The sequence below is a fragment of the Canis lupus genome, chromosome 5, assembly GCF_003254725.2.
Source record: "Canis lupus dingo isolate Sandy chromosome 5, ASM325472v2, whole genome shotgun sequence".
In the NCBI taxonomy this organism is placed as follows: domain Eukaryota; kingdom Metazoa; phylum Chordata; class Mammalia; order Carnivora; family Canidae; genus Canis; species Canis lupus.
The window spans coordinates 10,345,598-10,417,686 of NC_064247.1; the positions used below are offsets into that span (position 1 = coordinate 10,345,598).

The 72,089-nt window shown below is 38.7% G+C and overlaps 3 protein-coding genes across 11 annotated transcripts; 2 read left to right on the forward strand and 1 right to left on the reverse strand.

The window, feature by feature from the left end:
• Positions 1–885: 885 nt before the first annotated feature.
• Positions 886–25,426, reverse strand: VWA5A (von Willebrand factor A domain containing 5A). 9 transcript variants are annotated; one of them, XM_035716489.2, is made up of 19 exons: positions 25,269–25,426; positions 23,780–23,972; positions 22,047–22,093; positions 21,725–21,927; positions 21,197–21,419; positions 20,901–21,076; positions 20,499–20,613; positions 16,820–16,992; positions 16,469–16,557; positions 16,120–16,264; positions 15,594–15,673; positions 11,559–11,673; positions 10,543–10,707; positions 10,164–10,264; positions 9,672–9,925; positions 7,399–7,536; positions 5,403–5,533; positions 2,489–2,615; positions 886–1,929 (listed from the first exon to the last, which is right to left on the reverse strand). In XM_035716489.2, exons 2-19 carry the CDS (start codon positions 23,842–23,844, stop codon positions 1,850–1,852), a joined length of 2,427 nt encoding a protein of 808 aa, XP_035572382.2. In that variant the 5' UTR covers positions 23,845–23,972; positions 25,269–25,426; the 3' UTR covers positions 886–1,849. The 9 variants fall into 9 exon arrangements, 7 of the variants coding, with proteins under 7 accessions (XP_035572382.2, XP_025320915.3, XP_035572381.2 ...); XM_025465130.3 differs by having other exon boundaries at positions 16,820–16,989; positions 22,047–22,096; XM_035716488.2 differs by having other exon boundaries at positions 22,047–22,096.
• Positions 25,427–36,805: 11,379 nt separating this feature from the next.
• Positions 36,806–37,744, forward strand: LOC112671512 (olfactory receptor 148-like). The gene has a single exon (XM_025465782.3). It carries the CDS (start codon positions 36,812–36,814, stop codon positions 37,742–37,744), a length of 933 nt encoding a protein of 310 aa, XP_025321567.3. The 5' UTR covers positions 36,806–36,811.
• A 9,130-nt stretch (positions 37,745–46,874) lies between these two features.
• LOC112671510 (putative olfactory receptor 10D4) lies at positions 46,875–47,813 on the forward strand. The gene has a single exon (XM_025465781.3). The coding sequence runs from the start codon at positions 46,878–46,880 to the stop codon at positions 47,811–47,813; it is 936 nt and encodes a 311-aa protein (XP_025321566.3). The 5' UTR covers positions 46,875–46,877.
• The last annotated feature ends 24,276 nt before the right edge of the window (positions 47,814–72,089 follow it).

A 72,089-nucleotide genomic window follows, 5' to 3' on the forward strand; every position in this document is an offset into this window, starting at 1 on the left:
GATGGCAGCTGTGAGCACAAGACTCAAGACTGAGCCCCCAAACTTTAATGTGCACACGAACTACCTGGAAGGTGGTAATTGGCAGATTTTAAATAAGTCTAACTTCAAAGGCAGACCTTGATAGAGTAGTTTTTGGGGTTGCCTAAAACTCTGCATTTCTAGCAAGCTTCCAGGTGATGCCACAGCCCTATTGCACAGGTCAGACTCAGCCATAAGCCAACTTAGAAGAAGATCCTGGGAAATCAGTCTCCACTCTGCAAGTCAGGCTAATGTTCACTCAACAGCTTAACAGAACTCAGGTCTAGGCCATTCTCTACCTAAGTAAACAGATATTCGGAGGTTCTGCTCAGAATTCTTGAGTATTCAAGATGAAAGTGATAAGGGAGTTCTAGTGTAATCCCACTTTTACAAATAGGAACACTAAGCTCCCAGGGGTTAAATCATTTGTTCCTCATCAATTAACTATTTAAGAATATTGTCAGGATTCAGTTTTATTTTGTTTTTTTTTACAAATATTTTATTTATTTATTCATGAGAGACAGGGAGAGACACACACACACACAGGCAGAGGGAGAAGCAGGCTCCCTGAGGGGAGCCTGATGTGGGCCTCGATCCCAGGACTCCCGGGATCACAACCTGAGCTAAAGGCAGATGCTCAACCACTGAGCCACCCAAGCATCCCTATTATCAGGATTCTAATAGTGATTTTCTGAGTCCTTTACTTAAGGACACTTAAGATAGGAAATGAGCCTACAGCAGAAGATAATGGGGACAGAACACAGTGTGTAGGGTGCAGGTGTCAGCAAAGTTGGGAAGGAAAACAAAGGATAATAAAACCAACACAAGTTCAAACATTAAATGTACAAAAGCTCAGATACAAGAAAATGCAGTATAGAGACAGTCATTTTAATATTGACACAATAGTATTTTAGGGGACAGCATATGGAACAAGGTCATTTCCACGAGGATAGAGTATGTGGGACAAAGATCAGAAACAATCACAGGGAGTTCCTTTCTTCCTCATGGGCTGAATGATCCAGGCCCAGGTCTCAGGCAAAGCTGCCTTTCAACCCACTTTTTCCTTTATTACGGATCAGAGCCAGACTTAGAGGCCTCACCGGCTCAGGCCAGGGCTAAAGATTCCATTATCACCTTCTTACTAAGAAACAATTAAGGAGAAATATCTGTCTCCAATGGGTATGATTCAATCCAGTACTGTAGGCAGTGAGAGGAAAGGCATGCAGTATTGGGGAGCAAAATCCAAGCAGGATCAAGCAAGAAGTGCCACCTCTCACAGTGGACCCCTGGAGTCTCTCTCTTTGTGGTCTTGGGGTTATATCCATCCTGATGTTGACTTCCAACCTCCCCTCCAATTCTCTGCCCTATCTTAGAATAGAAAATTGGATAGCTCACTAGTCTGGTCCCGATAAATATGTAAGATCAAAGGGAATAGACAAAATGCACAGCATTCTCTTATTCAAGTATCCCCCTAACATCATTCTTGTACCCTATAGTGTGGAGTCCACGCCACCTGTCTTTCATGTGGTCACTCTGGAAAACCCAGGAGGGATATCACTGCCTATGAATGCTTTAAATTCCTCCAAGAAAGGGAACAGTCTCTGGGACCACTGACACTGGGCTGAGGGTATATTCTGGAGAAGGTAGATCATCCTACCCAAAGGGAACCTGGAACAGAGAAGCGAGGTGGCGGGGGGTGGGGGGACATCCTTCACTCCTATGGCAAGAAACTGATGGGATATGGGTAAAATACAAAAACACACCACAGCAGGAGAGTGTAAAGGAAAGGGCAGGAGCATGCAAGAGGCACTTGTTTTTCTGGACAGTCTCCTCAGAGGGCAAAGATGGCGGGGTCCACGGATGACTTGGTAAAAGCAATAGCAGCTTTCACAAGCTCTTGCATGATGGAGGCTGCCATGAGGAGAAAACAAGAATTAGAGTGGATGAACCATGACAAGAGTAAATATTCATCCCCCAGCCTCCCCTACACCTGCTTGCTCATCGCCCCTGACTCCTGCTCTTGTCTTTCTTCAATACCCCTGACTCTGCTTTTCCTACTGCCTAGACTCCCTTTCATCTTCTCAGGCCCCAGAAATACTCAGCAGCTGTGAGATAATAATAGACCCCCAAGGAGTGAGAGCTCCAGTCCAGCTTTGTACTCAGTATAGTAGTGAGACAGCAAGGAGAACAAAGGCCACTTAATGTCCTTCTCACAACTCACAGTCCGCATCCCATATCCCTTTGCCTCTTTACTCACCTCCACCCTCCCTCAATTTAAGATGGCACCCTCATCCTGCCAAGGAAAGAACTATCTAGGAGATCAGAAAAGATCTGACCCAGGACTGTTGGGGAGGGGACTTCAGGAACTCCTTCCCTGTCACCTTCTAGCAGGCCTGGGGGCTCAATGCTGGGGAAGATGGCTGCCTTCCTTTGGAGGGAAGGAGATGGGGTCTAACAATTGAACTCCTACCTGCGTGGATGCGGATCCACGTTCTGGCCTTCTTTTCCAGAAGTTCCCACTCGCACTTCATTTGCTTAGCATTGGAATGCAGCCAGACCATTGCCAGGACTGTGGCCCAGCTTGAGGAATTTGCATCCTGTACCATAGAGAGAGACTTCCTGAAGCATCCACGTGGGTGCTGGCAGCCCCTCAGGGGATGCAAACAGCTCCCTCCCCACCTCATTGCTCTGCCCCCATTTGCCCTGCTGGTAAATGTGATGACCTGTTCTCTCTATACCTCCTCTCCTCCTTGCAAGGCATAATGCCAGGCCCTGAACCTCAGGGCAATAATCAATCCCCTGAGTCTTAGGGTAGAAAAGTCTTAAATTCTAAATCCAGCTTAACCATCAAGATGGTGCTTAAAAGTCCTACAACATCCCCAACAAGGATAACTAAGCTATGATAAATGAAACACATGCATAATCACTTTGTATAATAGATCTTCATTTGAATCTTTGCCAAACAAAAAAAGAGGAATTATCAATAATAGCCTTTGTAAGAGAGAAAAGAGATTCTCACAAAAGTGAAATGGTTTGCCCAAAGTTAGCCTTCTAGCAAACAACACAGCTGGGCCTGGAGGCCCCAATATTCTGATTCGAGTCATACTGCTCATGTCACTCAAGACAGAGTCTCAGCCACAGAACAGAAAACGGTCTTCTGTGAGTTTTCACCCATGGTCCCAACCTCAGTTTTGGGAGTCAACAGATCAAGAAAAAATTGTTCTTTTATGACATGACCTTTAAAATCTGTAAACAGCTATCGGTTCCTCTCTGAGGAGTCCTGTTTTGTTTTGTTTTGTTTTGTTTTAAATAATAAATTTATTTTTTATTGGTGTTCAATTTGCCAACATACAGAATAACACCCAGTGCTCATCCCGTCAAGTGCCCCTCTCAGTGCCCGCAGGAGTCCTGTTTTATTTTATTTTATTTTATTTTATTTTATTTTATTTTATTTTATTTTATTTTATTTTATTTTATTTTTTTTTAGGAGTCCTGTTTTAACCAAAATTCTCAATTCCTTTAATTCTTCTTTAAGAGGACTGCTCATGTCAAAGCAGTGAGAATCCCCATGCTTGACCTAGCCTAGAAACATGGTTTTAAAACTACATCTCCTTAAATGGTCATATCTGAAGGTCAGTGTACTTATGAAATTCTATGACCACAGCCCAAAATATACAACACACACAGCAGCTCTTTTCACAACCCCATTGTCATCGATACACGATTATGTATCATGTCTGCTGGTTCACAGGCAGTTGACGACCACCTCAAATCTCCCTGTGCAACAGCTCTGAAGTCATTTTGCTTGTATCTCTACTTAAATAGTTGAGGCTTTAGAACCAAAAACAGCATTTTGATTACTAGTAAGTTTTGTTTTGTTTCACAAAAAATTGCAAATCATTCATTGTTCAAGGTCTTTTGGGATCTCAATTATTCTTAATACCTCATCTCCCAGTTTTGGCAAATTTACAACCAGGAAAGCATGGGATCTGAATCTTTACTGAAAATATAAACCTCCAGAGAATTCAGAGCCTAGTTGCTCTAAAAATCTGTTTTGAATTTGAATAAATTCATTATTCAGTGCCATGAATTTTTCAATGAGTTGGTTCTCAGTACATATACTCATCATTTACAAAATTCAAATTCCTCACTGAAATTCAGGTACAACAGGGTTTCTGAGCCCCTGGATTTATTGGCCCAGTTACCATGTCAAAGAAGGAAATGTTAGTCTGACCTGTCATTGGTTTCCCAATGAAACCAAGTTAGAATGTCATAATTTTTGTGTTTGTTGATAAATTATCCTTTTAATTATTTGGTCTAGAACAATATTTTTTAATAGAAATATAATGCTAGACACACATATAATCTTAAATGTCCTAGTAGCCACATGTAAAAAAATAAAAATGGGTACAATTACTTTACCAATATGTTTTATCTAACCTAACATATTAAAAATGTGATTTTAACATGTAATCAATATAAAATTTATTGATGAATATTTACATTTTTTACATTAGTTTTAAATCAGCATGTGTTTCAGTTATAGGATATTTGAATTCAATTAAGGATTTGGCTTCTCATTTGCATTAGCCATATTTCAAGTGCTCAAGAGCCACATGACTAGTAGACACTGTATTAGGTGATGCAGCTCTAGGATTTCTGAGGTTTATTTAAATACTTTTCACATTTTGAAAATTCAGAATGACACCCATCCTTCAGGTTTTTGGCATTTTGCCCATATTTAACAATTTCTCAATTAGAAGATTTGGTAAGTTACCTTGAAATTGTGGAGTATAACTTGTCCTCATCAGCATAGTCAAAAACATTTGAAATAACTAAGTCATCCCTATTAATATGTCACCTATCCTGACTTCAGAAAAATTTTGCCAGGCTATGGACCACGTCCTTTATTTTGAAGAGAAGCAATGTGGGTCCTGAAAACAGTTCTAGAATTGAGTCTAGAACTGACTGGCTGGGTAAACTCAGATGCATTATTAGAGTTCTCTATAAACAACAATGCAAATAGGATTTACCTTATTTAATTATGGTGATGAACAAATAAGTGGAAGTTATGTGCTTAGCCAGTGTCTGGCACAGAGTAATTGTTCAAAAAATTTAGATGATTGGCAAGGAATATAAACTTAAAGAGGATGCTTGATCTCCCTTTGTCAACTGTCGATTCCCATCAACTAGGTTATTAGTTCTTGTTCTTTCTGCTCTAACATTCCAAGAAAAAATCTTCAACCTCTATTTATGAGAAATTAATTTAGTTTATGGCCTTCTCTATTCTCCTTTCTCAGTTGAATCATGATTCACCCCAAATCTCATTACTGACTTCAACCTCTCAAAAGCATGCATATTCTTTTTTCTTATCTGAATCTTACCTTGACAGGGATTGCAGCCAGTAGGTCTTCTAAACTTCTACCTAGGATCCCAGCCAGATTTTCATCTGGATACCAGGAACCATCTGCATTCTGGAGGGAAATCAGCTGTACAAGATGATTATCCCCAAAGACTTTGGGGAAGGAAAAAAAGAAAGTATTAGAAATTAGGAGCCACTGACCCCTTAGCATACCTGAGAAAGACAGGTCTGACTTCAGAGACAGGCTATCGCAAGAGCGTAGAACGAAGCAGATCTTACCAAGATACCTGTTATAGTCCTTCCCCTATATTTTCTCTGTGACAATGTAGGCCACCTGAGTGATATACTATCTCTAGGGGAGCTGGACTTAAAAATTTAGCAACAAGGAAGTGATAATGCTGCTTAAAGTTTTATCCAGTTCTATGTAAATGGGCCTTAGAACTTGACATATATTTAAAAATTCTAGACCAGTATATCTCAAATGTTAATTATAAAAAAAATCAAAAGAACGCAGATATAAAGGAAGCTTCAGCAATGTACCTCAAAGAATAGTCTAGTGTCTAATCCTGATGGTTGGACAATTGCTTAAAAACCACACAGAAAGTATTTCACATCTGGCTGTCATATATGATGATGTACCTACAGCAACTTAAAAATTAGCAGGTAAGAATAACCATAACTAGAAAAAACAATTCTACTCTAATGGGAACAAAAAATTTAAGGCTCTGAATTTCAATCATCTTAGTTTGAATCTCAGCTTTGCTAATGCTCAAAACGCAATGGTTATATAACAAATGGGAATCTCCGTCTTCTCTGTAAACTGGAGCTAACAATGCCTATTGCATGAGGAAGAATGCAAAGTACCAAGAAGGCCCCTTGTTGGCTCCCTACAAAAAGTAGTTGCTAATTAGTTCACAAAAAACAGAAGTTTAACACTCTTGAGTAATTTTTCTCTCTACTTGGGTAAGAGGATTCATAAGCGAGAGAGGTCAGAGCTGGGTTATTCTAAGTTAGGAAGGCCTAGGGAACTAACATAAAGTCAGAAGCTACTCTGTGGCTAACATTCAGAATTTTCTTATGACAGCCCCGTGAGGTGGGTAGTTGTGCACCTGAGGGAACTAAGGCTCTAGATAGTGAATTAATTTGCCTAAAACCCCACAGTAATTGGAGGACAGAGATCTGACTCCACCTGAGACACTGATGCCCTCTCTTTAACTACCAACCTAAAGAGAATGAATACAAAGAGGGTAAATGGCAAATAAGATGTTTAAACAATTAAACAACTGTATATGACAAATCTTGCTACAAAAACTGGAGACTAGAAAGAAGTTGCCTTTAAGACCATTTGAGTAGAAAAGGCACCTCTTGGTGGTAAAATGTACTTTGATTCAATCTGTCACATACAGGAGAAGCCCAGCTGCTTGGAACACAAGGTAATGGCCAAGGAACACCCTCTGGCAACAGAATGAGTCATTAGCCAGCAATGGAAAGGTCCCTTTTCAAACCCAATGTAGCAGGTGGCTCAAAGAAGGCAGCAGCAGAGTTCTGCAGGGGGAGGGGAGGGCCCAGCTTGTAGGCCTGCTGGTTGAGCTGAGATGGTAAGGGGGGGTGCATTTAATAGGGCTTAACCCAGGCTCTGCTCGGTAGGTTTCACTGTAGACTAATGAAGGTGGGCTGACCCTGGGAAACATAGGAGCTAGACAAATCTCACCCTCTGCCTGACACTTTTCAAAGAGATTACCTCCTGGCTAGAGAAAGCCAAAGGAAGCAGAGCGTAGAAGATTGGTTCTTCAGTCCCCACAGATCAGAGAAGAGAATTGAGGCCCATCTTACCTGTTGGGTGAGTTTCCAAGTTCATCCTGTTGGTGGAAGAATGAGCCCTTTCTATCTCAGGAGAGGCCTCTTTGAGAGACATGCATTTCTTCCTTAGTGTATGATCAGGAGCAGGGGACCTGTCTAGTCCTATATATGTGACAGACAAATATGGGTGAGAAAAAAATCCCTGGAAAGATGCTCACCTAGAGCGCACATCTCCTTGCTAATCATGGGCCTACAGGGTTTGTAATCATCCTGCTGATATGACACGCTTGGGTAATGATTGGTCCGCGTGGGCTGAGATGCAGGAGGAGAGTAGGAGGATGAGGGCTTTGAATGAGCTGAAAAACACCAGTACAGACATTAAGACTGAGATATCCTCTGCTCTCTGCTACAGGCAAAGGGCCCTGAGAATGTGGGCCACATGCCCTCCTATCCATGTCTGCCTCAGCTACCATCTTCACTGTGCATTTTTTTCTTCTCCCATGAGCCCACCTCCTGCACATGCCCTCACCCCCTGAGCCTTTCCTACTGTGTCCTCTGGAACCCTTGATACTTGCCAATGATCTTTCCTGTATCTTTCCTTTCATTACAGGAGTCTTTTTCCAACTACTTATCTTAACAAAACTAATTTCTTCTTCTAAAAACCATTTTCCCTATATCCCTCTGTCTCTCTCTTTGGGTGCTCTCTTGAGGTACCACAGCCCAAGCACCCAGGTTTGGAAGGTAAGATGGGCAACCTCTTCAGTTCCAATTGTGGCATCCAGCTCATTACTGCTCCACCCCCATCTGGACTGCCTCCCTCACATTCATTTAGGGCTGCCTCCCACCTTTCTGTCACTTCCCATTATGCACTAAAGTATCTAGATATAGTTTCTAGACTTCTACTTCATTTCAAGGCCTGCCATCATCTTGAGAGATTTCAGTACCCTTGTAGGTAACCTATCCAGCACTCTCATTCAAAGCTTCTTGACTTCCTCAAATCAAATGGTTTCAGCCTTCATTCTACTTCAGCCACTCCCTCCCAAGCCAGAATCTTGTTATCCAGCAGAATTGTTCCACCTGTAAAAAACAAACTGGGGGAAAAAAAAAAGCAATCCTACTTTTTACATATAATATCCAATTTTTGAAGCCTTCTGACTCAAAGTTCTTTTACCTGGTCTTTGACTTCATCTGGACCTCTAAATCTGTGTCTCCTCTGCTTTTTCCCTACAATCCACTTCCTTCCATATTTAGTATCTTTTCTATTTAGCTTCAATCCTGGGTCCAACACTTCACCATTCTCTCTCCAGTCTCTCCAATTCCAAGTACCTGATTTCCTTTTCATCACACACCAGGCAAAATCCCAACCTCAAAAAAGAGCCAACACTGTACCCTCTTTGTTCTTACACCAAAGCTGCTGAGTCCTGCTATAGTGAACCACATGGGCTCGGCTTCCCTTAGTTTAGTGCCACTAAAAAAGTCAAGGTATCAGAATTAAACCGCATGCTCAACATTTCTTGGCAAATGCTTTATTTCTCCCTTGGAATTTCACCCTCCAATCATCCATCTTTCAAATCCTTTCCTCAAACTCTCTATTCTACAACGTCTTGTTTCATACTCATTAGTTATATTTGCTCTTTCACTAAAACTATTGAAAACTCATCAGACAGAAACTCTAAGCTCTTGCTCCTCAGCCTGTAAACTAGAATCAAACTACTTGGCAATACTGGGACAGCATCTTTAGTTACAACCTAGATGTTAAATATTGCCAAATGTGTATCTTTATCCCTCAACTCTCCTCCTCTGAGCACCAAACCCATCTATTTGTTTTCTTACTGGACATCTTCATATAGATGTTCCATAAGGATCCCAAGTTCAAAACACTCAAAAAAAATTCAACATGCTACCTTCTAAACTTGACCTTGTTCTTCTCTTACTCTATTTAAATAAATGGAACCATTATACATGCAGTTGTCCAAACAAAAATCTGGGCTCACCTTGAAGCCTGTCTCTACAACAAACATTAAACATTCCCCTCCAGCCACAGAATCCTGCCCAGGAAATTTCTCTACCTTATTCTAACTAAGCCCCTCATATCTATTCTCAAGGCTGCTTGGGTTTCACTTGGGACACCCATTCCCTAACACTCCCAGACCATTACCATCAGCCACCTGTATCATCATTAATCATCCAATTATCCATAGGATAAATCAGCTTCATATTGAGACAGTTTGAATACTCAATATTTATTTACACTTTCTGTTTTAATTTTCCTTGTTTCTTTTTCCCCCTTGGATTATTTAGAATCTCCTTGGTTCCCCAGAAAGGCACCAAACCAGCCAGAAATCCTAAGTATGGAGAGACAAGGGAAAAAATTCACTGTCACACGCTTTTACTTCAAATGATGTGTTTAGAAATCCAGGGCCCTTTATTTTACATGAGTTTGAATGTAATCCACCACCTCCATAGAATCGTGGTATGGGGTAAAACTCACCACCTCCATAGAATCGTGGTATCATTGAAGCAGCACCCAACAGAATTGGCCTTGGAACATCCCTACGAGCCAGAGGCCCCTGAACTGGCTTGTTGAGACTTTTGTTGACGGCAATGAAGGCTGTCTGGGAGCTTATGACTCCACAGTCAATGCTGACCTTCAGCACATCTTTTTTATCTTTTGCTGGAGTGTCCCTGAAGCCCATATCCTTGGTCTGGAGAAAGGACTTAGCAGCAAGGCGGTGAATGGTGAAGCTAAAAGAAAATCATCCCGTTACTCAGGGCCCTCAAAAGTTAGCATGAGTAGAGTGAGGAAAAAGCCAGATAAAGAGATATATAAGACTTGAATGGGTTAGAAAGGCAAAGTGATTGTAGGGACACAACTGAGCCCCCCAAATTAAGAGGAAGGAAACCAAGCCTTTCAAGAATAGCAGAGACCAAAACAAAACAAAAACACAAAAGAACAAAAATAACAAAGCAACTGAATTCTCACTTGTCATCGGGCTTGGGTTGCAGAGAAAATGTCACCCTATTCTCGAAACTCTTGCCCTGGAGCATGTATTTGAGGCAGACTTCTCCTGTCGCATCTGCTGGCTACAAAGTAGACAAGAATAGACACAATGGAAGGGAGAGTCACCAAGTAAAAGTCATAGCTGAGGAAACACCCCAACCCAACACATGAAAATGTCTGACTAGGAACCAGGTAGCTGAGGAAATCAGAACCCTGAAATTATGGAGAACAGTGTTAGCAGGCTCTACCCGGCAGGTGTGATCTCTTGATAAGACTCCACCAGTTTTAAGAAAATTGTCCAGAGCAGAGTTGAGGGAAGTAGCTACTCTGATGAGAGGAACAAATAAGAATAGGAACTCACCGGCATGGTCCCACTCAAAAGGGCATAGATGATTAACCTCTGACCCCTATAGAGGACAGTCTGTTCTGGTGAAAGCATTTTAGCAGACAGGCCACGAGGCAAATCCCAGCTCACAGAAATATCTTCTACTGCAGGCTGTAGAGCACGTTTTAAGGCACTAAGAGCCTGGTGGAGGAAAGAGAACAGAGTAAGCAGAGAAAATAATAATAGCAATAATAACCACTATTAGCTGAACATTTATTATACATCAGATTCTATGCAACACAGTACATGCTATGTCTATTCCTTAATACTACTAGAACATGGTAAGGGAGGATAAGGTAAAGGATGACACCACCCAAGAAAGAGGAACTCACAAGTAGCAGCAGAGGTCAAAGACGCCTTCCCTTGTGTGTACTAACCAAAAGCAGTATCAGTGTACCACCTCACCAATCCACCAGACATATTATATTGTTCCTTCTTGTTTTCTTTGTTTCATTTGCATGGAAGATAGGATATAGCCAGCCAAAAGAGTTCCTCAAGCACACTTGTAGGATCTAAATCATGACAGTCAAAATTCTTTTTTTCTCCATTTCTGTTCTTATACACAAAACCCTAACCTCTTCCAGTATCTTGTCTCTGGACTTCCAACTAGTAGGATCAGAGGCCATTTCTCTAGAAACTATAGTGGGCCCCTTTTACATAAGGCCAAAAGTAGCCCCACTGTGTATTACAGCCCAAGGCATTATGGGTATAAGAATATGAATCGGGCAGCCCCGGTGGCTCAGAGGTTTGGCGCGATCCTGGAGATCCAGGATCCAGTCCCACGTCAGGCTCCTGCTTCTTTCCCTCTCCCTCTGCCTGTGTCTCTGCCTCTCTCTCTCTGTCTGTCATGAATAAATAAATAATAAAATCTTAAAAAAAAAAAAGAATATGAATCCTAGTGTCAAGCTGTTGCCTCTGCTTTTGTGGCAATGTCCCCTCTGCTCCACACTCCCTCTGGATCACCACCTCTGGACACAAGGCCTGCCCCTCACCTTGGACTGCATCCTGGCCTTGCCGGTGATAAATTCTGAAGTGCCGCCTGCTACACGGGCAATGCCTTTTATTAGGCTGGTAGAGGCTCCTTCTCCAATACCAAAGGAGAAACATCTGCAATTGTACAAGGATAAGAGCTTAGAGTGAAATTATAACATTAATACATACTAGTCAAGAATACCTAAAGAGATAGTCTTTTCCTTGACCAAAAGCATAATAGCTACAATTTATTGAGCAGATTCTATATTTCAGGAGACTAAATGCCTTAATGATGTAATTTAATCATTACAAGATTCCTAAGAGGCAGGCTTATGCTTCATTTTATGGATATGAAACAGAAGCCCAAAGAATTTAAGAAATATGTCCAAGATCGCACACCTACTACGGTGCAGATAACATTTGAGTACTGGTCTATCTGACCGTAAGAGCCCCCTGGTAAAAATATATATTATACTGATTCTAGAGGCAGAAAAAAAACAAAAACAAAAACCACAGGACTATAGCCTCATCAATTATTTCAGTAATAAATCCAAAGAATTGGTTCATCAGACAGTGCTGAGTTAGGACAAAATAGCCCCTATCATCAATGCTTGACTAATATTGTACTGGAACCCCATCTGCCATGGCAAGACTAGTCTTAGGGTAGGAAAGGGTTTTAACTGGAGAGTTCTCTCCCTGCCATAGTCTATGTGCACCAAATAGCTTTGTAATCACAATTTGCTTCCCAGATGGAACTGTTTATAGACAGAATGTGTTGATAATAGTAATAGAAGCATTTTTAGAAGGCATGACAATGAGATTTCTCATTGTAAATTAATACATTGGAATTTTGGCTTCTGTATCAGTCTCTTTTGAACTGGGTTAATGTGAATCATCATCCCCAATTCTAGTGATGTCAGCAACAGGACTAATACTCTAAAATTGTAGGGCTAAGAACCGAATTTCTAATTATGGTAACCTACCTATGACAGTGCCCCCTAGAGATCACATCTTGATATTAACACCTTCAAATTTCCAACAAGATCCTACAACTGTAGCTTACATTTCTTATGGCTTCCAAAGGGCATTTATGTGTATATTTAAGTGTTTTATTTATAAAACTAAAGCTAAGCAATGTTTATTGATTTCTAACAATATGCTTAGAACTGAAGTGCTTCTTTGGATATTAATAATAAGGATAATAATTATAATAATGGCAAAAATTCATATAGCACATATTTTGTGTCCAGCACAGTTCTTAATGCTTTACGTAAGTATACCCTTGAACCCTCACAGTAAACCCATAAGGTAAGTACTGTTATTATTCCCATTTTCAAATGAGGAAACTAAGACTTAGGGAGTTTACTTGATGTATCCAAACAGCTAGCAAGCAGCAGAAGTGGAACTTAACTACATGATTTTTGACTTAGAGTAGAACACCATAGGACACCAGAACACCATTCTGCTCACAGCAATGCCAAATTTCTTTCAGCCAGTAGAGAACTGGAAAAGCTTTATACAATATTCTTAATAATCTTTTTGAAAATATCAAATGATTACCAAAACTATAGGAATCTATGGGCCATGACATGGAGAGGAGGGAGGCCAAGAGTGATGGGCGTGGCATCTGGTATCCTGTTACCCTTGAAGCTAGTGTCAAGTACAAAATGGATGGCTCAAAGACTAAGAAGCCAAGCAGTTTCAGACTTGGACTTTCCAAAGAAAAGGTGCCTTTATAGATACCCCAGGTTTTTTATTTTTTTATTTTTTATTTTTTTTTTTTTTATTTTTTATTTTTTTTTTTTTTTACCCCAGGTTTTTTAATACAACCCTGTAGAACTACAGCCCAGAGGTAGAGAGGGATCTGAAATAAACTAGCCATCAAATGAGCTTCAGTCATTTGACTCTAATTGGACTCAGATTATCTGCTTCTAGTCTAGCAACCCATCAGAAGCAGAGTACATCCTCACAGAGGGAAGATAACATCATCTAGAGGTTCTAAGAATTTCTATGGCTTTTCATTTAAATATCTTGACAACTAACAAGAGAATAGAAAAGTCTCCAAATGGGAAATTATACACTAAACTTCTGAATAGCATAGGCTTTAAAAAAATCATAATGGTAATTAGAAAATCTTAAGTGGATGTCAATGGAAAGTGACAGATCTAGAATTAAGATTCAGATGTAGATATGCTTAAATTTAAGGTTCTAAATACATATATTAGAAAAGAAAAAGAAGTCTCAAAATCAACTACCTGAGTATCCATCTCCAGATATTAGAAAAAGAACAGCCAGTAAACCCAAAGAATTTAAAGGGAAATGAATAAATACAGGAGTGAATTTAAAGGGAAATAATAAAGATGGGGAAAAGCATTATTGATAGAAAAAACTATCATACAATAGAGAGGATTTTAAAACCTTAAAAGTACTGGTGCTCTGAAAGGATTATTAAAATTGACAAGCATTTAGGACAAGGAGAAAAACAGGGAAAACACAAATAATAAACATCAGGAAAGAAAAGCTAATATATCACAGATTCTGCAAAATTTAACAACAGCATAAGATAATACAGCACAAGAGAATTTTATGAAAAGAAATTTGAAAATTTAGATAAAATATACAAACTCTCATAAAAAGCAAAAACATATGGAAGTATGAATAGTCCATTTCAATTAAAGATATTTAAAAACTTTCCCATAAGAACAGCCTCTTGGCAACTTCTAGTAAACATTTAATAAAGAAAATCTTTCAGATAATAGAAAAATAGACAACTCTCCTCAGCTTATTTTATGATGCCAGTGTAACATTGATATCAAAACCTGACAAGAATATTATAAGAAAAGAAAATACATGTTAATATTTCTCATGAAAACAGATTTAAAAATTCCAAACAGGTTTAGCCAACTGAATCCAAAAATACATAGAGAAGGTTAATAGACCACAACTAATTTGGTTTTATTTCAGAAATGCAAAATTGGTCTAACACTGGTCATTAAAATTCACACAATAAAAAAGATAAAATCATACATTCATCTAAATATATACATAAGGTATCTTTGATATAATTCCACATTCATTATTTTTGTAAAAAAAAAAAAAAAGAACAAAGAAATCTCAAAACAGAAATAAAATTTCCTTAATCTGATAACCCTCCAAACAGAAGCAAAGTTTCTTTAATCTGATAAAAGAATCTACAAAAAAATCTATAGTCAACAATCACACTTATTGACGCAGTGTTGAACATGTTCCCTCTGAAGTCTTTTAAAATACTTACAATATAAGTATTTTTCCCAAAATGTTTATTTATTTATTTTTTTTAAGATTTTATTTATTTATTCATGATAGTCACACAGAGAGAGACAGAGAGGCAGAGACACAGGCAGAAGGAGAAGCAGGCTCCATGCACCCGGAGCCCGATGTGGGATTCGATCCCGGGTCTCCAGGATCACGCCCTGGGCCAAAGGCAGGCACCAAACCGCTGCGCCACCCAGGGATCCCCCAAAATGTTTAATATTACCCTCAACATGAATTTAAATAGTAAAATAAATATACAAAAATAACCAGCTAGTACTTTTTGAAAATATCAGTGTCATGAAAGATAATGAAAAGCTGAGGATCTTTCCCAGAGTAAAGATTAAATAATCCATGGTGTTTTAAGTTAAGAAAGCTATTTCCTTTGGAGAGGAAAAAGTTGGTTGTGACCAACTCTAATTCATCCAGCTGTATCCTTGAGATTTGTATAGCTTTGTGTACTCTCTACTTTGATAGAAATGTTTATGGTTAAAAAAAACCCTCATATTATTCAATTTTGGTTTCCATTGTGGTTTAGAAAGAATAAGGGACAACTTTGTGGCATTATTGACGTTATTTAGAAAATTACTTTTATCTTTTAGTAGAGAGGGGGAAATGATGTAGAAAAAGCTTGTTGGCTAGTAAAACTAAACTTCTAGAATCTTCTGTCCTCTGAAAGGAATGTCAACACTCGGATCTTGTGGCACTAGATTACATGTGGCACTAGATGGGTCAATTATCCAGAAATCACATTCTCTTCATACCTGTGCTTCGTCCTGTTCCTCCTGACTTCGTTAATTACGCTAAATGTGTCAGTAACTTCTCCATCTGTGAAGATAAAAAGCTGTCAAAAGAAGAAGACATTCATCAAATCTCTGTGAAGACCATTTTTCAGATACCACAGTATACCCTTGGGAAAAATCAACCATTTCATTCCAGAGATCGATGCCTCTGCAGACTGGCATGAGGTCTCTAATTTTCCATGGTCACTTGCACCATGTTCTCCCAAAATTTGTTGGGCACCTGGGATTTTCCTCACCTCTCCCTTCTCGTCTCACCGCAGGCTTCTGTGGCACTTTGCAAAAGGACTTCCATCACCCACAGGCCACAGCACAGAGCTAAGGAAGAGGAATTCTATTACATGCCTCCTTTTTTCTCTTTATTATATGATAGGAGGCCCTGAATTATATGTCATATTTTAACAATCCTACAATGAAGCTCAGGAACAGATTCTTGAACAGAGATTTCATTTTCTCCTCTTCCTTCTATTAGCTCTCTTCCAGGTCCTACCTGTAGGGGGTGGCCCGGGATGGAAGGTTCCCCGTAGATGATCTGGAGTGGTGTCAAGATTTCTGTGCCCCCCAGGTCAGCCCGCATAAGCTGAACTCTCCTCAGTGCTTCCTCCATGGTCTGCTGAGTGTATTTCACGCTATTCCTGAGAAAAACAAACACGCCCAGTGATGTGATAGCTGTTCAAAATCACATAGTATCGAGTCCCTGAATCGAGATGCCCCCACTGTAAACAACCTCACCTGAAATGCCCAATGCCAAAGTCAACCATACAGTAACCCCCTTCAACAATCTAGTCCTTTCTTTAAAGTATCTTTTTGGACTCTCTATGGACTTTCTAGAAACTTACGGAAAGAATGCCTCATAGGAAGTTCCAAATCCATAGACATTGAAATAACAGCCTATAGGCAAACTCTTCAGCAGCAAAATCAGTGTTTCCTGAAGGAAGAGAGGAGAAGATAGTGAGAGAGGATCCTCTCAGGCACAGATGCTGTCAATCTGACTCTTGAGGGGGGTGAGGGTGGGCCTTCACCCACTTCTTGAGTCCAGGCCCTTATATAACAAGGCTAGCATGTTATGGTCATGTTAGATGTAGTGCAGATGGTGAACACATTCAAAGTTCCAGATGGACCCTAACTTAACCCCAAAGATTCATCCTCATTTGTGCATGTGACCAGAAAAAGGAAGTAACTAGTTTTACCTTGGCTGCCTCTATGCGCAGCTGAGATTTATCCTGTTTACTTATGGGGCAATGCATACTTCCTGAGCGGTCCATGAGGAAGACAAATTCTCCACAGATAACTGGTGACTCAACTTCTGGGATGTTTGGATAGAAACACACCATCACAGATGGATCCTTCATCAAACCATCTACTGTGAAAGGATAAGAACATTTTACCATGAAAAGGAACTCAAGAATACTAAAGACCTCAAGAATCAATTGTAGTGAGTTATATAAGGAGTTGAAAAAATCCAAATCTATAACACTGTTTGATCTTCGTACTGGATCTGCTGGCAAAGGATTTGAGGTGAGTTATAAACATAAAAGATATAGAAGCAGAAAAGATATGAAAGAGAAAAAAGGAGGTAGAGGTTACCAGGCACAAACAATAATTAAAATATATAATTATATGCTAGTTTCCTAGCAGCTAGGTAAATGAGTGAAATGCATGAATTGAAAATGTTCCAGCATTTGTCAGAAGAATGAAGCTAATTTATTTGCAAAGACACCTTCCCTTCAAATCAATGGGAAATCTATTACACGGGTCCTTGTTTAAGTCTTTACACTTTTGAAAAAAAATGAAGCTCATGGGCAATTCATATGTTGACAGTTTGCAAAAGCTGAGAGTATAGGGTCATTCATACCAAGGAAAGTTTGCCTGCTTTGGGTATGAAATACTCACTGATACTCTCCAGAACTGGGATGTGTGTTAGACTCTAATAGCATCACCCAAACAATACTGTGAAGGAAACCATGAGAGTTTGACCTTTGTCACCGAGTTGTCAACGTTTTGATTTTATTTTGAGAAATAAGTGAAAACTAAAAAAAAAAAAAAAAAAAAAAAAAGAAATAAGTGAAAACTGTTGCAGGAATTGAAATGGTAGTATTGAGATAGAGATGAAATGAGAATGCCTAGGTTATATCCACTCGTTTTGCAGCTCAGAAAATATTAGTTGACAAAGAATTGAATTCCAATATCCTATTTTATAAAGAGGGTCCAGGATGATAGTTTTAAATTCTCAGTAGCCTTGGGATTCAGTATGATTAAAGGATACGGCTCCATTTAATCTCCTGCCCTGGGATACCCCAACAACCAAACTGGCTTCCAAATAAAATGGGTGCAGCTCAGCAAATATTTGTTTGACCACTGGTTCAAGGATAAGTTCTAAACCTTCCAGATTTCTGCATATATGGTGGAAGAGTAGCTTTTCTTAATAGGCAAGGTAAATTGCTTTCCATTTTAAGACACAGCTGATTGTAGTGGAATTGGTGCTAGACTGGTAAGTCAGAAAGGTTGCCATGACAATGAAGTGGGTACATATATCTAATGTGTTTAGGATAATCCCAGATACACAGTATGTACTATCTGGATATTTCTACTATAATTCCTTTGGCTTGGTTCATATTATTTTCACCTTCACTAGTTTCTGCTTCCTCATTTTTAAATAAGGCACTTCAGGCCCTAGCTCCTGTGTTTGCTAACCTCAGTTTCTTCATCTGAAGAATCCAATTAGTGATATCTGCCTCATGATTATTTTAAGGGTTAAGTGATATCATACATGTAAGGGACTCAACCTAGGGCTTAGCTCAGGTTAAACTTTTAATAACAATTCTAGAAAATTCTTTATAATTTTTAGGTTATTTTATTGAATTATACATACAATTTTTAAAAATCATGTTCTTGATATTTAGTTAAGTACATTCTAAGTACTTAACATAAATACATATTTTGTATTTTCATCACATAGTGGTATGCTTCATTGAGAACTCTCAATGGTTTTAGTGACCTCAGCTCCCAGTTGTCATTTGTTTCTTTATATGGATGGGAACAGCAGGTTGTCTTGACCAGATATATGATCTGAGTGGCCCTGCTAGAAGGGAGTCACAAGATCATAAAGGCTGCCCTTGCTCTCCCCTCTGGCCTACAGGGCTTACCACAGGAACAGATCAGGAATTCTGCATGGGGGCCAAGGGAATTTCTTGGAAGGAAAGGAATTGAAATCTCAATTCATACCTACTAAGATTCAGCATTATAAAACTTTCTCTGGTGGATTAAAATAATCCTAACAGAAGACTAGTTCTTCAGTGGGAGTATTTCATGGGCACCCAAGGGAGAACCCACAAAAGGGAAAGGACAAAAGCAGTACAAAAGGACCAAACTAATGTATAAAGACAGAGCATGGAGCTTCATGGAAGAGGAGATGGAGCAAACCTGATTAAGATGGAGCCCCACCAAGGGCTTTAGCATGGACAGCTTGCATGAAGGAAAAAAGGTTGAACAAGTGAGTACAAACTAAGGAGCTCTCAGCAATCTTGGCCAAACATTAACAATGAGAGAGGATGGCTATGAAGGACCAACTACAGGAAATGGTCTTCATAGTAGTTGTAGTTACAGAAGTAAGGAACCTAATCCAAGCTATAGTATTTTGAGTATGACTGTCCCCAAACATCCTTCCATTCCACCAATGTGGAAAATGCTTCAGAAGTATCTCTCTAGTGAGGCTTCAGGATCCCTGAAATCCAAGGCTGGCTGCCTAGGAAGGCTTCAAGAGAGCAACAGACTGACATGGGTGATAGCAGTAATAAGGAAAAGTGCACATGTAGTCAAGAAAATTTAGAAAATAAGAGAAATTAAAGAAATTAATAAAACTAAATTATTTTTTTGATTTTTTAAAATGTATTTATTCATTTGAGAGAGAGAGAAGGACAGAGTGTGAGTGGTGGGGGAGAAGCAGAGGGAAAAGGAGCAGCAGGCTCCCTGATGAGCAAGGAGCCTGATTTGGGGCTGGATCCCAGGACCTCAGGATAATGACCTGAGCCAAAGGCAGATGCTCAACCCACTGAGCCACCCAGATGTCCCAATAAACTAAATTTATTACAAAACTAAACTTAGTCTTAGAAATTAAGATACTAGGGTGAGATGAAAAATCTCTGAAGATGGATTGATGAGGCATTATCAGATTTGGAAGTCTTTGATAATTTAAAAACTGAAAATGTCACATCATTATTTTTATTTTTTCCCTGCAAATGAATGTTTAATTTTTTATTGATAATAATAAACACTTGTGTATAATTAACACAAGTATTATAGTATTTCAAATTCAACAACTCTACATTACTCAGCACTCACCAGTAATAAGTGTGGTCAGCATCTGCCACCGAACAATATTATTGCAATCTTCCTGACTCTATTCCCTGTGCTCTACTTTTCATCTCTGTGACTTATTTATTTTGCAACTGGAAGTTTATACCTCTTAGTACAATCGATAATAGTTAAGGAGATAGAATAGAAATAGAATAGAATAGAAATAGATAAAAGGGATTTAAGAGGTACAAGCTTCCATTGTTTTTATTTCATTTTTATCCATACTTGCAGAGACTGATCATTGTCATTTGTGTTTGTAAACTAGTTGTGTTTCCTCTTGTGAATTATTTGTCCATGTCCTTGATCCAGTTACCTACTGATCCACTTACATTTGTCTACATGACACAATCGCGTGAAACTCATTGTATCTAACCATTTTTGCACACTAAAATATAAGCTATTTGAATGCTTTACCCACTACTGGATAGAAGGGGAAAAAAAGAAAAAAACAAAACAATTCCAAGACAGGAGTTCCCTTTTAAGAGGTTAACTACAAAGGAAAAAAGAGAATACCTGGGTTGTCTTTAGCCTGCCCCATCTCTACGGCTACACTGGGGGTATGCTTCTCACGGTAGTAAATCAGGAGTTCCACATCTCGATCAAATTTGTGTCCTTCAGTCAAGGAAACCTGAGTTGAAAACAAGCAAAAGATCCATGTTAGAACTATCACTGCTTGTTGCATGGGGCTGAGTTTAGAACTGAGCACTGTAGGCTTCTTCCACAAGAGAGCGCGTGGTCAGGAGCAGCGGCAAGAATAGAGAAGGGTCTGGAGAAGAAACAAGGATAAAGAAGGAACAAAGTGGGATTCCCTCTAGTTAATAGGGAAAATAGGGAACACTTTGGAAGGACTGAGAAACAAGATCAGAACCCAAAGAATAGAGGTGCCAGCAACAACAGTGCTTTCTTATGAATTACCTGAGCAGAGGTCTTATCATCTCCAAGGTACTCCATAGGACTGAAGGGGCAGTTGGATTGGATCCTCTCAATGCCATGCTGGGAACTGATGGTGGCAATCATGCTGAATGTATAGGGCAGTTCCTCCAAAGGGACTACAGGAGTCTTCATATTTAGGCAACTGTCCTCAGATGATCCTACAAAGAGTTACCTTAGTTCTGTTTCCCCTTCCCACACTTCTTAGCACCTCTACACCCTTGAGGGGTTTCCCAAATTATATCACCTACCACCAGTATTCAAAAAGAAAGGATACTCACCAGGGCGACAGTATCGAGGATTCAAGACAGCTGGGAGCACATAGCGTAGGGTCCCATCTGCTTCCAGGGGTAGCTCCTGCACATACTTCAGAGTGAGTGCCACCTTTGACCCAGGGTGCAGGTTCCCCACATTGCAACAGAAGACGTCCCTGGAGTACCGGTCCTCCTCCAGGAGGAAAGCTTGGCGGCGGTTGCTTAAGGCACTCTCATAGATGCTGTGGGCCTAAGGAGAATGGGGAAAGAGAGGCAATATCAAAGGTGGCTTGGTTGAATGAAGAGATGAGTAGTACAGAAAACAGAAATTAATGGAGAAGGCCTACGATCAGGCCTGCCAGGCTCACAGCTAAACTTTGAATGCCTCTGATTGATGCCCCTGCTCCCCACCCCAGATGATTTTAGGAAAATACCAGCTAAAGGGAATTGAAGAAAGCATTCAACATCAGCATTTTTAATGAAGGTGTGTAGAGATCCTGCATATATATTAAGGAAATAAAGGGAGGGAGGAGATAATCTACTCATCCCGAGTACCTTCCTCTTATCCTTTAATTCTGCTTTAATTTTCTTCCCATCAATCTCGGCCTCAAAGCTGTAGACAGCTGAGTCTTCATCCATGGGGAACACAAAAAAGGTCTCCAAAGGAACTTCCTCCTCATTCTCATAGTTTAAGGTGGCAGACACACCAGCCACAAACTCACGAATGGACAAGGTTACACTGATGCTCTTCAGTGGTACTGGAGATAGACCAGAGTACAAGAGGTGAACAAACTTTAATAGAAGTCCTCCTGCCAGCCAGGCATGGGGCAAGATGCCAAAGGGACAGTGGCAAGTAAGGGTCATGAATCAAGCTTACCTGGCTCCTCACCGCGGGTTAGTAAACCACCAGGGAGCGCCATGGGGCTACTGTGGAAAAGACACACCATGAATACAGTGATATGGTGGGGATTATCTATTCAAATACCAGACTTATGTGCTTCTCTCCAGCAGCAGAATATACTCAGGATTAATAATGGAGCTGGGAAGGAGAAAGTAGCTGTAAAGAAGGGGACAAAGATGTCAATAGTAAGGCTCCTTCTAAATGCCAGACCCAAGTGGGAAAGTCCCCACTAAACAGGAAGTCTCTGAAACACCCTGAGGCTGGTTCAAATACCAGTTCCATTTTTTCAAAGTCGAGTTTAATATACCATTCCTTAGCTACATGGAATAGGTGTAATGCACTTAACCCCTGTGAACCTCAACATTCTCTTTGTAAATGAAAACCATATACCTATCTGTCTTAGACGCATATGTAAATTTTTATATATGAAGTCCCTAAAATAGTACCTGGCTTACAGGAAGCATTTAATGAATGATAATAAACTAGTCTTGCTCCTGTTTTAATTGTTAAAGTTGTTAAATAGACCTTGGCTATTACTTTGGATCATGCTATCCAGAGACCGGCTTGATCCAAAATGGTCCCCTGCAACTTAGATCACTTACTTTGTGACTTTCTTTGGGGGCTCATAATTGAAACCACTGTTGGCTTCCTCTGTCCAAGATATTCTTTTTTTAATGTTTTATTCATTAATTTTTTAAAGATTTTATTTATTTATTCATGAGAGACAGAGAGAGAGAGAGAGAGAGAGAGAGGCAGACACACAGGCAGAGGGAGAAGCAGACTCCATGCAGGGAGCCTGATGTGGGACTCGATCCCAGGTCTTCAGGATCACACCCTGGGCCGAAGGCAGGCGCTAAACCGCTGAGCCCCCCAGGGATCCCTGTCCAAGATATTCTAATATGCATAAATAAATATCATATATGTAACACATCCTCTATTTTCAATCACGTCATCCTGTTATCTTCCAAATTTTATTATGATCTTAGACGACCACTTCTTTTTTTTTTTTTAAGATTTTTATTTATTTATTCATGAGAGACACAGAGAGAGAGAGGCAGAGACATAGGCAGAGGGAGAAGCAGGCTCCATGCAGGGAGCCCGATGTGGGACTTGATCCCAGAACTCCAGGATCACACCCTGGGCCAAAGGCAGATGCTCAACCGCTGAGCCCCCCAGGAGTCCCACTAGACAACCACTTCTTGTGATATGGTAACAAGGAGATAAATTGACATACCTAGATCATGACTTACATTATGATTCTTTCATCCAGAGAATCAACATGTAGGTCTAGTCCTAATCATTGGTCCTAGGGCCCCTGGAAGCTGCCCTCCCACCATTCTGAATAGAATCACTTGTGACCTTGCCTCTCCCTGCTCTGTCAAAGGGTGACATGATCTGCAACCCCCAGCAGCAGTTAGGGGGCTTTTCACTGAAAATACCCCTTCAGGAGCTAAAATGGAGTTGCCTGGTGCACAGAGAATGCTGAAGGAAAGTGAAACTAATGTCCTTATCCAGAGTTCCAGGGGCAGATAAGTCACTGGAAAGCCCAACTTTCATTCAGGAATCCACAGGCCAGAAAAACATATAGGCTCTGGAGAGAGGCAACTTCCCCTCCTAGAGCAACGCCCCCACCCCCACTGAGGATTCCGAAAGCTTTCAGCAGGCCTTCTGTGCTCATCCCAGTCACCACTTAAAACCTCGCACCCTACCCCAATCCAGAGCAATGTCCATGTTGCTCATCTGTCTGATAGCAATGGTGCTTCTTATATACCATCCCCCATCTCCACAGGTCAGCACCAATTAATCAGGTTTTTTGTCCGTGTTTGTTATTTTGAAGAACTGGATTAAAAACCAACTGTGGCAATATGGCTCACATTTGACAGAAACAGGGTAGTCAAGCAGCTGTGGGGAGAGGAGAGAGTGTTCAGGAAAAGGGTTATCCTGCAGACACTTGACTGGGGTAAGATCTCTGGTGGAACAGGCTGGTGCTGGGGGAGAGAAGAATCTCGAACATCAGTAGGAAGCTGAAAAACAGAAGGCCCCAGGAGCCAGGGGTACCACAGCCAAAGCTCAAAGGGTGGCAATACTCACCCATGGTGGCTTTCAGGTAAAGACACAGAAGCAGAGGGGTGTCTCCTACCAAGAAACAGCTCTATGTCCTGATTCTTTTTTTTTTTTTTCCTATGTCCTGATTCTAACCCCAGCACAAACCCCTCACTTAGGGAAATTTGCTTTTCTGCAGCTTCTCCTGGACCCTTCGCAGTATAAACTATGGTGGGTCACAGTCCTCTGTCCCTCGGGATGGCATTTCAGAAATGCACCCAGCAACAGGTAGGCAAAGAGGGAGGTGACCCAGGTCAAAGCCTTGAATCTGAGACAGCTGGGAGAAAGGCGGGGGGTGTGGGGGGGGGCTGCTCACTGAGCCTGGGGGCTGCGTGTTAAGGGGGCCCTTCAGGGATCCAGAAGTCTCTGCACCCTGCAGTTCAGCCGCCCTCCAGGGAGAGGGAGGAGCCGAGCGCTAGCGGCGCAGTGAGCCACTCCCCGCAGCCTGTTGCAGGGGACCCTTGGAAAACTCGTGATGCAGCCCAACAGGCGATTTGAATGCGCAGTGGGGCTTGGAGAGAAACGCAAAGTGATTGCATCTTTAAAATTTCAGCCCTAGATTTGCAGCGTCCAAGCATTAACAGGGGCATCAGAGTCAGCCCCTTGAATATCTATACGAAAGGGTGCTGCAATCCCGCTGGGGGCGCGGGAGGGGGAGGTTTTAAACTTCATTTCCACATCATTAAATTAGATAAAATTGAGGAAACAGCAATTTTCTACAAGGAAGGAAGGAAGGAAAGAAAAAGAAGGAAAGAAAGAAGGAAGGAAGGAAGGAAGGAAAGAAAGAAAGAAAGAAAGAAAGAAAGAAAGAAAGAAAGAAAGAAAGAGGAAAGAAAGAGGAAAGAGAAGGAAAGTAAAAAAAAGGGGGGGGGGATCTCGAGAGGATCAGGAGATGCCTAAATCCCTTTCCCAGCGCCCATAAGATTCCCCTAAACTGCAGAAAACCCCCCAGGGACCGAACACCAGGACTCAATCCCCCATCCCTTGGGTTTGCAGTTCAAACAAGCCCCAGAAGCTTTGGGGCAGAGGAAGGGCAGATCTCAGCCGTCAGGGTAGAAGGTGGGATGGGGCCGAGTGGGCTGCCCGGTCACCTACCTTCTCCCGCAGGCTGAGGGCTCCGAGTCACAGCCAGAAGCAAACAGCTGCTGTCAAAATTTCCAGGAAGACCTGCCCCTTCTAGGGACCGGTTATAAAGTAGCGACCACTTCATTAAGGGATCAACGGAAAATTCTTCAACCCTAGAACGTTTGCTTGTTTTCCTTTGCCTCATTTGGGGAAGGAACAGAGGGTAGATAAAGGGAAGAGATTTTTTTTTTTTTTTAAACCAGTGAAATGCTTGAACGGTAACATCAACAATCACATCAAGTCACATCATATTTCTGTAACACATTCAATTATCAAGGGCTTGCTGTGCACTAGGCCCTGCTAATAATACAGTGCAGTAGGCCCAAAACTGTATGGGCATTGTATTATCAACTCTCCATCTCTAATTTGAGTCATTTGTCCCAAGATTGCATCCTTCCTAACAGCATGGGGCTGGGGGTTGGGACAAGGAGACAGGGCAATGCCCACAGGGACCAAGTCTTCCAGTCATGGGTGGTTTATGGGTTTTGCATAAGGATCATAAAATTAAGGTGATTGGTTTTGGGTTTTTTGGGGGGGACGGTTTTTGATGGCGAGGGTAACAATGTAAGTAAGTGAGAATATCTATCCTCATTTTCCTGGCTAAAGGACACTAGAAGCTCAAGTTTCTTATGTCTTGTTTATTTCAAAATGATATTCAAATCTGAGACTTAAAGATAAAATCATATTGCTATTGAGAATATGTATAGGTAAAGGTAATATGTATAAAAACTCAGGTTGATCTTGCTCTCTGCAATGTCAGTCATATTTACTGAGTTTGTTGTCTTATTTATAAAAGAGAAATAATGGCATACCTACCTCCATAGGTTGTTTTTACTTATTTTTAAAATTTTATTTAAATTCAATTAATTTAACATATAATTTATTATTGTATTTATTAACATATAAATTCAATTAATTTAACATATAATGCATTATTGACTCCACAGAGGTAGGAGTCAGTGATTCATCAGGCTTATATAACACCTGGTGCTCATTACATCACGTTACCCTGTCCCCCCAGCCCCGCCCCTCCAGTGCCCCTCAGTCTATTTTCTATGATTAAAAGTCTCTTATGGTTTTTCTCCCTCTCTGATTTCATCTTGTTTTATTTTTTCCTCTCTTGCTCCCTGGCTTGTTTTTTAAAATCCTATGGATCTTATGGATGTGATGTCTGTGTGTATGTGCGTATAAACACACGTAGTAAAGCACAATATAAGAACAGATTCTAATTTATCATTATTAGGCTTTAGGGCTATGTTCTTTACATGTACCAAACTAATTGTGAGAGAGAATGATCCTTTTCTCTCAGTAGAAATCACACCTGGTATTGTTTCTCCTGACTATAACCTCTGTTGGCCACAGTGCCTGGTCAACAACAGGGAGATGCTGGGAACATTGGCAGAGTTTATCATCTGACTAGACCAGAGTGATCAAAACTACAGGTCTGCCACAGACTATATACATGGTGGTTGGGGTGGAAGGAACTGAATCAGAAAACATACATACGATGCTGGTTTTTGGAAGGATGCTTATATGAAAAGCCTCTGAACCTGGCACAATACACATGATTTTTTAAAAGATTTATTTATTTATTCATGAGAGACACAGAGAGAGAGAGGCAGAGACACAGGCAGAGGGAGAAGCAGGCCTCGTGCAGGGACCCCGATGCGGGACTCGATCCCGGGTCTCCAGGATCACACCCTGAGCTGAAGGCAGGAGTTAAACCGTTGAGCCACCCAGGATCCCCACAATACACATAACTAAACAGACCTTTATACCTATTAAAAATATGAATACATTTTATTTATCTGTTTATTCACAATTTGTGTAAACACAATGAATAATTTCACTCTTGGCATATACCCTGTTAAATGAATCCAGTGATCAAATTTTGAAAGAGAACATGTAATTCATTCTTTCAGCCAATATAAATATCGGGCTTCCTCTGTAGGCAAGGCATTGTCTTAGACATTGGCATTGTGACAATAACAAGATACAAAGATCCTTCCCTAGCTGTAGCTTACATTGCAGGGGGAGGAAATAGTCAATAAACAAATAAGCAAGGAAATAAATAAGAAAACATCTGGTAGTATAAATGCTTAAGGAAAACAAAATGTGTAGTATACTAGAGAATAAAGACAAGCTACTTTAGATTAGATGTCCCCACCCAAAAATCTGTCCTCATGACTGCATGTGGCTAAGTATCTTCCAATATCAATCCTCAAGCTTAGCCCAAGCTGAGCCAAGTCTCTGGCCATTCAGAATAAAGACATTTCCCAGCCTCCCTTAAAGCTAGATGTGACCTCAGGACTAAGGTCTGACCAATGGGAAACAAAACATGATGTGTGTGACATCACATCACACCTTTCAAAGAAAAGTATGGCCTCGTCCTCACTTTCCCCTCTTCCTATTCACTGATGGGAATGCAGATATACTCTGAGTCTGGTTCATAGCCAGACTATGAACATTGGGCAAAAATCCCTAAAAATGGAGAATCCACGAGACAGAAGGATCCTAAGTCCCTGAGGCTTTCACCGAGTAGAACCACTATAACAGCACCGACTTCTACAGGAGAAAGTAATGAATTTCTCTATGATTCATAACAGTTATTTGGGCTCTGCCACGCGCTCCGTATCCTACCTAATACCTAATTATGATCAATAAGAAGAGTAAACTTTTAAAGCCAACAATATTCTTTTGAATGTGAAAAGCATATTTACATAAAATGGAAAGAGAGGTCCGTAAGTATAACAGTGTCTGATTCATTTCAGCTCCTACCACGGCCACACATATGCCCTTCTTATGCCTGTGTGTGTTAAATGCTACTTATTTTCATCCAGTTCTTTTAAGGTCATTTCCCTTCCTAAAAGAAGAGCTGCTTGTGTTACTGCATAGAAATACTTAGTACAGGGCAGGTGGCTCCATTGGCGAAGTGTCTGACTTTGGCTCAGGTTGTGATCTCAGGGTCCTAGGACTGAACCCATGTCGGGCACTGTGCTGAGCAGACAGTCTGTGTGTCCCTCTCCCTCTGCCCCTTCCCTTGCTCATGCAATCTCTCTCTCTCTCTCTCTCAAATAAATAAATAAAATCTTTAAAAAAAATACTTAGTACAGCTCAGAACAAGTTGTTTTGCTCATCCCCTCATTTCCTGCTGCTCTTTATCTTTCCTATCATCATATGATTTCTTATAAGTCTCCTGTTCTGTTTTTCTCTCTCCTCTGATGTTTCCTTAGTGATTCATCTAAGCCCTCGTATTGTTCTTATCATACTTGAGCCCGTTATGTGTTCTTAAAACTTTCAAACCTTTAAGTAACGAAATGCCTAACATGCATGAAATTATTTGATTCATGAATAGATACATATAAATGCTGATGGTTGTATATGCTTAGGTCTTGTGATTGCTATCCATAGTAGACATTGTAAGATAGATTTCAAAAGATCAAATGAATAAATGCTCAGAAATGTGCACAAATCTTTCTTTTTAAAGATTTTATTTATTTATTTATTTATTTATTTATTTATTTATTTGAGAGAGAGAGAGCACATTCAGGGGGAGGAGAAAAGGGAGAAGGAAAAACAGGCTCCCTGCAGGGCAAGGAGGCCAATACAGGGCTCCATCCCAGGATCCTGGGATCATGATCTGAGCTGAAGGCAGATACTTAATCGACTGAGCCACTCAGGCACCCCTGTACACAAGTCTTACTCATTTCTATATAATCACTGGTAATTTGCAAATTTTATATTTGAAGAGATCACATGAAAACCGAGCCCAAAAGGAACTTACCATAGATGGATGGATAATAAATAGGATGGATTGAAAAAAATACAGATCTAGCTACTAGATATTGAATTCTTGTTAGAAACCAGTGTCAAGCAATTTACACAGTAAGATGAACAGCTTTCATTTCAGACAGGGATAATGGCTGTCATCACAAAACCTCTTACCTGCTTGTCAGAAACTCTTTAGAAGATGCTGACTATTGTTTAAGAGTAATAATTGCCATCAACTACAAGCAAACATACTTTGGGCAAATAAGGACAAATAAGTACCAAAGGAGAGAAGCAGAATGAAGCTCATGGGTCTGAATCCCTGAGGATCAATAGAAAGCATACCTTCCTCATCTAGAGGCAAAAATTGTACAGAAAACTAGGAATCAGGTTTTGATAGATTTTTTAAAGATTTTATTTATTTATTCATGAGAGACTCAGAGAGAGAGGCAGAAAAATAGGCAGAGGGAGAAGCAGGCTCCTCACAGGGAGCCTGATCCTCAGACCCCGGGATCATACCCTGGCCAAAGGCAGATGCTCAACCACTGAGCCATCCGGGCATCCCAGGTTCTGATGTTTTAATATCGACTTGGTTTTGCTATTGAATTCAGTCTATGAGTCTAGGCTCAATTCCTACCTCTATTACTTAGTAGTTGTGTAATCTCGAGGAAACAACTTCTCTCGTGATACATACCATCATTTGTGAAGTAGACTAATAATACCTACCCTATATATATTTTGTGAGGATTAAATAAAATATGATTTTTAAAGACATCTGTCACAAGTAGGCACTCTTTAAATGTTAGTTCCACCTTCCCTTTCTTGGGATTTTTCTCCTTTTCTTGGATTACCCTGGTTAAATCTTGAGAGTCTGGAAATTTTATACCATTTAAATTCTCTGTTCTCTAGAGAAGGATTATTAGAAGCATTACTAGATTTCTTATATTTTTAATGACTCTAGAAAAATTAGTTTTTGTTTTTGTTACTCACCATGTCTTTCACTGTTATTACATGTAGACAAGACTAAAAACAAAACAAAACAAAAAAGAACTAAGCCAACAAAGAAAACAAAACTTCATCCTAATATTAGGTAGGGCAGAATAAGGGGGAGGGATTCTATTAATAAAATTAACATTCCATCTATTTTCAATAATAATCATAGGAGTGAGTAGTTTGTGTTAGGATATGTATAAGCATTATTTCATTAACTCCTCACAATCACTTTGTGAAATACTATTATAACCCCATTTTATAAATGGGTATATTAAGATTCAGAAAGGACTACTGACCTTCTCAAGGACTTACAGCTATTGAGAAACAAGCCTGTTCTTCACACCAGAAGCTCCAAGGTGGATACTTTTTTCACTATCTTAGAATTTCTTTTACAACCAAAAGAGGTAAAGGAATAGGTAGAAATTGGGGGGTGAGGAATGGCAGGTCTAATCCCTGAGGTTTGTAAAGAACAAAGAGATTCCATGGGAAGTCTCTTCAAAGTAGAAAAAGAAAAAAAGGGTGGTCAAGGGGATCTCTTTGACTCCTAATTCCTTTCAAGATTATCTTGATTACCATGTACTATTTTTTCACTCTTAAATTCTCTCAGCACCCAGCATTTAATTGCTCCCTAAGCTCAGAGGGCTTCTGTTTCCCTGAATCTTGTAATACATCATGGATAGGGTTCCAGAGGGACTATGAGATAATTTAAAATCCTAAAAGGTAGGAGATCATTCTACTTCTGCTAACTCTGAGATAATATAATCACACTAGGCAATAGGATGTTCATCAAATGTATAGCATCCTCCCTCTGTGTGAGTCTGAATGCAAAAAGACCATTTGGGGTCTACAGTTAGAGCATCCAAGTCCAATTCCATGCCACCTAGGGAAGACAGACGTTTGAAATGGAGAGCCCCACACCTCTATAGAAGAAACTGAAAATAAAAGGAAGGAAAATTTTGTTTTCCTTACTTGAGGCAGTCATGATCATTTGACCACGTAAGTCTCAGAGCATCTCCCCATCTTTCTCAATTTTTTACTTTGACTGTCACTCTAGAGTCTTGAGTAGCAAGGACTGTTGGAAGAAATCACAGCCAAGGGCTTCCTTCTCATTTCATGCAATGACTATAATCCTTACGTCCATTCACTCCATCAAATAGCATGCAGGAATGCATTCATTTACTCTTTCTTTTGTTCATCAAGACTTAATTCTGCATCTATCATATTCCAAGCACCACATAGTTGCTTAGGATTAAAGAATTCGATGTATTCCCTGACATGGAGAAAATATATTTATTTTAGGAATTATTTATTTATTTGAGAGGGAAGGGGCAGAGGGAGAGGGAAAGATGCAAACACCCCACTGAGCACAAAGCCCAATGTGGGGTTCTATCTTATGACTCTGAGAGGATGACCTGAGCCGAAATCATGAATCTAATGCTTAAGCAACTGAGCCACCCAGGTAGTTCCAGAAAATATATTTCTATGGCATGGAGAAAATAATCCTTCTGATACAAACATATATAAAAGACATTCTCTCAGTTATCTTTTAAATTCTTCAGAGAATGGATATATTTCTTCTTACATACTCCCTTTCCTTTTCCTTTTCCAAAAAATGTAGTATTTCTCAAGGTTTGGCCTCCACACCTCTTTTGGCCTCCTTTACTGTGTTTCTCAGAGTGACCTCATTCAAGTTTAAGACATTGACTATCCTCTTCATACAGGTAAGAACTTCCCAAATTCTTTAGCACAAGACTCTCTATAGTATATATAATAATTAACCACAATATAGCACTTTATTATGTATCAAGATCTTTCATAAACATCATCATATTAAATCTTTACAAAAATTCCATGAAATAAATATTATCTCAGTTAATCAAAAACATTTAGTGAGTATACACTATATACCAAGCACAATTATAAGAATATCCCACATTTTGGGACACCTGGGTGGCTCAGTTGCTTAAGCATCTGACCCTTGATCTCAGCTCAGGTCTTAATCTCAGGGTTATGAGTTCAAGCCCCATGTTGGGCTCCACACTAGGCATGTAGCCTCCTTAAAAGAGAAAAATATCCCACATTTCAAGGAGCACAGTTTTAGTGGTGCATATCAAATCCAGATATGTGGGACACAAATGAAGGGCATGATGCTAAGGAGATTACTCAGTGATGTGGCAGGAAGTTTCCTATGTTACTCATACTGTCCTGCTTTAATTATTAATAATGACCTCTTTGACTCTCAAAAATGTTCTAGTTAGAATGAGAAATTTAGGTTGAGTTTACTGGTACAGAGAATGTTTACATTCTCATTACTCTTCTTTACAGATGAGAAGATGAGGTTCAGAAATTTTAAGTTTCCTATCCATAATCACACTACCAAAAATCAAAACTTGGACTTCAGTCTTTAGACCTCTAATCCAAGTTCTTTTAATATATCACATTGTTAGGAGTTAGTTGGGCAGTTAGGCAGATTAGGTAATCAGGACCAGGATCTCTAACAAGAAAATAGAAAGCCAGACAGCCAAGATGAAACTGCACAAGCACCTATTTTATAGCTTAGACAAGACCACAATAGTATTCTGTCTAGTAGCCTCTGCAGAGATAACTTTTGCAAAACACCCTGAAACAAAATAATTAATCATAAAACATTGATCACTATCACGAGTTGAGGCAATTAGTCTCCAGATGTTAGCTCAAAAACCATCAACATGTGAGCAATAACCCAATAGGTAAACAGGTACATGATCAAAACCCTGGTTGGCACACTTTAGCAGCCAATCTACAAAGCCCACCCGCAGATGCTCAAGATAGTTCCCCAAAAGAAATTATAAAAACCCCTCAATTTGAACCCCAAAACAGCAACTCTCTTGGGCCCCTTCCCTCTCCAGAAGCTTTGTACTATTGCTCTATAAACTTTGCCTTGCTGCCCACCACATTCATCTGGTCTCCTTCTCCATTCTTCGAAGCAGCATGACCAAGAACTGCAGGCACCAAGGGAATAAAAATTTTGTAACAATATGGCCTCTGCCCTAGATAAATGTTTGTATTGAGCTGAATTGTCTAAGAAAGTTGTGTCTGTATCTACTAGGGGTGCAACTCTAAATTGCTATTTGATTTATCTTTCTTGACTCCATGTGCATTTTTGATGCCTGTCTAGTTGCAGAGCTAGAAATGGTGAGGAACTCGAATGTTTAAGATTTTAAAAAATAACATTTGAAGCTATAGGTATAATTTTTTTAGAATATGGTAAATAAAATCTCAATCTGAAATAGTGTTATTTTCAGGAGATATTTCTCATAATTTTTCTTTGCTTTCAGTTTTTATGCTACAGAAATATTTAAACTGCTTTAGAATCAACAGAAACATCTCATGCTTTATCTTGCATATCACTGATATCATGAATTAGCATGATCCATATTTTACCATGTTTTGAATGGTTTAGAGAGATGGGTGTTTGCATATGAGGTATAAGGGATGAGGCAGACATTTAAGGCATGGTTCCAATTTTTTCCCTCACATGTTTTATTTTTGTACCTCAGCAGAATTTAGGGGAGACCACCATGGGTACCCAGGGATATTTTCTAAACACTTCCTCCAAACCGTGAGTTCTTTGACATTAGCTATGCTCATATTAATATTAAGTCAGTATACTACAAGAGTGTTTTTACTCTTGCCCAGATTATAGAAATCAGTAACAGTTGCTGGGTACCTACAATATGATAAGACACCACATTAGAAGCCTCATATTGCATTATCCCACTTAATCCACCCAACAATACTTAGAATATTATACCATTCCTATTTTAGAGATTAGTAAAATGAAACATAGAAAAGTCCCAAGATCAGTAAGCAAGAGACTAGATTTATATTTTTAAAGATTTATTTATTTATTTATTTATTTATTTATTTATTTATTTAAGAGGGAGAGAGAGAGCAAGTGTGAGTAGGGGAAGAGGGAGAGGGAAAGAGAGAGAGAATCTCAAACAGACTCCATGCTAAGCATGGAGCCTGATACAGGGCTCAGTCTCATGACTCAAGATCATGACCTGAGCTGAAACCAAGGATCAGATGATCAACCAGCTGAGCCACCAGGTGCCCCAAGAGACTAGATTTAAAATTAAATCTATCTGGCATAAAAGTCTTGTCTTTCTTTACCACCATTCCCTCACAGCAGCTATTCTACTAGTCCTCTCTGTTTATTGAACCTGACCAAAATTGTTCTGAAATTTACAAGGGTGCCTATGTAAAGAGATGGCTAATCCAGAGCATGGGACCCCCCCCTCCGTGGCCATGCAGTCTTCCTGTAACAGCTTCAACACAAGTACAAACTGACTTCAGGTTCAGATTTGAGTGCTCATTGGAAGCACCCAAAAGTCATCTAGGAAAAAAGTGAGGCATACTGGCTTTCCTCCAGCAAGAAACCCAATGAATCAAAGAACTCAATACAAGTCTCTCTAGAGACTCAATACTGTAAGATGGTAGTAACAAAGTAAATCAGTTGCATTAATATATTATGATAATGCTGTTCTCACTCTAATTATCACGTGAACTAAGATGCATAATCCAAATCTAGAACTTACGGTTGTGTGAATTATTTTTGTTGAATTTTAGTATTTTTGCACTAATTCCTTTCTATGTCCTTTTATTTTTGCTACAGAATGTTCCACCAGTCATATCTTACTCCTTTTCCTTCTTTTCAGGAAGGTCTTCTTCCTTAGCTCTCTACTTCTGTCTATCACTTACATATTTCCCCCCCCCAGCAAGAGACAATGATGAGTTGCCAGCAGTTATGAAAATGTTCAAGGTACATCTTCTCTTTTCTAGGTCGAGAATTAGGTAATCTACATTTCACTGAGTACCTGAATTTCTTTCATTAGGCATGGACTCTCAAGCCAAAGGAGGCTCACTACAGCCATTGACTTCCAGGGTTAATAAAAAAGGCTCACAGTAGTCTAAAGACAAAAGGACTCATTGCAGAGCATTCTAAAATTCTATTCAAATAAACACATTTATTGGGTACTACTATTTTCTAAGTTCTAAAGATAAAGTGCTGAACAAGAATAGACACAGTCTCTTCATTGAATTTACAACCAAACTATATTCATAAACTAATTTCCAACTTTTGTTCATCTACCTACCTAACAAATATTTAAACGCCAACCATTTACAAGCACTGTGATAAATACTGCAGATTTAGTGGCAAATTAAGGTGTTTACTCTCAGAGGCTTTACAATCTAAAGGAACCTAAATTTAGTTCCTTTGGAATTTCTTTGGTATCTATGAATAGTACTAACCTATCTTACCACTTGTCATGTTTTTAGAAGATAAAATGATCAATTAGTAGCTTAATTATAAAACAGGATCGGAGAAATCAATCAGGAATTATAATTAGAAGTTAGGAAATTATAACTGACAGTTTTCATATATTTTGGATTTCAAGAAAAAAAAAACGAATCATGAAAGTAAAAACCGAAAGTGAAAACATCATCTCTTTGGGAACAATTCATAAATACCTTTGAATTCCGGCACTGTAACAGCTGCCCACAGCACGCCCTAGCGGCAGTTCCAGATTCTCAGCACACTGACTTTTCCCTTTAAAGTGACACTTAGACTCATAGAAGCAGAGTCAGAATGGTGGTTGCCAGGGGCAGGGATGAGAGAGAAAATGGGAGCAGATCAAAGGGTATAAAGTTTCAGTAAGGCAAACTGAATAAAGTCTAGAGATCTGCTGCACAATATCGTGCTTATAGTTAACAATAACGTACACTTAAAAATCTGTTAAGAAAGTAGGTCTCATTGTAAATTTTCTTACCAGAATCAAAAATAAACAAATAAAAAGTGGAAAACACAAAACAGTTGCAAAATTGATATATTTTTATTGCACTAAGGATCCAAAATTCTCATTGTTAGCAAAGATTAAATATCCCATAGCTACATCTTTATATGTGATATAATTTCACTAAAACCTACCTTCTCCATAATACAACTTAGCTGCTAATCTCTAAACCACCTAAAATCCCAAGATGACATCCAGATTCAGTTTCTTTTCAGTCAAATGAGCATCGCCAAATAAGAAAATGCCCAGATTAAGGAATATACTCAATTAAGATAATATTAATACAATCCAAACACTAATGCTCATTGCACTGAATCACAATCCATTGCTGTCATCAAAGGTGTGGGTGCCCACATTAACCTTTGATGAATACTCAGGGCATTGGATGATGTCTTTGAGTTACTGCAGGCATGTTCTGAAAAGGAATCAGGAGGATGAGACTTCCAGGCTAGTCTATTTGGAGGCATTTATTGCTGTATAATTGGTTATGGATATTAATTAAATTACGTTCATAGTTTGATATTGAGGTCTTGGTCCCCTTAGCCCATCCAGTATTTCACCATGGTGGTGTTTCATATTGCTTTGTATCCGTATTCATGAAGGAAGATGATATCTTGAGATATAAAAGCATAGATTTGCTTTACCATCCCCTAAATGTCTTTGGCAGAATCCTGAATTCTTAATTTCAGCATCATATTTATATTTAAACAAAGGCTGGAGCATCTGGCTGGCTCAGTTGGCAGAGCATGGGACTCCTGATCTTGGGGTTCTAAGTTCAAGCTCTATGTTGTGTGTAGAGATTACTCAAAAATAAAATCTTAAAAAAAAATTGATGGTGATGAATGTGTTGGTATTGTGTCTGCCATGAGTCAGCCTCCACATTCATGGTTTCACCATCTTGTCTGCTCCAGGAACATGAGGAATCACACAGAGCTCCGTGAGTTTATTCTACTGGGAATACCTCAGACAGCGGGAATGGAGACTGTGCTATTTGTCATCTTCTCACTTATTTACCTCTTCACCTTGCTGGGCAATTTACTCATCCTTACAGCAGTTGTTTCTTCCTCTACCCTTCACACCCCTATGTACTTCTTCCTGGGACTCCTATCTATTTTTGACATGTTGTTTCCATCTGTAACCTGTCCCAAGATGCTGTTCTATCTCTCTGGCCAAAGTCACGCCATTTCTTACGAGGGCTGTGTTGCACAGCTCTTTTTCTACCATTTCCTGGGGTCTACTGAAGGGTGCCTCTATTCTGCAATGGCATATGACCGCTTTGTGGCTATCTGCCACCCCCTGAGGTATATGCTCATCATGAGACCTGGGGTCTGTGTTGGCATGGTCATGGCAGCCTGCTTGGTGGGTTGTCTTCACGCCACCATCCTGACCTCCTTCACCTTTCAGTTAACATACTCTGGCTCCAACCTGGTGGACTACTTTTTCTGTGACATTCCTGCTGTCTTACCCCTGGCCTGTGCTGACAGCTCCCTGGCCCAGAGAGTGGGCTCCACTAATGTTGGGTTTCTGGCTTTAATGCTCTGGTTCAGTGTTTGTGTCTCCTACACGCGCATTGGGATTGCCATTCTGAGAATCCTCTCGGCAGAGGGCAGGCAGAAAGCTTTCTCCACCTGCAGTGCCCACCTCACTGCAATCCTCTGTGCCTATGGTCCTGTGATCATCATCTATCTGCAGCCCACACCCAACCCCTTGCTTGGGGCTATGGTACAGATATTAAATAATATTGTGTCACCCATGCTGAACTCATTAATCTATTCCTTAAGAAACAAAGAAGTGAAAAGTTCCCTAAAAAGAGTGTTCCGCCATCTAGTATTTATTTCTCTGGAATAAATTATGGGCTTTTTAAAATGGATTTTGGAAATTTATTTCTCAATATCATCTGCATATTTCCTCCTCTCAAATAAATAGTAGTAAATGTTGCCTTGAAAGCATTGTAATTTTTGCTTAATAAAATTTTCTAGGTTTGTGTGTCTCTGCAACCCCTGGGGCCCTATAAATAGGTCTACAATCAATGTCATCCTCAGCGACTTATTCTTAGATAAGGAATCCATGGGGCATAGCAAGCAGCTGGAGATAGATTTCTTATTTTTCTAATGGGCAGCCAACTTTGTCTGGTTGAGGACAGTAAGGATCTGTGGTGGTCCAAGATACACACCTCATTAGTCCACCTCTGTGCCAGATCACTCTTCATTTCATTTCTCTTTCTGAGCTTGGAATATTCTTCTTTTATGCTTATAAACATTTAAGTTCCTCCGTGTTGCCAAGAATAGTATTCATTAACATTTATAGAGCACGATCTGCTTTCCAGGCATTATGATGATTATAATCACTTTCACATAATAGAGTTTCCATTTTGTAAAAACAAAACAAAACAATCAAACAAAAACAGCTTTGAGGATTAAAGATTTTAAATAATGGTCCCAACATTGCACAGTAAGTAGTACATCAAACTTGAACTCCAGTTAACTCCCAAGGCTCTACATTTAATTCCTCATTTACATAACTCCCCTAAAAGTCCTGCTTGGCAATTTACTCAACCTCATTACCCCTTTCCAGAGCTCATGATACATAGAAAGTGTTAAATAAATAACTGGGAAAATATGCACTGACAAAGGTCGTGTTTGTATGTCAACTTCACCATTATCCATTTATTTGTAACTACCCATTCTCCCATATGTGATTAGTGACACTGAGCTATAGTAATAATTATCTTGCCCTTTGTAACACATCTAGTTATAGTAAAGCCAGGCCTAGACCAACCCTATTAACGCCTGTTGTCCTGGTTTTCCTACTACCCCATCCTCCCAATGTTACTCCTTAGTGTAAAAGGATTAGGAAAGTGGGTATTGGGTATCTTCCTGTCCTGTGTAGTTTGAAAAGAAGGTGATCTAATTATGGGGTTCAATTACCATGATCATCTGGTTCTCCCACCAACTTACATTTTCCAACGTGATCTCCAGTAATACCGGAGTCGATAATTATTTTTCAATTTTTTTCCAGAATCTAGGGAGAAAGAAGGTATTATTTACTAGAGAGCTCATGGACATACTACCTCTTAGTTTTCATAACTCTTTAGTGATTTGTAGTTTGTGCATTCCCTTTTTACTCACAAATCTTATTTGAAACCATTAAAACAAAACAAAAAAAGTGAAAATCTCAAATAAAACATATTGCTGCCCTTACAAAAGGCACGAGACAAAAAGAAGCCTATTTAAGTGTAAATAAATTATTTAAGGTACAATAGAAGAGTCCTATGATGCCTCCTAACCTGGTTAACTAAAATTTAGATCACATGGAATTTTATTCCCACACTTTGAAAATACCTATCCTAGATAATATGCTGGATCCAAGCAATTCTAGTATTAGTGTGCTGTCCCATCAATGCTAGCTATTGGTGGAAGAACTCGCTATGATGCTATAATATCTGGTAAAGCCTGGATGGTGTTGACAGACATATATTCATCACACTAATATTGATACTCATTCAATAGATTTATTTTCTGCCTTATTCACTGTTTTGTATTCAGAACATAGCCCAATGACATAGTAAGCATCCAGTGTAAGTTTGTTGAATGAATGAATGAATGAAGACTATTAACCATTCAAATTATGACATATTACATATATATTCACACAGAAAGAACACGAGTGAAATAATCAGAATGGATGACAACAGGCACTAGTTTAAACATAGATCCACATTTAAGTAAAATTAAAGGTATATAATTTAAGGTGACATGTGAATGAACTCTGATCACTTTTTTATCACTTCTAAATCATTGTTGTAATGACTGTTTGAAATTGGGGAAAAAGAAACAAAACATTCAAAACAGTTTAAATCTTTCCTATATCTAAAACTTTAGCCAAGCATTCAACGTGACATTTTATTTAAAACATCTGTACACATACACATGTGCAAACCACTTCTTAAAAATCTTACTCCATCAAGAAAAATCCTATTTCATCAACAACAACAACAACAACAAAAACAAATAACTTGATCTAGAAATGGGTAGCTCCATTTTTAAATAGACACTTCTCCAAAGAAGACATACATAGGCCAACAAGCCTATCAGTATCCCTAATCATTAAGAAAATGTAAATCAAACTCACAATGAATCATCCCCTCATACCCGTTAGATGACTGTTACTTAAAAAGGAAAATAATAATTGTTAGCAAGGATGTGTAGAAATTGGAAACTCTGTCCCCTGTAGGTATAAACATAAAATGGTGTGGCCAGTGTGGAAAATAGTATGGTGCTTCCTCAATAAATTTAAAATTACCATGTGATCCAGCAATTCCATTTCTAAGTATATATCAAAAAGAATTGAAAGCAAAGTCTTGAAAAGATATTCATATTCATTGCATGTTCATTCACAATAGCCAAAAGTAGAAGCAATCCAAGTATCCATTGATGGCAAGTGGATAAACAAAACGCAGTATATACATACACAGAATATTATTCAGCCTTAAAAAAGAAGGAAATTCTGACACATATTATGACAGGGATAAACTTCAAGGATGTTAAGTGAAATACACTAGTCACAAAAAAGCAAATGCTGTGTGATTCCAGTTATATGAGGCACTTAGAGTAGTCAAATTAATAGAAAAAGAAAGTAGAATAGTGGTTGCCAAAGGCGAGGAGAGGGGAAAATGGGTAGTTGTTTAATGGGTATAGAGTTTCAGTTACACAACAAGTTTTGCAAAACATTCTGGGGATTGGTTACACAACAGTACAAATACACTCAACACTAACAAACTGTACACTTACAAATGCTGTAGGGGCGCCTGGGTGGCTCAGTCAGTTAAGCCTCGACTCTTGATTTTGGCTCAGGTCATGATCTCAGGCTTGTGGGATGGAACCTTGTATTGGTTCCAGGCTCAGGACAGAATCTGCTTGAGATTCTCATCCCCTGCCTCTCCCTCTCCTCCTTCCCCTGCTCATGCCCACTCACTCTCTCTAAAATAAATAAATAAATATTTTTTAAAATGGCAAAGATAGCAAATTTTGTGCTATGTGTAATTTACCACAACTTAAAATAAATCTGCTTATCCAGTTTTCACCTATCCTATGGTTTTTGAGTTTGCTGGTTCTCTCTCTTGTCTTGCAACTACATATACTGCTGAACCCTCTCAGATCATAGTTTAATTGCTAAATACCTCAGTTTGGTGTGGGCAGAGAAGATATGTAGCTTAAGGTAGCCTTCAGGGGATCTGCCTAAAGTTGCCATTTACTGAGTCTTTACCCCCTACCAAGCTCTGTACAGTTGGTTTGTGTATATTATCTAATTTATCTATGTAAGAATGTGGAGATCATTTTACAAAAGGTGAAATAAGGTTTAGGGATGTCGGGTAAATTCCCTTAAGTCACAGTTTGCTCATAGATAGAACTAGGATTCTAGCTCACATCTTCACACAGCTGTACATAGTCTAGCGATTTTTCTAAAACCTTTTTTTAAATATTTTATTTATTTATTCATGAGAGACACAGAGAGGCAGAGACATAGGCAGAGGGAGAAGCAAGCTCCCCAGGTAGAGCCCGATGAGGGACTCGATCTCAGAATCCCAAGATCACAACCTGAACTGAAGACATACACGCTCAACCACTGAGCCACCCATCTGTCCCTCGCTGAAACTTTTGAGAATAAATATTTGACCTTCCACACACACAGCCCAAAAAAATCTTCCAGTTTTTTCCCTTTTACTATTTCTGATGTATGAGAGCTGTCCCACATTATTTATTATTTCTGTCTTTAAGTTCTCCAAAAATCCCTTCTCTTAACCAACTGTAACTTTTCCTTTTGTTTTCCACAAGTTACTCGGGGGCTTTTCTATTTTTCATGAATCTTTCCTTTCTAGCTTCTCTAGCCCTCTCCTTACCCAGTATATTGACTCTGTGAAACAAAGGCCCAGGGAATAGGGCAAAGACAAAATTCCCATGGCAAGTGGAAATAACAAAAAGATTGTGAATACATATACCTTATTTTTTTATCTTTATATAAATGTATCTGTTTATAAATGGATGATTGAAAGAGTAGTCACCCAAATAATAAAAATGAATAATCCAATTTTGGGTGATTTCCACTTTCTTCTCTATGGTTCTGCATTACCCTCATGATTTTGCAATGAGATTGTAACATTTGTTTTTAAAAAGAGCTATGTTCAAGAGAAAAAAGAAAAAAGACACCTTATTATGGGATCAAGTGAGGATGATTATTCAAACCAGAAAGTTTTAAGGCAAAAAAAAAAAAAAGAATAATTACATTGGAGGAAAAAAATGGCCAGTCATTTCTAAAACCAGTGGTGTAGTGTGTATTATGTTATATTATGTTGTTAAATGGTGTCCAAACTAATTTCTAATAAAATATTCTAATCCCATGGATTGTGGTTCTATTTTTCCCCTCCTCATTAGTTTCTGTCCTCAGTTGGCTACAATCGTCTGTTTCCAGAAGATACACATGTGGGTGCTTTACCTGATTATCAGAATCAAATTTTGGTTCTTGGTGTATGTTCAGGTACAAAAACTTAAAAAGCAAAAAATGAATTCTGTTCTCATGTTGTCAGATTAAACTAAAGCAAGGCATTAGTCCACACGCAATCTCAGTAAACATCTCACTGAACTAGTTGACTGTCTTTTCTCCTTTTTTCCTGACCAAGTATCTTAAATTCTGTAGTGCAAAGATCTTCCTTATTTATCGCCCTCAGTGTATTCTCGCTCACTTCAATAGCTGGGATTATCTCCTCATATTCCCTCACTCCCATAAAACTCAAATGCAATCCTGCTGAAAACCCTCTTGCTGTTTCTTAAAGCTCCTCATAGAAACCTTCCATCGTCTTTACAGTGACAGGCCAGGCCCTGGTAATCATTTCCCATTCGGCCTCTAAAGCCTGATCTCACAGTTCTTTTCCTCTCTTTCCTTGAGTTTCTCAAATGGGCTCAAAGCCTTTGCATGTGCTTTGCCCCCCACCTAGAATTCCCCTTCCTGCACCTTTACTCACTCTTCAGGTCTCGGCTCAGATAACATTTTCCCAAGGAAGTCCTCCCCAACCTTCAGGGAGCATCACCTCGCTACAAATCCTAACGTGCACACATGTTTACTGACAGGAAGGAGGAACGTGAGCGAACACAAATACTCTCCCATTATCACTTTTCAATCCATTGAACTTTTCTTCCTAGCATTTGCCTTATTAAATAATTATGTTATGTATGATTAGTTGGTTAATGTCTTTCTTCTTTTACTAGACTGTAAGGTCTCTGAGGGCAGAGACCAAGGACAATCCCTGTTCACCAGGACATAGTAGTTTTATTTTTTATTTTTATGTTTTTCATTCATTTGAGAAAGAGAGAGAGAGAGAGAGAAAAAATGAGTGGGGGGGAGGGGCAGAGGGAAAACAGACTCCCTGCTGAGCAGGTGGCCAGACACGAGGTTTGATCTCAGGACTCGATATGGGATGATCTCAGGACTCCATATGGGATCGAGTGAGGATCATGACTTGAGCCAAAATCAGACGCTTAACCAGCTGAGCCACCCAGGTGCCCCAGAACTTAGCAGTTTTAGCACATCACTGCAGCTGCTACTAAATTTGGGGGAAGTTAATAAATGACGTCATTGAAACTTCTCATTTGTTTACGTCACTTTCTTTCCTCCTGTCAACATTTCTTGTCTTAGCTTCTTATTAGTTTAGATTTATTATTATTATTATAAATAGTTCCAAAGTACTCAAACCCTTCCCTCCATCATGTCTTCCTACCCAGTCTTCAGTGATCCCACCTACTTGCTCCATTCCTAAAACCATCCTGTTAGGCTTTCTTAGAGAAAAATCACAAACCAGGCAGTTTAGCAATACTATACATTCATGGTTACCTATCTCAAGTGTTTGCTAGCAATCCTATTAATTTTCTTTATTGGGGTTGCTCTCATGCCCTATTGGAATGACTGTTTTTATAGGCTTAGCACATAGACTACTACCCAACTGCTAGGTTCTATCCTAGAGAGAGGGAGAGGCAAAGACCCTGGATGGAGTCCCACATTAGGCTCCCGGCATGGAGCCTGCTTCTCCCTCTGCCTGTGTCTCTGCCTCTCTCTCTGTGTCTATGAATAAATAAATAAATAAAATCTTTAAAAAAAAAAACAATGCAGAAGAAATACAACTTGCAATTATACTTTTGTGGCTTATGATAATTCTAGAACATCTTTACACTTTCTGGAGGAAAAATAAGGAAACTTCCTAAGTTATTCTATGAAAGTCTGTCCTATTGAGATCTGATCACCATTCTGTAATAGGTATCATCACTGAAAGCAGCTGACCTTTTGGGAATGTAGACTATTTGTGTTTTCACTGTGATTGTGATATTAATTTATCACAAGATCATCTTGATTCTCAATGTTTGGGTTGGATATCTATGACAGTCCATGGCGCATGTCTTCCCTGAATAAATTGTTACCAGACCAAGACAAATTTAATGGTATTTCACTTCCTACTCAAAGGCATATTTACCATCCTTTTTTTAAACCATCTTTTCTATTTGTACACATTACTTTTTCAAGGCAGTTGTCATGCCTCAAAACATCAAAGACAAGAATAAACAGAATAGTAGAATTGTGAACTTTTACACCCTTTTACCATTAGGTAGATGTGCAAAAAAAGACACTAAGTTTACTTTTCACATCGAAATTTCAGAAGTATGTGGAATACTGTATCTACCTAAACACTTCTTAAACACTGAATCTTGAAGATCAAAAATTATATTGCGAGCTTCATGATTTGTTTTTTTTTCATGATTTGTTTTTTGATCCTAACTTTCCTCATCTGTAGAAGACTCATCAGAGTTTTATGAGGTTTAAATAAAACACTGTCTCTCAGACGCTTAAGTTTTTTGAGCAGAAGGTCTATATCTGACCACTCTTTCCCTGACCTTTCTGGATTTCCAATAATTGATGCTCTGCCTGTCATAACTGGTATTTGTTGGAATAAATGAATCATGTATGCGCAAATAAGCAAATGAATGAAAGCATTTAATGAGGAATTTGGTAAGCCACCCCCTACCCCCACCAAAAAAATACTTCTAGCATATAAAGGCATTTAACTTGGAAGCTTGAACAAATGCCAAGTGGTACGAGACAGATGCTTCGAGTGATAGCTAAACTTTCTCTTAGCCTCTTAGCATGCTTCTTCCCCCTATTTCCTGGCAATAAGCCTTTCCACTACCCTTTGGAGAACTGCTCATCTCCATTTCACTGTACTCTGTACCCTGGCCACAGAGGTAAGCATGTGACCCAGCCAAGGAAATCAGATTTGAATCTGGAGCTGAAGCATGTGCAAGCAAAAGGCAGCTGAGGTTGAATCATCTGGTGGTGATTCCCCGGGGGCTGCTCCACAAATTCCTACTGCTGAGGGCCCTGGAGCTACCCTAGTTCCACACTTCCATGAGGCTAGTTTTTCACTCATTGATTTTATTCTCTAGGTTACTCCAGTTGCTGTTGTTTGCACTCAGTCAATCCTTTCATACAGTGCAAGAAAATAACATAATTTGTTTATTACAATAACACATACACATGAAAGAGTAGGAAATACATAAATGTAAATGTAAAATGTGTAATACATGCACCAAATGAATTTTTTATAATTCTTATTCCACTGAAGTATGTTTTACAATGGAAATCATGAAAGATTTCACCTTTAGTAACTTTTCTTCCCTGCCCCACCCCATCTCTAAGGTCCAATTAGTCTAAGTAGCTAATTGCTCTCCTGTTCAATAGGGTCCCAGACTTGAGGGATTAATACCCAAAGGAAGACAAAGCTATTTAAAATTGCCTGTATTTGGGAATGATAGCAATTCCTAGAGTCAGAGAGAAGTCTATCAGGGAGTTAAAGCACATTTAGGTCTGTGACATTCTCTATTGGAAGTGACTGAGAAGAGAAGAATTCAGGATATCCACCTGCAAACTCTAAGCAGATGACGGTTTAGCAGAGGAGGGCTCCTTCCTTCACTGGAGTGCATTCAGTAGCACCAGCCAGTTATATTCCCCATTTGCCATGTAAGTGCCCAGAGTTTTCCCTTTATTTCTCTTATTTTGGCTCTCACTCTTTTTCTCCCCTCACAATCACCAAAAAATTAAAAAGTAGATGATAGATAGGTAGGTAAAGGGCTTAGGCAACAGCATTCACAAGTTGATCTATAACTTAAAGATCTCACTGTATTGGAAAAGCTAAACAAGTTGAAAAGTTGAAAAAGATATCAGAGTTTTTTTAAATATGGAAATTGGATAGGAACTTCTAACGATCACCCCTGTGCCTTCTGCTGCCATAAAATTAGGCTATTCCTTAACGGGGGTCTGATTAGACAATTATAGACTCTGGAGACTGGATTGGTGACTACCAGTTACATGCTCTAAAACCTAGAGCACACGGAGCCTGTTCATATAATCTTGGCTTCATGAAGAGCTATTTGAGACCTTCTTTGGGATAGTTTCCCATTGTTGACCTCATACCTAAGGAGATGATGTGGGAAAAATTCTGTATCTTTTGTACGTATGACTTATCAGTTCATAAATGATTTTTGGAGAGCTAATGTGACCAAATTGTCTTAGATGAATATAAGAAACTTGGATGGGACCTCGTTTGTGACAAAGACATTGAGTCTTCATAGTTGTCCTCTTAGAATCACAAAGTAGCACTAGGAATCAAAGCAATTGGGTAGCATACATGAGTAGTGGAAGACTAGTCAGATAGGGCTTCTTGGTGAGACTGTAGTAAGGGGCATCCAAATAGAAACTGCTCCTACAGAAAGATACCCAATATGGAGATAGAAGCAGGCAGATCAAGCACTACTCTGTAAACATCTGGATCCTTTGGCTCCTTTTCCACTTCATTGAATTAAACACAGTTAATTTACATACATATTAAATTTAACCACAGATTTCTTTCCACAGACACCCAAGAGTTGATTCCTCCATAAAAATGAGAAATCACACATTGGTGACAGAATTCATCCTGTTGGGAATCCCTGAGACAGAGGGCCTAGAGACTGTCCTCTTTTTCCTGTTCTCCTCGTTATGCTTATGCACTCTGTTGGGAAATGTGCTCATCCTTACAGCTATCGTCTCTTCCTCTCGGCTGCACACTCCTATGTATTTTTTCTTGGGAAATCTTTCCATGTTCGACCTGGGTTTCTCTTCAACAACTGTTCCCAAGATGCTGTTATACCTTTCAGGGCAGAGTCAAGGTATCTCTTTTCAGGGCTGTGTGTCCCAGCTCTTCTTCTATCATTTCCTGGGCTGCACTGAGTGTTTCTTGTACACAGTGATGGCCTATGACCGCTTTGTTGCCATATGTTATCCTTTGAGATACATGGTCATCATGAACCACAGGGTCTGCTCCATCTTGGCCACAGGGACCTGGATGGGTGGTTGTGTTCACGCCATTATTCTAACCTCCCTCACTTTCCAGTTGACCTACTGTGCCTCTAATGAGGTGGACTACTACTTCTGTGACATACCTGCAGTCCTACCTCTAGCCTGTGGTGATACATCTCTAGCCCAGAGGGTAGGTTTCACAAATGTTGGTCTTCTGTCTCTCATTTGCTTTTTTCTCATCCTTGTTTCCTACACTCACATTGGGATCTCCATATCAAAAATCCGTTCGGCAGAAGGCAGGCAGAGAGCCTTCTCCACTTGCAGTGCCCACATCACTGCAATTCTTTGTGCTTATGGACCAGTAATCATCATCTATCTCCAGCCCAATCCCAGTGCCTTGCTCGGTGCAATAATTCAGATATTGAATAATCTTGTAACCCCTATGCTGAACCCACTCATCTACAGCCTGAGGAATAAGGATGTAAAATCAGCCCTGAGGAATGTATTTCATAAGAGAGGCTTTGCTGTGGAGAATAAGTGAGAAAAACCTAAAGCTTTGCTGGGCAAAATTTGATTCTCCATTTCTTAGGACAAATTCCCATTTGCAGGTTCCAAGGTATTTAAATTAAATATACTCTGAGCCAATCTACTAATTAACTTCACTAAGTTTTAAAATATGTGCCTGTTTCCTGTTTCCCTCTATTTTATAATGAAAGATGATTAATAGGGTCACTTTATTTAGAATGAGCTGATTCTTACACTTCATGGAATTCTTTCCCAGAACCACCGTCATCCCTAAAGCATTTCTTAGTTGTTTAATCTCTGAAAATTAAGAGAACATAATCTCATAATCTCAGTTAAAAGCACATTCACAAAAATCTAGAAAGAGGGAAGGTTGGAAAGAAAGTCAAGAAAGCTCAGAATAAAATAGAATATCAGAACTCAATATCCTTCCTTTTTGCACTAAAACAAAAAGAAAAAAGAAAGAAAGAAAGAAGAGGAAGGAATAAAGAAAGAGAATGAAAGAAATAGAAAAAGAGAGGGAGAGAGGGAAAGCAAACAAGCTGTATTTTAGGAGTAAAACAGCATTCTTCATAATAGAATGATTATTTTCTTCCTTTCCTTATCTTCAGTTCCTGTTTATCAGCAAATGCTTGAAAATAAGTTCTCCAGGTAGAAGGTATAGCCTCACACTGTGGCGTGAGCTGTTAGAAGATATTGAATGGACTCCAGTGACAGAAATGCCAATCACCAGTGCTTTGTGGTTTGCTATATAAAATTCTCTAGTGTGAGATATTGTAATTGTACCTTACAAGCAATTAAGTGGTCACTCTGGCTAAAAATCAAATTTCAAGCAACCTTTGTTACACTCACGGAAGGCCTATCCAGATAAGGAACAATTGAATTGAAATAATAAACATGTCAAATGTTAAAGGATAAAATGTAAACCATGGTTCGATTTTCCCTTATCACTGTATTATAAATTTCACCAAAATTAATAACTTCCATTATAGGAAAGTTGCTATCATTTAAAATATTCTGTTAATTGGAAAACACAAGAGTTAACCCAGTTCTTTAAGCCCTGCCATGATGCTGTCAGTAGCATTCAAACTCCTTCACCTCTCTCTTCCTCCAGACTCCAAAGATTTGTGCTCCTAGCTTTCCATCTTCCTAAATGTGAACACTTTCATTTTCTTCCCAGAACTACCCCCTTGGCAAGTGCTGAAATAAGCATATGTTTTAAAACCTCTACTCATGGGATCCCTGGGTGACGCAGCGATTTAGCGCCTGCCTTTGGCCCAGGGTGCGATTCTGGAGACCCGGGATCGAATCCCACATCGGGCTCCCGGTACATGGAGCCTGCTTCTCCCTCTGCCTATGTCTCTGCCTCTCTCTCTCAATCTCTCTCTCTCTCTCTCTCTCTCTCTCTGTGACTATCATAAATAAATAAAAAATTTTTTTAAAATACTTAAATAAAAAACCTCTACTCATGTTCTTTAAACACACACACACACAGAAACACACGTTTTAAGCATTTTATCACTTGTCACTGTGAAGAAACACATGGCAATACTAAAAGATAATGAACACTTGTAAAGTTGCAGTGGTTGAATTTTAACAGTTTTCCTACAATGTGTATTAAAATGTAATACCAGCCAGTCCTGTATATCTTCTTTCTTCGAATTTCTTCACCTTCTGTTGAAGAGCCAGGTTTATAGGCTAAAGAGCCTGGGCTGAGATATTTCTTTGGCAAAACCAAAGGTAGAATCCAGTTTTTTTGATTTGCAGGTCAGTTCTTTTTCATCTCGCAAACTTATAAATGCTAACTGAGAAATCTATGGATGATCTCGATGCTACAGAACTTTGGTTAATTTCTAGGCAAGTCATCAGGACAATAAAACTACTAAAATAAAACATAATTCATCATTTTGTTGTAGGAGGCATCTCCAGTGAATCTGAACTTTTATTTCTCCTAACATAAAACATACAAAGGTTTTAACATTAAAAAATTCTAAAAAAAATTCTAATATAAAAGATGTCTAGTTTTCCTGTTGTGATGAAGCACCCATAGAAGCTCCATTAAATTGACTTTTTAAATTTAGACATAATCGAAATTTAACAAAAAGTTGAATTAGTACAAAAAAATCCATGTACACTCCACACTCAGATTCCCAAAACTGTTTTCATTATATTTGCCTTATTCTCCCTATTTATAAGTACAAATATACATATATATATATCATACACACACATAGGTGTGTATATTCATTTTTTTCTGAGCTATTTCGTTGTAGATATGATGAGTTGCAGACATAGTGCCTTTTTCCTACATACCTTATTTAGAGTGTGTTCTAAAACTCAGGACACCCCCTTACATAACTATAATACAGTTATTAAAACTAGGAAATTAACGTTAATACAGTACTGCTATCTAATCTATAGACATTCTTTAGATTTTACTAATTATTCCAATAGTGGCCTATATAGTTTAAAAACTTCCAGGAATTATGCATTGCATAAAGTTATTTCTCTCTGGTTTCCTTTCATCAAGAATAGTTCCTGTGTCATGCTTTATATTCCAAGATACTCATGTTTTTGAAAATTTTATGCCTGGCATTTTGTAGGATATCCATCAATTTGAGTTTGTCTGATGCTTCCTCCTCATTAGGTTCAGGTTATGTATTTTGGGAGGAACTAACTCAGAAATGATGCTTTGTTCTTCCCAACGTATCATACCAGGAGGCTTTTGCTTTGGCTTAGGCTCTTTGTCTTATAACTAATGAGGTTAATTTTGAACATTTGATTAAGTTTAATCAAATCTGGTAGTATCTGCCAGATGACTCAAGTACAAAGTTATTATTTTACTTGCCTAATCAATAGTGATCTTTCATGGGGAAGAAGTGTACTTTGAGATTATGTAAATATTCTGTTACTCCTTAAATTTTTACCTGCTAGTTTTAGCATCCATATGTGGTTCTTGCCTGAATCAAGTATTATGATGGCTGCCAAATAATGATTTTCCAATATAATCATTCCTATTATTCTTACTAATTGGCTCTCTACTATAAGGAAGAGCTTTCTTATCTTCCTTATTTATGTAAGAATGACATTCTCACAGACTGAATAAAGCATATAGCATCTATCTTGTTGAGAATATGACAAAGGATAGGACCATAGGATAAAATGATCATACTAGGACCATATCTTATTGAGGAGCCACATCCCTTTTTAAGAAAGGAGATATAAAAGATATCAAAATAAGGTTCTTCCATTGGGCTAAATGACTTCCATGTTCTTTCCAACTCTGAAATACGAATTCTGTGATTTCATAAAGGTATCTTGTGGGGCAGCCTGGGTGGCTCAGCGGCTTAGCACTGCCTTCAGCCTAGGGCGTGATCCTGGAGACCTGGGATCGAGTCCCACGTCGGGCTCCCTGCGTGGAGCCTGCTTCTCCCTCTGCCTGTGTCTCTGCCTCTCTCTCTCTCTCTCTCTCTTTCTCTCTCATTAATGAATAAATAAAATCTTTAAAAAAAAAGCTATCTTGTAACCGTGGACCAACTTCTCTGGTTGAGTAAATGGGAGTATGGATAGAGAAAGGAATGCAAATGAGAGATGACAAAGAGACATAAATAAGTATTTCTTCATATGAATCCTTGCTGAATTATCCAATAACAACAACAACAATAAAAATTCCTCTTTCACTTGTTTGGTGCTAGCTAGTTGAAATACTAGCTACTAGGGCAGTCCGGGTGGCTCAGCGGTTTAGCACTGCCTTCAGCCTAGGGCGTGATCCTGGAGACCTTGGATCGAGTCCCACGTTGGGCTCCCTGCGTGGAGCCTGCTTCTCCCTCTGCCTGTGTCTCTGCCCTTCTCTCTGTGTGTCTCTCATAAATAATAAACAAAATCTTTAAAAAATATATTAAAAAATTGAAATACTAGCTACTAAACACAAGCCAAGGATACCAGTCAACCAAATAATTGGATTTATTTATTTTAAGGATATAGAAGACAAGTGACATAATGAGGATACATTACAGAGACAATGACAACATTTTGCAAGACAGAAGATGCAAGGTTCTTGGACCTAAATACCGCCACTAAATATCATTAAATAAAAAAAAATATATCATTAAATATCACCACTGTTCATAATAACATAGGAATGAGTAAGTTTACCTCTGGAAAACTGCTGAAAGACCTGGAAATTAGGGGTCACCAGTGTACATTTTTATAATATTGCAATAAACAGGAATACCTGAAAATCCTCTATTAAAGAAGAAGTATCTCTCTGTGAATTCTTCCCCAGGATATGGCAGCCCAATACCATAATAAACCTTGCAGTAAGATACTTCTCACAATTGAATATGAAGTCCAAATCCACAGTTTATGGGCTCCAGGCAACCTACACAGTCTGACTGGCATTCTGATAGCTAATGTGAAGATTTACTTCTCTTCTCTCACATTTCTCTGCCTGCACTCTGACCCCAGAGAACCTCCTTCTCTTACATAGTTTTTGTTTAGAATAGCAGTTGGGTTGAAGTTATATCATGTACTAAGTCCTGGGAATATTATTTTGCTTGGCATATTACTATATGGCTAGGAATGCTTTTGTTTTTAACGTTTTAGGTACTAGGCTGGTTTTGTGAAAATGATAAATTTCCAAGTGGGAAAATAGAAATTAATTGAGAGCCTCCATGGTAGGGAAATTCAAATTGGAAAGCACTAACGGAGGCTCATCCCACCTCATCAGGAAAGAACCCAGAAATTAGCCACAGAAGAAGGTACCATGACCTGAGGCTCCTCTACCTTAGAATAAGATGAATATGAAATTGTGAAGAGAATTTTGAACTCTTATTTCTTTGTACTTTAATCTACAACCAAAGGGCCTTTCATATTTATATTTTAATTTCTTTCTGAAATTTTAATAAGAAGATTCATATTCAGAACTGACATCCATACGTAGTTTAATTTGTTAGCATTATATTATTTGGCATATTTTCACACTGTGAAGAGTGCTCATTTTACAGCTTCTTCTCTTGAGCTATATTGGAAAACGTGGCTAGACATAATTTTTGATGAGAAATAGATTAGAAAATGCTTTTTTGGCTGAGGGTGCAGTGTGTCCTTGCTATTAAATCAATTTCTGTTCTGTTGTGAAGAGACCAGCAGGATAGGCTGCTGGATGATCCAGGCAGATCTCTCTAGGTTGCCAGGCAACCAGCGGGCTGAAGTAGGTGTACTGCTTGCCCCCAGAGAAGGGAGAGGGCAAATCAAAGATGCTGCTGGTCCCAAGGTTTTAGAGGCAGATAAGCTATTGTCTTGCATTATCGATCCACTTTTACTAGTAATAAAATCAACTTTTTATTTTGACCATCAAATGGATCCTTAGATGTATCCATCAATTTTAGCACTCAGACATGAGGAAGTAGGCAGAAAGATGATTGATAGTTTCCCTCAATATATATTATTACATTATTTTATCTTCGGGTTGTTGTGATACTAGCCCAAACTTGCTTGCAGGTGAATCCATGAACTTGTGAAGTGTGGTTCAATATTTAAAATTCAACTTTGGCCTGATATGTATAAAGAAGCATCTTCAAATGCTTTCCAAGTGCATGGCAAGCTAAGCTTTATACTGAGAACAAGACAAAGAAAGTAATTCTTTATTAATCATCAGTGCCAGGGCACCTGAGTGGCTCAGTGGTTGAGCATCTGCCTTTGGCTCAGGTCATAATCCCGGGGCCCTGGGATCGAGTCCCACATCAGGCTTCCTGTGGGGAGCCTGCTTCTCCCTCTTCCTATGTCTCTGTCTCTCTCTCTGTGTCTCTCATGAATAAATAAATAATATATCAAAAAAAATCAATGCCTTTTTAAGTGATTAAAATAGCACACAAGAGAAATTAACACCTCCTTTCTTCCCTTCAAATCTTTTGAGTAATGACATTATAACATGCCCAAATCCCCAAGTCAGAGAGAACACACTTTACCTTCTCACACTCTCACTCAGAATCACCCATGAAGTTCCACTATTCAAATTAATTATTTTCCGCTAATTATCATTCACTCTCTCTCCAAATGGCCACCACCTCTTTTCACACCTCCATCACACTCTGACGGCCTCCCAAATGGAATGCTGAGTGCTACCATGACCTGAGTCCAGCTGCCTGTCCTTGCTGATTCATATTCCCTTCTTATAACTCCATCAGGTCACCTCACTCACCAACAGCACTCTATAGTCTACAGTAGAAAGTACAGACTTTCTAGCACATCCTAGAAGGCCCTATACAGCTTGATGCCCACAGAACTTTCTATTCACATGACCATATACAAAATTGAGTTGTGATTTTCTCAAACACATCATGCTGTGGGTCCATCTAGGAATGTTTGATGAACCACCATTAACCTGTTCAATCTAGACTTCTCTCAAATAGTATCTCTCCCATGATGCAGCCTGGAGAAGATGATTTCTCCTCTGTCTACATGCATGCACTTTTACTGACAGGCTTCCTTCAGCATCATGCTTTAGGGGTAGTGAGAAATACAGACCTGGGTTCAATTCTCACACTTACTGCATGATATTGGCCTTATTAAAATTTCCAGGCCTTAGTTTCTTTCCCTTCAGTTCTGAATAATAACACCTCCCTCATGTGGACTTTGGCAGGATTATATAATATTCTAAGCACCCATCATGATCCTGGCTCTTAGAGCTAACAGTTTTTTTTTTTAAAGATTTTTTTTATTTACTGATGAGAGACACACAGAGAGAGGCAGAGACACAGACAGAGGGAGAAGCAGACTCCCTGCAGGGAGCTTGATGTGGGACTCGATCCCGGGATCCTGGGATCACAACCTGAGTCAAATGCAGATGCTCAACCACTGAGCCACCCAGGTGCCACTAGCACAGTAATTTTTAATTCTTTTTTCCCCTTTCATCTCCTTCTCACCTAAGTTGTAAAGATTCCTTGATGCAATTATAAATCTTAAGCGCTTAATACAATGCTTTCACATACGGATGTTCAGTAAATGTTCAGTAACGAAATATGTCAATAAATACATTTATAAACCAGAGTCAATGACCAAACACTTATTAACTATGATATCCAACGAATTAATTTGTGTGCTTTTAGAGATACAAAGTAACTTAAAAATAGCCTCAGAGAAACAAGAATCATGTAAAATGATTATACATGTCATATTATGACACACACCAACTAAATTGTTCTGACAACAGTCACGATTCTTTAATTAAAACTGGTTCTACAAGGAAATCATTAACAGTTTTCAACCCAGAATTGCGTGTTTTATTATTACCAAAGTTTACAATAAGAATCAATTAATATTTTCCTAACAAGAGCTATGACTATACAGAGAAAAAAAAATCTCAAAGTAAGATCAAGACTGAGTAAATTTTCAGGGACTAGGAGAAGGTTTGTTTCTTTCAAAGCAAGATAAGTAGAAACTGGGATACCTATCAAAATCTGGATGAGATGTTTTGTGAGAGACTTTCTGCTGTGTGGATCCTAAAAATGACACTTTCTGGCTACTCTATAATTTGTTAGAGACAGTGTTCTTGTCTCCATCTTTGATACTCCCATGTAATGAGACGAGTTTTGAGGTAGGATAAAATAGGCCTCTTGTCCTTATGTGAAGACTTTTTAATTATTCTTAGAGAAGGGTCTATAATTTTAATGAATTCAGATAAGCACAGAGATGAGAGCAATGCTGGAGTGGAGGCAGGAGCTAATGGGCACAGATCACGCTGGTCCAGAGTGGTCAAAGGAAGAACAGGGAAGAATGTTATATGTTGGTTCTATGAAGATTTATAAGATGAAAACACATGGAAAAAATGAATCCAAGACTCTTCAGTTCCTCTTTAGGAAAAGGCAAGTGAAGATTTCCTGCAATTAGTCACCTTAACTTTAAGATAGACATGGTAAAGAAGAATGGCCTACAGATCCAAAATGTAAATTTACAGTGCCTTGCATGGCTTTTCTATCTCTTATGCCTAAAAATGGTTTCTTCAACAGGATCTTATATATTATATGTTAATAAATTTATATTAAGCAAAACTTTTTTTTCATTGGCATTCTTCTGTTGACTCTTCCCTAAAATACAAAGTCACAGAGTAAAGTCTGAGTTTATCCTACTACAAATAGCTAAGGGTTGGCAACTGTATTTTATTATCCTGCCTTTCTCTTTTTAGTTACATATCCTCTTGGGAAATGTTATATATTCTGAGTTAGTGTTTGTTCCTTTGGGCTTCACACCACCCCCTTTACTTGGCCTTGAAAAATGTTTCTAATGTTTGACAAGAGTTTGTGTTCAGTGACTGGCTTGCCTTGCAAGCAGAGACAGGTCATGCACTTTAGGGGTTCTGTGGCCCATCTTTTCTTTTCTCATGTACAGAGATTTTTCTGTCCACAGTGATGCAGTGCCCCCAAATTGCCATCATTGGCTACCCACTGCAATATATGATCCCCAGGAGGCATGAGATATATATGCTACTTGTCACAGGGACCTGGGTAGAAGGCTGGTTATGTGTGAATCTCCTCACTCATCACCTTACTGTTACCCTAATCCAGTGCCAAAGAGATGGGCTGTCATTGCTGGAACATTCTTGAAGCTAATCTGTGACCCATGCAAACAACCCGAGAGGGTACATTTTCCTAATGTTGGTCTCCACCCCCCCCTCCTATTTCCATTATTCTCATATTTGCAATGGAACTGTAATACCAAAAATTCTCTCAGCCGAGGAGACACGCATGATGCTTTCTCAACCCATCAACCTGCAATTCTTTGTGGCCATGGACAAAAGCCCAGAACTAGAGCCTTCCTTTATTCTGTGATTTGGCTACTCAATTTGTGTGACTGCCTCATCGAACTCAGGTTCCAAATAAAATAGTTAAAAGACAAACTTTATTCACAAAAATAAATGAGAAGACTCAAGACTTCTAGAGGAATCTTTAGTTTTTCTTAGCCACATTTAAGGAACTATGCTTTAACCAATACTGTCTTTAACTTCATTCCTAAATCCTATTTTATACTGTGGGTATTTACTGGCATATAGTTCAGTATAAGAATGCCAGATATTCAATGGCTATCCCCCTTTTGCTGTTCCCTCCTCAAAACCAAACAATTTTCTATTCTTTTCTCATTTCTGTGGAGAAAGCACAAGAAGGGAGACTATGTTACTGCAAAACATTCACTAAATTGCATCTCTCCCTTATCTAAGAATGTTGGTTTTCAAATTTTTTTAGAGGAACATTACTAAAAATTAAATCTTTTCCAATTCCTATATATGAAACAAAAATAGATAAGGTAATTCTTTTTTTTTTATAAAGCCCCCCTTATCTAGAGAAAAGATCACCTCAGTGGGCACAATAGGATAGTATAGCATTATGTTCGTGTGGGTGGGAATTATATTATCTTCTATCCAGTTCTTTTCTATTAAATAGAGAAAAATTCAAGGACTCTTGATTATTTAAAGAAAATGGTATTTTTTCATGCATGCTGACTCTATTACTGAAATAATTTAGCCATTGATGCCTGAGGATTTAATCATATACTTTCAAAGCAGCGCAGTATGAAGCAATTGAAAATTGTATGACTCACCATTAAGGCTGTTGCTTATTTTCATTACAAATAATGAAACAGACTGAAGGGGAGAATGTAGGAAAAAATTGCTAGGTTCTACCTAATAATGCAAAATACTAACTTCATTGTGAAAGAGACAATCTTGCAAACTGTCACAGTTTAAAATATATATTTCTTCCTTCTCTTCGAAATAGACTGCATTAAGCCTGAAAATTAATGTTTTGACAGGGGAGGTTTATCAGGCTCGGATTCAACAGTTAGTTTATAGACATGAAGATAAGCAAAGAGGAATGTCTGAAAGATGGGAGACAGGGCTTCGGGAAGGTGGGGGCGATGGAGATTGGGTAGGAATTCGGCTTTTAGACATTTGATGACCAGATGACAGAGTTAGAATTTTCAGAAGGATGGGGATCTGAGGAGAGTGAAACAAGATTGTGAACTGGGAACTTCCACCCAAAAGAAGGGGACTCCTCCACAAAGGGTTTACCTTCTTCAGTGAATTAATCCTGTCCTATGAAAATACTAATATTGAAGTGTGGATTTCTATCTTGTAAATCCTTTAAGTGTCTGGCATAGCCTCACAACTTTGTGGGGGCATGTCATAGAGAATAAGGAAAAGAAATAGGAAGAAGTGTGGCCTGCCCCACTGGAAGGAGAGGGCTTCCCAGCCAGACTATCAAACACCCCTTCCAGGCCCAGAGATGAAAATGGATCACACGACTTATGCAAAGAATTATCATCAACTGATCATAATTTGAGGCATATTTCTAAGGTTGTCTGCTTCTTTGCAGTGTTTCTCAGAGCAACCGGAAACTGGTTATTGAGATTCTCTATTGCAAAATAGAATTGATGTGATCCAGCAGCAGGAAAACTGAGAGCAAGGGTCCATACGATTAACAAGGGAGGCCAACTTCCTTGTGCTAGGGAATGCCATGCCGATACATGTTGCCTCACCTCTTACATACATACATCTCCTGTGCAGTGATGGGGCCTGGAAGCTGTGCCTGGCTATTTTTTGAGTTCTCACTAGGAATGCCGTGCTTCCTCTCCTGCATCAGTGTCTAAAGCCACATGAGCTTGGTCCTGTGAGTTTATCAAACTGTAAAGTCCTTAAAGCTTTACAGGTAGCAATTCATTCACATTGTCTCCTTCAGGAATACCCACGTTGAGAGAGAAACAGTCTCTCTAGGGACTCTGTCTAAGAGTTGCAGGCGTTGAAATGATCAGAGGCCATCACAGAGCTTAGAAGCAGCAGAAGTCCTTGGGGGACAACTTCCAGGAGGAAAACAGAGATAAGATAGGAGGACAAGCCTTCCCCTGCTAGTACGTCCTGAGGAAGACAACCCAACAAGAGAGAGGGAAGCCTGATACATGGATTGGGCTGTGGCCTAAGGATCTCACAGCTACAATATAGTGAAAGAACTTCGAGATTACACTTCCTATGCCCTTACCTATCCCTTTTTTCTCTTCTTTCCACCCAGTCAAAAGACTCAGTAGAATTTCTCAGTGGAAATAAAGTTACCTTCACTAAAAGAAGAGTGAAGATGCTGTCAAAGACAGTTATTGTGTCAACAGTAGCAGATCACCAAAGAACTCTTAATAATTGTAGCAAAATCTAAATAGGAACAAAATAAGCAGAGAGGTGGTCAGAAATGAATATTTACCTAATCATAAGTGACATTAAGGGCAGGAAAGTCGTCAGAGATAAATGATAATCTGATGGAAACTGAAATAATCTTGTCAAATAGTGAATGTTGATTAGACCTGCAGGCCCATTTCCTCTTATCTCTTTAAGACACACACCATTATCTCACAGTGGCATGTTGGAGCAGTTTGTGATGTTTGCCAGTGTATGCTCTTGGGGGTGCACACTGGCCTCCGGCTCATTAGTACTGTCCTGGGCCACTTCTTGATACTGATACTGCTTGCTATGCATCTATTGCTATACATCTACTTTAAATTATTTAAAAGCCCTATAAAATCAACCTGCTGTCCACTTTTATTCCTAACTCTCACTTTTCACTTTTTCCAATCTGGGTTTTATTCTCTTTTGGCAGAAGAGAATGTGAAAAGACACAAATTTCCCAGTGTATTTATGCTCCAGTGAGTCAAACCCTCTTCCACTTAATTCTACCACTACTTCCTCTTCATTCCAAAGGTTTTATCATGGATCATTACAGGGTGGTCAGAAAAGCAGAAGTATAAAAAGCTTATGAAGTTATAAAGTAAAAAATTAAATCTTGGATATCTGGTTCTAGAAGAAAGAGTAAATATATACCGAAACTTTGATCTCTTACTCTAAACACGGAGCATTTATAGAAAACTATAACAAATATATAACTGCAGATGAAAACAGGTAGAAAGAATTCTCTATGAACAAGAAATTGAAAATACTCAGCCAGGACACCCATAGCACCCATCTGAGGCTGGGGACCTGAGCCGCCCTATCCAAATTAGGCTCAGACCAGAGCTGGACAACCCAAGCCAGCTCCAGGCCAGAGCCACACCCATAAAATAATCAGCACACAGTGGAGGACTCACAACTGAGAACTGTTTCAAGAGTTTTCATCAACTATTCAAGGAAACCAGTACTCTGAAAAGACATACAAAAAAAATTAAAAAATCAGAAAAAGTCATTGGAAATTTTAAAATGGGGCATCTAAAAGAATTTAAAATATAATAGAGGCAATTAAAGCAATAATCTTATTATAAAACAAAACAATAAATTTTGAGATAAGGACCAGAAAAGTTATGAAAAGAAACTAATAGAAATCTTATAAATAATATTATTTTTTAAAGTTTTTTTTAAAGATTTTATTTATTTATTTACGAGAGACACAGAGAGAGAGAGAGAGAGACAGAGAGGCAGAGACACAGGAAGAGGGAGAAGCAGGCTTCATGCAGGGAGTCCGATGTGGGACTTGATCCCGGGACTCCAGGATCATGCCCTGGCCTGAAGGCGGCGCTAAACCGCAGAGCCACCCGGGCTGCCCTAAATAATATTATTGAATTAAAAAAAAACAATATATGACTGAAGAGCAGCTGAAAGAGAATAAATTGCTGAACCAGAAATTTAACTATGGAAATCATCCAGAATGTAGCACACACACACACACAAAAATTTAAATGTAAAATCAATAATTTTTAGCATTTTTCTCTTAGAAGTTAGTTCATGGCTTTTCTGAAATTCCAGAATTAGCTGTGCTAATTATTAGTTCCCCATCCTCGGATTCCTATTTTACATCCTCCCTTGGAAGTCTTCTTTTGGTTTTATCATTTTTCCTTTGGGAGTATGTTGAGAACTTATTGGGCTTCCTTCCCTCTCATCTAGCTTTATATAGTGGGGTCAGTGGATTCCAGTTATGTTAGGTGAGAACAATTACTAGAAGATTTATTGAAGAGGACTATTATTTTTTTCCTCTTAAAAACTATGTAATTTTTAAATAATAAGATGCTAATGATGTCATAAGTAAAGAAACACCCAAATAAAAATATTTTTTTATCCCACTACCCATTAACAACCACTGATAAAAAGGGGTGCCTCCGTGGCTCAGTGGTTGAGCATCAGACTCCTGGTTTTGGCTCAGGTTGTGATCTCATGGGTTGTGAGATGCAGGGCGCGGGGGGGGGGGGGGGGGGGGGGGGGGGGGGGGAGGTGCTGGGATTCCATGCTCAGCAAGGAGTCGGCTTGAAGATTTTCTCCCTCTGCGCTTCCCCGAACACACACACACACTCACAAGTTCTCTCTCACTCTCAAATAAAGCTTAACACACACACACACAACAAAAACAAAAAAAGAGGGCATCTGGGTGTCTCAGTGGTTGAGCATCTGCCTTTGGCTCAGGTCGTGATCCCGGGGTCCTGGAATTGAGTCCAGCATCAAGCTCCCTGTGGGGAGCCTACTTCTCCCTCTGCCTGTGTCTCTACCTCTCCCTCTCTGTGTCTCTCATGAATGAATAAATAAAATCTTAAAAAAAAAAGAACCACTGATAATAATTTGGTGGACATCTTCCCCCAAGCACATATATGTATGCCCACATATATAAAAATTTACACAAATGAAATAATATTGTAGTTACTATTCTATACTCTAATATTCCTATTCCCTAAACATTTTCCACATCAATGAATATAGATAGATAGCCATCTCAAGTAAAGTAGCTACTAAAAAAAATCCATGGGATCCCTGGGTGGCGCAGCGGTTTGGCGCCTGCCTTTGGCCCAGGGCGCAATCCTGGAGACCCGGGATCGAATCCCACATCGGGCTCCCGGTGCATGGAGCCTGCTTCTCCCTCTGCCTGTGTCTCTGCGCCTCTCTCTCTCTGTGACTATCATAAATAAATAAAAATTTAAAAAAAAATAAAATAAAAAATAAAAAATAAAAAAAATCCATGTTATGACCTCAGAATGTACTTAACCCACTAATGGAAATACTGTTTCTTAACTGTTCACTATCATAAACCATCATGTTTAATCCTCTTGACTGAGACAACTAACTTTATAAGGGCTATTTCCTCCACACATGTATAACCTTAGTTTCTTCCCTGGTTTAGGAAGACAATGAAAACATAGCTTTAATCTCATATCTTCTCCCAGAATATTTTTTGCATTATCTTAAAAGGGAAATCTTTAATTTTATCACCTCAAAACAAGTGGGGGGGGGAGTTATAAAATTTGGGAGTGAGCATTCTAAAATGGTAAAAAAAAAAAAAAAAAGGAAACTCAAAGTTAAAAACCAAGCAGTTCAAACAGAGGCTATTTAGAGGGACAGCCTGAAAGGAAGAAAATTGTAGCTAGCCTTTCCCACAGGGGTATGAGCTGAGGGTGTGGGGAGGAAAGCAGACTTTCACCGCTCCTTCATTGCTTACACGGTTATTCATGGTCTTCCAAGAGCAAAATGAAAGAGACACAGGTTCCTTAGCCACCCAGTATGACTTGTGTTAACCACAAAGAGCCAAAGGGTTTCAAAGACTTTGCTTAAATAAGAAACACCCTGGGCTAATAGGTTTATATTATACCTTTATGAATACATGGAGAAGAGATGTTGGAGGAGGTCATCAAGAGGATGTGACCACAGGTTGACCTTGAGCTGAACGTGGCAATCTGAGGCTCCTCCCCCACTCCTGTCCTTGGAATGTGCATCCCACTTGCCTTCCCCACTCCCAGAAGCTGCCCCCAGGTACACAGCCTTGAGAAAGCAATGTGTATGGGGCCCAGTTTCAGACTTTTTAAAAAAAGATTTTATTTATTTATTCATGAGAGACACAGAGAAACAGAGAGAGAGAGAGAGAGAGAGGCAGAGACAGAAGCAGGCTCCATGCAGGGAGCCCGACATGGGACCCGATCCCGGGGCTCCAGAATCATGCCCTTAGCCAAAGACAGATGCTCAATCACTGAGCCACTCAGGCATCTCTGGATTTGTGATTTTAAATAAGATCCGGCCAGAGGAAAACAATCCTGCCTGATAATGAATTTTTCAAGTAGTGATACTTGAGGAAACCTACAAGCATATTTAGGTACTAAAATCAATGCAACAAATTATCAACCAAAGTCACCAAATAGGAAACCAGAGGTTTTAGGCAGCCAAAGTTTCATTTCAGAGGACATAGAACAATTTCCCCAGTCCAAGTGGGTGTCTTAAACGTTCACATTGTTAAAGCAACACTTACAGGGGCAATTTTATAAAAATCAAAGACAGAAATACAGCACTATACGTTTTCTCAAGACCTGGAGTTTTGTGAATGTTTTCATTGATCATTTTATCAAAAGGGACTTGACAACACCCAACAGTATAGATTGCTACCGTTACTGTCAAGGAATGGTGATAATATCCTGTAGCTAAGAAACTCCATCCTTTCCTTTTGTTGAAACTAAAATTTGGTAACATGTTATCATCACTCAATTTCTAGGCTAAAATCATCCCTGGGGATTCTTGATAAAGGGGATGAAACCTCTTTTTATGATAAAGAAAATATCCAATACTCTTCCTCCTTTAGTAGCCAAGAGGGGGAGAATAATGAAGCTATGGGCTAACACAGGTACAGGTATTAGCATCAGAGTAGTGCTTTTGCAGTTTGCAAAGGCAAGGGCTCCTGTAACCTTTCCCAGCCATATTCCCATCAAGACTTTCTCTCTTCTCACCTAAATTCCTTCTGTGGCACACAGAACAATGCATATAGCGGCACCTGCAGGTAAAAATGACAGTAATTTGAAGCTGTTTCTCCAAAAAGATATTTATTCACGGTGGTATCATCAGAAAACCATAAGCTTCCCAGTCCGCTCTCACGTGGTCGTAATCATCATTTCAACCTTTCTTTATCCTCTCGATTCAGTTCCAGGATCTTTTTAGCTGCCTCTCAAGATGCAGAAATGAATCTAGCTTGTCGATGTCCCAATGGTGCCATCTGCAGACCATGGTGGGGCATTTCACCTTAATTCAGAGGGCAATCTCAATGGCAGGTTTTCAAAATCAAGAGTCTTAATTCCGTTTTTCTGCATGATGCATACTTTACCCTGAACATAACTTAAATCAGTTTATGAGGTGTAAAAGTAGGATCTCAGGAATTAGCACCATATAGGAATCGACTATAGGGAGAATTAAATGGTACCAGAATTATTTTATGCACTGAAATATTTGATAACATTTCTTCTACAAGATTTTCATTAGGAATTCATTTCTCCTTTCTTCTTATTCAAAACCACAAAGATATGTCATCCTGGCACAATGGGGAAATATTTCACCCTTCTTACCTCTTCTCTATATTCTTCTCTATATTCTTACCTCTTCTCTCTTCTCTTCTCTATATACACATAACTATGTCCAATAGGTTATTCTTTGTATTAATTGTCAGGACAGATTTGTGATTTTATTTTTTTTTTAAGATTTTATTTATTCATTCATGAGAAACACACAGAGAGAGGCAGAGACACAGGCAGAGGGAGAAGCAGGCTTTCTGTGCGTAACCCAATGTGGGACTCAATCCCAGGACCCCAGGATCATGCCCTGAGCCAAAGACAGATGCTCAATCACTGAGCCACCCAGGCATCTCTGTATTTGTGATTTTAAATAAGATCCAGGGCAGCCCGGGGCAAAGGCGGGGGCGGGGGGGGGGGGGGCGGGGGGAAGGGTTGCTCAGCGGTTTAGAGGGCCTTCAGCCCAGGATGTGATCCTGGAGACCCAGATGGAGTCCCTGCATGGAGCCTGCTTTTCCCTCTGCCTCTCTCTCTGTTTCTCATGAATAAACAAATAAAATATTTAAATAAACAAACAAACAAATAAATAAATAAATAAGATCCAGATAGCAGTCTCTGAGTTAGCCTTTACTGATTTCCCATAAAGTATGAAAAATCAAAAATTAAAAAAAAATGCCCAGGAAGACTGAAATATACTAATGACATACAGACTATTTCATTTAGAAGAATATCTCCTAAATATAAAATTTGGAGCTAAATTGTGAATCACAACCCATTGCAGACCAGTGCAATCTTCTAAAGATACTACTCATGTCATCCTAAGAATGGGGATCAGAATGTTATAAGGCCCACAATTATTAAGTGTTAGATTAAAGTTAAAGTAAAAATATCACATATTTTCTGCAACAAGGGCATCATTATGTTCATTATACATTGATTATTAATCCCAAAAGTTTGCATCTTGCAATCTAATTTTGAAATGAAAATTTTTGCCTGGATTAAGAAATTCCTTAGCATAACACATGTATTGGGGAATTTCAGAAGGTGTGAGAGGCTTCTCTTTGCCCAAGCGAACTTTGCCCACATGAAATTGAGCTTGCCTCACTCTAAAACTTGACCTCGAAACCCATTCTCAATATACTGTGGCCCAGCTACTCACTGAAGCTATAGATTGTAACTATGACATAGAGCTGAATGTGTGATTGGGAACAATGAGTGCAGCCCTGGAAACACAACCCTGGAATTGGGAGAATGTAGACAGATAGTTTGGGTTATTCACAATATTGTATGTAAGATCTAAGACCTTGGTCTGTTAACTAAAAGAAATGAGTCAACATGTGTTGTGCAATTATGCTTCTTAAGCAAATTAATTTATTAAGAATAACATTAATACTGATTACTGGACCTGAAAATATGAAAGAAACAAAAAAATTGGAGCATTATTTAAAGATACAATTAATTCAATTTATTTTAAAAATATATTTAACTCCTTCTATGTTCCTATGTACTGTGATAGGTGCCTGAGATTTAGTCTCTGTCCATGTGCAGTTTACATGCTAGTAGGTATGTGAATGTGGGCTGGAGAGGGTTACATTAACAAATTTCAAATTGCCATTTTAATTCACCAGTAATAATGTATTAGACACAGCGATAGTGCAGAGCAAGGTGAAATCAATGCAGTTAAACTAGATTAGGGTGGGCTTCCCAGAATAGAAGATAATTGAGCTGTGCTGGTAAGAATGGGAATGATAGAAAGTTACACCTTTCTGAAAGCCTACCATGGTCCTGATATTGCATAAGATGTTTTGTACACATTATTTCATTTAATTCTTACAAAAGAATCTTACAGATGTGTGTTTTTACACCATTTTTACAATAATATCCCTGACACAGTGAAGAGGCTAGAACCTGAAGAAGCCACAATCTCTGGTCTCCAAATCTCATACAATTGTTCCAACATATCTATAATGTGGGAGGTTAGGACGGAAAGTGATGGATGTTTATGGAACAATATAGAGACACAAATCATAGCTCGCTTGGGGTTTCAGTAAGGTAAATTGGCTGGGGTGTGGGTGTGTGTGAGCGGTCTCACACACAGTATTGTGTGTGGGAACTGACAGAAAGAAAGGAAGCTGGTCCACTGAGAGGTTCGAACATTTAACCTTAGGTCATATTTTTTGTATGTGTGATAAATTTATGAATAGTTAGGGAAGAGCATGCTGGAAAAAGATTAGGCTAAGGGAACTGAGGATGATGGGAATGGGCACCAAGAAACCCATCTGAACACAATAGAAAGAAGACGCATCAGAGTTGTGTGTTAAAAAATTAGTAAAGAAGGAAAAAAATGAGTAAAGAAGGAGGTTAAATGAAGAGAGAACAGTGGGGGAAATTATGGAGAGATTTCAATGAGGTAGAAATTAAAATCTAGTGAGAACGAGGTGACAAACTTGGAAGACAGGAGGCTATATTCAGAATGGAGCGTTCAAGTTTGGAAGTTCAGAAGTGGGACAGGTAAGGGAGATGGCAGGTTCCAAGGAATGACTCCAGGTTGGGATTCTAGAATGGAGGGGAAGGCATCTACATGAGAAGTTTGAGGCTGGGGCAATTAATGGTTCATCACTGAAGACCCAGGATTGAGGTAGACTTGTGTTAGAGAAAGTTCGCTTGCTCCCAAAGATTTCAGGAAGTGGTTAGGCATGATTGTGAGAATAACTGATGATAGAGGATGAGACCTATTTGGATTCCTACTGGAGAAAAAGTTTTGCAGAACAGGAGTAACAAACTAAAGTAGTTCAAACCTGACATTGTGAGGAGCCTTTGGATAATAAATTTTTCTATTAAGTTACTTGCACGATTTAAAAATTGGAAAGCTTTACATAAACACCTGCATTTCTAGATGATTTGAAAAATCAGAGGTGCTATCAACAATTAACTTAATTAACAATATGGCAACTAACCCAGTTGGGGTTTTTCTACATATGGAATTTTCAGATAAAACAAATACATATTCTCTGGAAAGAAAGAATCTTCTTTCAGCTGAGATAAGAAGGTTAAGTCACATGTGAAAGTAGGTTTTTACAGAAAGCAATAGGAAGGGCTAAGGAGAGGTCGGAAGTGCATGGAGAAGCACTGTGGAGGAAGTGTAGCACAGATTGAATATGTGAGGATGGCAAAAGGTGCAGAGCTTCTGCGTGGACCTGAGGGAGGGCTTGCATGTATAGTGATTGGAAATAACTAGGATGAGAGTCATGGGAGGATTAAAGGGACCCAAGGCTTTATGCAGATGCAAAGAGGTGGTATTGGAGGCTTGGTACAACTAGGAGAAAATAGCCTGATCTGTGAAGGACTGAGGTTAATAGAAGCTAAAACCTTGGGGAGCCCTGGGTGGCTTAGTCGGTTAAGCGCGTCTATCTTCAGCTCAGGTCATGATCCCTGGGTCCTGGGATTGAGCCCTGCATTGGACTCCCTGCTCAGTGGGGAGCCTGCTTCTCCCTCTCCCTCTGCCCATGCCCCCATCTGTGCTCATGCTCGCTCACTCTCACACTCTGTCTCTCAATTAAATAAATAAATCATTAAAAGGAAAAAAGCTAGAACCTCTATAGTTTAAAAGTTCAGGTGATTCCCAAAGGTAGAATTTTATTCACAAAAACTATGAGTTTTCAAACACTATTGGTTTAAGCAAACACATTTGTTTTATATTCATTATCTGTTTTTGTTTATGATTATTTTTAAAACGGAGGAAATAGGCATTTTTCTACAATAGCTAAAGAGTGAGAAATGGTTGAGATTTCCTATTCGTTTCACAACAGAAACTTACGAATCGAGAGGGTCGCTAACTTAACTCACATATGTGGCTTCTCCAATGTCATTTCCATCAAAATGGATCAACCATTTATAATGAGTTTAATTTCATTTTTAGAAAAGCAACCTTAAATATAATGCAAAAATGTAAGAGAAACAGATTAATGAGGTTTTTTCCCCCATTTCCTTTTAGTTTACACACACACATACACACACAGACGATCTAATAACGTGCTTGGGAAGACTACCCTCTAAATATTAATAGAAAATTTTCTATATTCTGAAAAAAAATTTCTATATTCTGGCATAAACAATTGACAAAACCAAAACCAAAATGCAGTAAGTCCAAAATTATTAAGACAAGAAGTCTAAGTTACAAGTGTAAGTCAACCAATATGGAATAAGTCCAGGAAGCGGACACATTTTATAACACGTTTCCATTTGGGGAGGTTATGAATTGATCTGGTGTCATTCTAGCCATATCTCATACAGTATCTCCTAATTGCCCATAAGGATGCTCGAAACTTGTAATCATGCCAGAAACCAATGATATAAAATCTTTTGAAAAAGATATCTCAGAATCTGGGGAAGTTTTCTAATAATAGGTACACAGGTATTCTTTGAAACAAAGGAAAGAGAGAAAAAGAGAGATTGGAAATCATGACCTAACCATGAATTGACCTCTAATAAAAAAAAATTAAATGCAGGTTAAGAAGAAGAAAGAATGGGGAAGAGTAAGTCTTTGTGTCTGGTACCCAATTCCACCACCCTGACTCTGACTATGCCATCTTCCCATACACACTCTTCCCCATCAATGTTCCTGTCTACACCCCTTTGCAGATAACAATTTCTAATCTGCAACATTGTTGGAGAGCTGCAGTTAGAAGGAGAAAAGAGACAGTTTCTTGGACGAGTAGGACAAATAAGGAGAAAAATCTGTAACTAATATACTGTAGGTGACAAAAGTGAGAAACACAGGCTCCCTAGTAAGAGGAAAACAGGAGTTAAAGAGACACCAAGTTTAGATGAAGAGGAGCTTACTTAATATAAAAAGTAACAAAAACTCCCAGTTAGAAATTCAGTGGTAAAATTTAAAGGCTTTTCCCTCTCCTCAATTACCGTATGAACATTAATAATTTCTATACCCCAGGTTGCATATTACCATAATTTTGTATGCTAAAGCCATTAAATATTATAGTATCAGGAAATACTAAAACAAAAAACAAGTTGTGAAGTTCAAAAAAAATCTAATGCTTAAATTGATAAAATGTGATTAAATTTAAAAATGTGATAATAACAATCCTGTTTTTGATGTTGGGATATGGACAGTGACAAAACTTGATCATATGTGAGAATATTAAAATATCATTAATCAATTCCAAATACAAAACATATTTTCTAAATAATGTATAAAAAAATAATTTAAGAAGCAAAGTTAAAAAAAAACTATAGCTCTTTATAATTAACCATGTGGGTGAAAATATATATATATATATATATATATATATATATATATAAGTATATATAAGTATATACTTATAAGTATATATAAGTATAAGTATATACTTATAAGTATATATATAAGTATAAGTATATACTTATAAGTATATATATATATATATATACTTATAATTTTATACAAAGGAAAGACCCAAGCTAAAAAAAAAGACAGATATTAATGATATTGGAATGAATGAGTAGCAAAGATACAATCCAACATCTTTCACCTCAAAACCAAATGTCAGGATAACTAACAAATGGATTTAAAAGCTTTTCATTCCAAAAGTAACTGAGTAAAAGACAAACTTTTGACAAATCTATGTAGACAGTGAGAAAGTGCATACAAAAATTACAGTGAAAATGGGAGTGTAACAACGGATACAAAGAAAAAAGTTATTGTAGTTATTCTGATAAACTTGAAAGCCCAAATTAATCCCTTGAGTGTGCTTGTTAAAAATACGGATTTCTGGTCCTCCCTTCAGACTATGAATCAGAATCTCTGGAGGATGACACACAGGAACTGCATTTTTAAATAACAATCTCTAATCCCACAGACTCAAGGTGATTTATAGTAGCTAAAATAGCAAAGCCACTGACTTGATAAAATGAAATTTTCATTAGCAAAGTATTCATCACAAGAACAACTCAAGAGAAAAATAAGAAATCTGAATAAATTAATGGTTCTGAAGAAAAAAATCATTTTCCAAATATTACTTATAAAAATCACATTACAGCCAAATGACATTATAGACTACTTGAATAAATAGATAATCCTCCTGTGTTCTCTTTTCTAGAGCATACAAAATTTAATCAGTACATTTATCTGATTTATTTTATAAAGGTAACAGATGAGACTAAAAATTAATTTTAAAAACATGCCACTAAATCCATAATTAAGATACATGTGAACCTCTGAATAAAGTTCACACAAATGAAATCCAAGCAAACACTAAAAAGCCCAAAATCAGTGACTATTTAGTTTATTCTAAGAGTTCACAGATAGATTAATATTGGGAATGCATTAAAATATTAAATAATAAGACAATAGATTAGCTATCAAGAAGATAAACAGAAATTAAATTCCCAAATTTTAATTAGGTAAATTCCAAGTATATTAACAAGTTTATTGCTCATTTTTAAAAAAGATATTATTTATTTATATGAGAGAGAGAGCAAGGTAGGGTGAGGGGAGAGAGAGAGAGGGAGAAGCAGATTCTCCACCGAGCAGAGAGCCCAACATGGGGCTCAATCCCAGGACTCAGAACATGACCTGAACTGAAGACAGACACTTAACTGATTAAGCCAGCCACCCAGGAGCCCCTCAAGTTTATTTTTAAAAGAAACAGCTATAACTCATTATTAAACATTTATTTAAAAGGATTATAATAATTTCTAAGTTTACACAAAATAAGGAAAAAATAAACAGAAAAATATTGAAAAATTTTATTACATATAAAATAAAGACTTCTGTACATAAAATATGGCAAATGAAAACAAAAGATAAATAATAAGTGAAAATATAACACATATGAAAAGTTAATATTCTCCATTTATAAAGAACACAAAATAATAAGAAAATTCCCCAAACCTATATTAAAAAGTTTATCCAAATAAATATATAAAACTCTACTGCCTCATTTGAAATAACAATGAACACTCCAACAATGAATTATTAACAAGTTTTGTGAGTTTTATGAAGGGAAAATATATATTTGGGGGGTGGTTATAGACATCTCTATAAAGTATTTTGACAGGGTGCATTAAACAAATAATTAAAACAACTTATATTCTTAGACTCAGTAATACCACAACTAAAAACACATATGAAATGTATATGGAAAACTTTAAGCACAAAACTATTCATGTAGGATATTGGCTAATGGGAAAAAGATCATATTATAAGTTTGGTGTTACATGAATTATTATGATGATTATATTGTTAAAATGAAATATTTTGCAGCCTTTAAAAATGTGCCTATTAACATTTTATTGTGAGGAGGGGTTTTTGGCAGGACAGCGTGAAGAACTGTGAAGCTCTTTTCGGCAAAACTGATAAAAAATTGTAATAAAAAACTATTTAAAGTCTTGGAAAATGGCCCTAAGGATATATGGGGAAAATAATAATAATAATAACTCAAGAAAATGTGCTATAAGTTGGTAATAACAATAACAGAGAATATCTGTGGAATTTGTACAGTCCAGTGAAATAGAGACTGTACTCTAGACTGGTGCAGCCAAGAACCAGTTTTTCTCCTCAGCTCCCAGTCAGATTATCTTCCTGGGAAGAGAAGGATGTCAGCATTTCTCATCTTGTTGCCAACTACCTGTTGCTGAGGCCAGATGTGAAGAATCTCTTATTCTGCTCAGCTCCCATTTATGAAGTGGAGGCTCTACCTTGACTGTGAGAGTTCTGAGAATATAGAAGCCCTGACTGACTTTGCCGATCTCATAAGGTGATGGTTCCATACCCAGAGCCACAAGCTGAGATGATGTGAAGCTATTGTTTATCCCTCAATTTTGCTGTGTGCACAGCTCTTCAAGTGGAGGTATAAAAGAGAAGCACACCACTGTCTCCACTCCCAGCTTCGGAGCTCTGGCTCAGACATTATGTCTGGGGAAATAATTAAGAGACAACCAAAAGAAGCCTGCCTGGGATCAGAACAAATCTTAAACCCTGACCTCATGGAACTAGATCTTACAAGAACCTGAAGTATGATTGGATTTGTCT

Bases quoted from the DNA above. Each gene is read 5' to 3' on its own strand.
- VWA5A (XM_035716488.2), bottom strand. From the start codon at position 23,844: ATGGTATATAAGAAGCACCATTGCTATCAGACAGATGAGCAACATGGA. The intron at 20,614-20,900 runs GTAATTCATAAG...TTTTCAACTCAG, and splicing joins ATGATAAGACCTCTGCTCAG to GTTTCCTTGACTGAAGGACA. The intron at 10,265-10,542 runs GTGAGTTCCTAT...TCTACTTTGTAG, and splicing joins TTTTGAGTGGGACCATGCCG to CCAGCAGATGCGACAGGAGA.
- LOC112671512 (XM_025465782.3), top strand. From the start codon at position 36,812: ATGAGGAATCACACAGAGCTCCGTGAGTTTATTCTACTGGGAATACCT.
- LOC112671510 (XM_025465781.3), top strand. From the start codon at position 46,878: ATGAGAAATCACACATTGGTGACAGAATTCATCCTGTTGGGAATCCCT.